Source organism: Crotalus tigris, unplaced genomic scaffold, assembly GCF_016545835.1.
Source record: "Crotalus tigris isolate CLP2741 ecotype Arizona unplaced genomic scaffold, ASM1654583v1 scf7180000017550.10884619, whole genome shotgun sequence".
Classification (NCBI taxonomy): domain Eukaryota; kingdom Metazoa; phylum Chordata; class Lepidosauria; order Squamata; family Viperidae; genus Crotalus; species Crotalus tigris.
The window spans coordinates 3,147,426-3,219,514 of record NW_024096468.1 but is presented as its reverse complement, the minus strand read 5'-3'; the positions used below and the strand labels follow the sequence as shown (position 1 = coordinate 3,219,514).

General features: G+C 37.7%; 1 protein-coding gene across 1 annotated transcript; it reads right to left on the bottom strand.

The window, feature by feature from the left end:
• Positions 1-28,175: 28,175 nt before the first annotated feature.
• On the bottom strand, positions 28,176-64,700 carry LOC120306707 (proline and arginine rich end leucine rich repeat protein). Its single transcript, XM_039340400.1, has 3 exons — positions 64,542-64,700; positions 34,603-35,538; positions 28,176-29,975 (listed from the first exon to the last, which is right to left on the bottom strand). Exons 2-3 carry the CDS (start codon positions 35,534-35,536, stop codon positions 29,800-29,802), a joined length of 1,110 nt encoding a protein of 369 aa, XP_039196334.1. The 5' UTR covers positions 35,537-35,538; positions 64,542-64,700; the 3' UTR covers positions 28,176-29,799.
• Between the last annotated feature and the right edge of the window lie 7,389 nt (positions 64,701-72,089).

The window sequence follows — 72,089 nt, the reverse complement described above, 5'->3', positions numbered from 1 at the left end:
AAATCCAGTTCTCTCATGTATAGAGGTAGGCAGCTATTTTTCACTGGAAAGACAAATTATGAATCTGGAGGTAGTCTCGGGGTAGAGGCAGAATCAATCTGACATGTGCTGCAGAAAAGAAAAATTATAAACCTAAAGGGGATGAGAAACACTGGGCATTTTTCCAAAAGTAGAGGACCAAACCAAATATTCTTTAAAAATATCCAAAAAAATGAAAGTTGTATCCCACCCATGTTTGAGAAGAAATGGAGAGACTAGAGAGAAATATATTAAATCTGTATGCTCAGTTACCCGGGGGACTAATGAACAGAATGCCTTTCATAATGCTAAGATTTGATGAATTTGATTTTTGCTATGAATATTACTTTCAGATATGCGAGTGAAAGTATGTATTGGGAGGGAAAGTGTGAAGCAGGTGAAACCATCTGATAAGTACCAATGAAGGAGAATACTTTTAGCTCAGGGTTGAAATGAGGGGTCCTTGGTGCTCTCTGACCTAGCTTGTTTTCTTGCAGAGGATTCATTACCCAAACTAAGTAATATCAGTGCTAGACTGATGCTAGAGACTAGCACTGACCGATGTTACCTAATTAGGGTAATGAAACTGTCTGCAAGAAAACAAGCAAGCTCAGAGAGCACCAGGGACCCCTTATCTGATAAGTGTACAGATTAGTAATATGCAGAACAGCTTGACTGGCTCTTTCATGAAATCTAGCACTATGCAGAAATAAGGTTAAGAAACTACAGTCTGTAAGTAATTCCTGATTACTGCCAAGCCAAAGAGAAGAAAGGAGGAGGAATAAAAAGCAAAGGTCCTCTTTGATGAAATCTTAACTACTGAGCTTTCATCAAAATGGAAGCATGCATTTCATAGCAATGGGTTCACAAATGGTCCTGAAAACTCTCAGCTCATATTTGAACACAACTCTCTTTTTTCCATATATGGTTCTTTGGGAATTTTGTGAGTTCACTGATGAGCAAGTGTAGACAAATGTAAGAAATATTTATGTTGGATTCTATATAAACGAGTAAGGCCTTATTTGCAGAGGTCTCCACATGCCCCCAATGCAAAATGGTGTCATGATGATGCAATCAAAACTTCACCTGTTTTTTTTTTTTATTTGCAACATACATAATAAAATATCTGATCTAATGCTCAGGATTGAGAAGAACTGAACGAGAAAAGAAATAGATACCAGTGGTCTCCATTTCTCCCTGTCTTCTCTCTCCCTTTTACACCATCTTTCTTTCTCTCACCCTCCAATTCTTCAGAGTTAATGGATTTAACTCTGCATTTAACAAGCAGCTATTGGACTTTTAAGCCATGTTGGGCACTTCAACATTATAATATTGCCCAATTTCCTTTGAATAAATTACAGATTCCCCAGATAATTGGGTAAAATGTGATCATTATTCTATACTAATTTGCATAAATTATAAAAAAATCACTGTCTAGGATTGACGTCATCTGGGGAATGTTAAGGGAAGATAATTGCACAGATTAAAACATTATATCCATCTTTTGAAAATTATTTTAATAAAATTCGTATCAACAGAACTTTCCCCAGAAAGCATCCAAATCTCAAAGGGGATCCTGTCACATAGTGCAGGCTTCAGCAACAGAAAAAATATGTATCTCCTGGGTCATGTATGGGCTATGGCTTTAATAATGAGACTTAGAGTATGCCTATCCAGCTAGATCTTACTGGATGGGCAAAGTTATTCAGAATCAGTGATTCCCACAAATAATCATTTTACCATAAAGGATTTTATAGATAATAAAACACCACAGAAGCTCCATTTCCACTCAGAAGCCTTCTGTACCACTTAAAAAGCAGCAGTGTTGTATTTAATTAACATATCTATCACATGGTTGTGTTCTGGACCAGTTATAATTTCTAAGTGGTCTTTGCTCCAATATAGTCCTCAATGGAACTGAATCTACATGGAGGAAAGTATGCAGTAGGGTGTCCCAAGGCTCTGTTCTGGGCCCAGTGCTCTTCAACATCTTCATCAATGATTTGGATGAGGGGATAGATGGGGAACTCATCAAATTTGCAGACGACACCAAGCTAGCAGGAATAGCCAGCACTCCAAAAAACAGGCTTAAGATACAGAAGGATCTTGACAGATTTGAATATTGGGCACTATCTAACAAAATGAAATTCAGTGGTAAAAAAGTAAGGTTCTACATTTAGGCAAGAAAAACCAAATGCACAGGTATAGTATAGGTGGTACCTAGCTCAATAGTAGTAACTGTGAGAGAGATCTTGGAGTCCTAGTGGACAGTCACTTAAATATGAGCCACCACAGTTCTAAGGTTGCATTAACAGAGGGATAGAATCAAGATCACGTGAAGTGTTAATACCACTTTATAATGCCTTGGTAAGGCCACACTTGGAATACTGCATCCAGTTTTGGTCACCACAATGTAAAAAAGATGTTGAGACTCTAGAAAGAGTGCAGGGAAGAGCAATACAGATGATTAGGGGACTGGAGGCTAAACATATAAAGAATGGTTGCTAGAATTGGGTATGAAAATCAAAGTCTAGTTTAATGAAAGGAAGGACTAAGGGTGACATGATAGCAGTGTTCCAATATCTCAGGAGTTGCCACAAAGAAGTGGGAGTCAAGCTATTCTCCAAAACACCTGAAGGCAGGACAAGAAGCAATGGATAGAAACTAATCAAGGAGAGAAGCAACCTAGAACTAAGGAGAATTTTCCTGACAGAACAATTTATCATTGGAACAACTTGCCTCTAGAAGTTGTGAATGCTCCAAAACTGGAAGTGTTTAAGAAGAGCAAGGGGTTGGACTAGATTGACCTCCAAGGTTCCTTCCAACTTTATTATTCTGTACAGCATGTTGCAATAATCCAATGAGAGATGAGCAAGACATGAGTGATGATGAGAAGAGCTTCCTGATCCAAGAATGGATGACATTGCTTTTAGTGTTTGTCTAGGTGGAGAAAATCAATTACCACCATACAAAAAAAAGTTATATGGAAAATTTTGTATGTATTTATATGCATTTTAGGGAACGGTATTTAGCTTTCAACAGAGTCTCAAAGGTGACTTTGACACCCCTCAGCACAATAGATAAGAACCACTAACCTAGATGGAAAGCTGAAAGAGCATATATTATGGTAAACATTTAATATACCAGAAGAAAGCACAGATCTGAATAATTTCCATATGCTATTTTATGCAGAGAGATGTAAGGAAATGAATAATTGCTATAACTTTAATAAATATATACATAGTACACCACAGCAGAAAGGAGTGAGATCAAGTGACTTGTGTGCCTCCTTAGCTTGGTTCCCAAACATTCATTATCATCCAGATATTTTCTGGTTCTTGCTCTCCTTTCTTAGGAACAACAGAAACTCTTTGAGTTCAACTATCAATCTTTTTAGCCCAATGTTATGAATACCAAGTACCAATACCAGGCTTTTTAAGCAGTATTCCTAGGGATGAAACTGAAGACACTAGGGATTAAGCAAAGAACGATTTGTATGGAAAGCATATCACTGATATTTAAAAATATATATCTTTAAGCAAGTAGACTGGGCAATCCTTGAGATATAACACTTCAGATAGAAGTGTCTTCTGGAAAATGGGACACATGGCCTAAGTACGTGGTACTTAGTATTTGACAGCATCTCACCAATAACAATTTTCATTTTAGCGGTACTTAAGATTGACTCTACAACTGATTGAGAAATAAAAGAGCAGAATAACACCCTGCTTCCTAGAACCTCTGCTTTACTTTACAGAGACCATCAACTGAAAGGTGTGATATATGATTGTGCCATTAAACCTGTCCAGTATCAACATGAAATGCTTGCGTAGAACTGGTTCCTTAGTGACCATGTCAACTCTGAAGTGCAGCATTTTCATCTATCATACCTCCCTGAGATGGATTACTGCATCCTTTATGCGTGTGTACTAGATGTTACAATGATGAGAAATAGTAACCAACAACCTATAAAGCTTGTCTTATAGCAGGTTGTTACATTCCAATATATATCTGTCAGAGGAAAGAGTTGCCAACTGTGGCCTATTGTTCCAACCATATCTGCCATACTCTGGTTACATTTCCTTTTCATTAAATAATAAAAATACCACCACTTGGGTTTTCTTCTATTGTTTGCAACTTAATCCTATTTAACATAACTGTTTCCAGATGTCTGGAGACAGCAGCTGCCTGAATGTGTCAGCTGTCATATTAACCCCTTGATTGCTATGTGGATTTGTAGATCCAAGGCTTGTTAGAGGCTGTCCGCCTTGGCTATAATTTCATTTAATTATTGCAATATAAACATTTCTGCAGATAGAAGGCAAGCCTCCTGGAAAGATTTAATGATATAGTTTGGGGGGGGGGGGGCTTGATCCAGGAAGTTGCTCCAAGAGGTTATCTCTCTGCTCCAAGGGATGATTTTGGCATAGATTTTGGAGAGTTAAGAGGTGGCCTGGTTATGTCTGTGTACTGCATAATTATAGTCTTTGGAAGTGAAAGGAGTCCTGTAACAATGGACCCATTGCTCACATTTTAAATTGCCTCTGCAGTGGGGAGGTAAATGTCCATCATCTGTTTTTGTGCCTTGTTAGATTTATGAATTCCACTAACATTACTGGGGCTGGTCTGGCTTCTTTTATCGATCTTGCTTGGCATTTGAGGGGGGGAAGGGTGTCAGGTTAAACCAAAAGTGGAAAGACTTGTTGCAAGCTGGAAACCTATATTAGAAGCTGCTAGTCTGTTGCCATCTTGGCTCCTCCCCCTTATTTAGCATAGAATGTAAAGCAGAATCTAGAGCAGGGGTCTTCAAACTTGGCCCTTTTATGACTTGTGGACTTCAACTCCCAGAATTCCTCAGCCAGCATATGTTGGCTGAGGAATTCTGGGAGTTGAGTCCACAAGTCTTAAAGTAGACAAGTTTGGGGACCCTGATCTAGAGAAAGCTCAGATTAATCTTCCATTAATTCTGATTTATTTTTTAAAAAAATTGAAGTAAGCACTATAAGAACATGTTGTAAAAGTGCAGTTCCAGGCACAACAAATACATTTCAAAATTCCAAATATACATACTTTGCTTTTTCATTCTTGACTTCCCCCCCACCTATGTTTTAACTTAATCATTTGTTCTTATTAGTTTTTAATCTCTCTCTTTTTTAAATGTAATAAAGTTATTTCAGGAACATTGCTTTTTTATTTTTCCCTGTTTTACATATTTATTTAGCCATTTTATAAGCCAGCTCAATTATCATATCAATTCTAGGCAGCAAATACAATATCATAAATGCAAATTAAAAATAACAAAAGAAAATCCCAGTCAAACAGATAACAACAGAATACTAGCAAGCAATGTTGGGAAAGCATTATACCATAAAGTCAGAATGAGAGATCACGTTGTTCCAGAGTGTGCTGAAAAAACCAAGTCTTGAAGGCTTTTCTTGAAAATTAATTGTAATTATCTTTCTGTCTAATGATACTAGAGCAGCATTTTGTAAAAATGAAAAGATTAAATTGTGCTACAATTTTAAACAGCAAAGCAATTTCCTGTTTAAAACAGTAAAATCAAACATAATAAAAACAGTCTACTGGTATAAAACAGCAGAATATTGCATTAATCTATTTGGGAACTTGAACATATGCAGAAATTGAAACAAATAAGTCTCAAGCTAGCACTATTATGGTAACTATATAGATGCTAGGCAGGTTTTTGTGGAGAAGTTATTTTCAAGGTAAGGTGACCACAGAGAAGATTAAGCATCTGAATTAAACTGAGCCTAAAATAAACCCTTTCACCAACTGAGCCTAAAATAAATTATACAGATGTGCATTTTTGTTACCTTAAAAGCCTTTTGTTACCTTTAAAGCTTCTGACTTCTGTACATTAATAATAATTTGACAGCAGGACAACAGAAATCTGTGAAGTGCATATCAAGCAAATTTCTTTCATTTATGTATTGTGTATAATTTGTTCTTCCTTTTTTTGCCTGCCATTAGTGTTAAAATCTCATGTCAAAAAGTGTTTGCTCATCAGGAACATAATTGATTGGTGGAATACCCTTATTGTAATTGTGTGTGGATACATATATTCACAGACATAGCTATCAACCATTGTTTCAAAACCCTAATGCATACAGCAGTGGGGGGAAGCACGAGGCAGATGAAATAATATAATCCATTGATGCACAAAACTCTCCACTCTATGGGTAGGAAAAAAGGTACCATAACTTTATTTTTCATCAGTTGATTCAGAATGATTATAACCTAGCATAAACTGTAAGGCCTGCACTTGATTCCTAGCCTGTCTTTGCTTAAAAGCCCATGGTGACAGGTTTAGCTGTTCTACCTTCAGTTGTCCCACAACAATAACCTTGGCTTTTAACTTTAGCAAAAGATTGTAAAGGAAATATAGTAATCGTGTTGAGAAGCCAACAATGTCACAGTCATGAAGTATATGCCACCTAGGCATTTGTGACAGAAGCAAGCCAACCAAACTGCCTTTTGCTGCATGCAATCACAATGTGAATTTGGCTTTCAGCCTTCTTTCTCTCCCTCTCAGCAGGGACTTATGGATGATTTGCAGTTAGCAGGTGCTATCATCTGAAGCCCTTGAGGTTCAACAGAGGGAAATATGCCCCTTGCAGCTGCAGGCTCAAAAGCATTCATTTGCAGAGCATTTTTTGTAAAGCAAAACTGAGAAATAGAAAGTGATACTCTCAGGGCTGGCCATATGTTGCTTTTCTTTGCTTTCTGTTGCCCACCTACTGACTCAGGTGTGCATCATGCTTTTGCTTTGAGCATCTCTGCAGTTCTTGAAATGGTTTTATGCTGAGAAGCCAGAAGAGAGGGATTTCTCCTCTGACATTAATCTTTGCTAGCCAGTGTGATGTTTGTGTTAAGGACTCATGGTAGAAGTATGTGAAAAGCCCATTGATCAATATGTGGCTCAGTCTTTCTGCTGGAAGATGCCTGTGCTTGGTTTGCCAAGCAGGGGGGGGGGGAATTGCAGAGCCCCCAGCTATCAGTTTGCTCTATGGGCATCATTGGCAGCCAAAAACAAGGGGGGGAAAAGAAGGAAATACATAAATGTTGGCCCTGATCCAAATAAAATAATAAATGCAGCTAGATATTATGCCACTGAAGGGAAGATCTCTTTACAGAATGCCAGTGTTGGTACCAGGTTTGCCTTAATGTATTGTATTACCTGATTGAATATAGGATGCTGGCTGAGAAATTCTGGGAGTTGAAGTCCACAACTCTTATAAAGCTGACAGTAATAACTCAGAACTCCTTTGCGGGTTCATTGCGGAGAAGCTGTGATTTAAAATGCAGGTTCCAGAATATGCATGCTTCTGGAAATTCATGTAGTTTCTCTTCTTGCTGCAGCATTGTGAATTTCCTATGAAGGAAGAGAAAAAAAGTCAGCAACGTGACAAGTGGGAGATCTCTGAGCCGGGAATGTTCTCTGTAAAAAGAGCAGAATGCCAAGCTTGCTGATCCTGGAAGCTCACTGAATAGGGGACTGTTAGAGTCAATTAATCAATATACTGCATAAAAATCCAGTTCAGGCAGAGAAGGTGACCTTGAGAGCAAATGAGGGAGAACAGGATGCAGAATGAAAGGAAAGCTAGTATAGGAGCACAGAGAGGGTGGGAAGCAAAAAGGAAAGGCAAAGAGAGAAGCTCTATCAGTATCTGAGCACATTGGAAGCTAATTCTGCCTGGGGCGTTTTCAGGGGTGTTCTGTTGTGGCATGCATTTTTTGAAGAGAACTGTAGCACTTTGATCTACACAGGATTCATTGGATTAATTCATACATATAGACAAGTAATCCTTCTTTTACCAATTGCCTCGTTTAGTGAACATAGCTATGATGGTGATGAAAAAGTCACTATATGACCAATCCTTGCATTCACAACCTTTGCAGGTCTGTACGGGGAAGAAAAGCTGAAGGAAGTAATGGTTTCAGTTAATGAGCATTTTGCTTAATAATTGAGCTGCTGGTCCAATTGTGGTTGCTAAACAAAGACTACACACACACACACACACACATGAATGACACAAGATTAAGTGCAATCGGAACCTCATGTTATGTTAATATAAATCCAGTCCTGTTAGTGATATTCTGTAGCAATGGCTGGACAATGCTCAATACTGGTAGTGTGAATAGCCTTTCAAAAGGAAAATGGGGAGACTGAGTGGTACTGAGGAAAAGTTGCTCTATTTAGACCTCTGAGATGTAGCCAACTTTGTATATTGTATGTTTGTTTGCCCTTCCTTTCCCCACCCAAGCCTTGCACCTCTTTCTTCTTTTCTGTTTTTTCCCTATCTGTGCAAAAGTGAGCTTTTTGGACAAGTAATGAAATCCAGCTGTTTGGCCCAGCCTCATCCATTCCATCTTGAGACTGTCTTGCTCCCTAGAGTCTCCATTTGGAAGCTTTGTCCAGTTTAATTTGAACTTCCTTGAATGAGACATTCTCTTCTTCCCATGGGAGAAGCTGTTCTGTAGAATAATAGCTCTCACAAAAAGTCAGCAAATGGCCACTGATGCCTATTTTCTCAAGTCCTCTCTCTGTGTATGTTATGTCTGTCCCTGGATAATTTCTCTTGCAAACTGAAGTATTTATCTTTACCATCTCAATTAGACAGATCCCCCTCATCAGAAACTAGGCCACTTTCCAAAGATTTCTGCTTATTTAAAGGACCATACACAAGAAAAATTTATCACAGTGTGGAAAAGGTGGATAGATTATATTCAGAATAAATATGGAATTTTAAAGTTTCATTTATTTTATGATTAATTTTCTCTCTCTTTTTTTGAAGTAATAATTATTATTTATAGAAGTTTATATTATTTGATTTATAGTAGATTTGTTTATTTTATTATTTTTAAAGTTTAAAGGGAGTTAAGGGTTATGTATGAATTTGTTTATTGTATAATTTTTTTGTTTTAAAAGTTATAGATTGTGTTTATTTTGTTTACAATAACCTTGTATTTTGCTCCGGGAAGCGGGGGGGGGGGAGAGGATGGGTGGGATTAAGTAGGTTAGTTATATAGAAATATTAAAATAGATAGAGTATTTTAGAGGGAGGTGCCGCTCGGGTATTTCCCCTGAACTGTATCCGAAGAGGGATAAGAGGGGAGGAGGAAGGATGGAAGGAAGTTGGTTGGGAGGAGGGATGAGGGGAGAGATGAGAGGAGAGGAGAGAGGGAGTAGGGAAGTAAGGAAGGAAGATTGAGAGGGCAGATGCAGTGGGGGGGGGAGATAGACGAGCGACACCTAAGATTCTATTTTAAAGGTATTTTTCTCTTTTATTTTTTTTCTTATATAATGTATGGAAAGTATTATATGTATTGAAAATTTAAATAAAAAAAATTTCAAAAAAAAAAGAAACTAGGCCACTTTCTAATGTTTGCATTCCTCAAAAGCTACACAGAGAAAGTCTTTTAGCCACCAAACTGTGTTTTTCTGCAGTACATCATGAGTTTGTGGCATGTTCTGTATGTCTCACTGAATCACTTGTGTACATGCACTTCAGCCTGTATTTTACAGATAACTCATGGGGTGAAATATGCTATATGATATAACAGTGAGGGCACCATTCACTCATTTGCAACCTAATTTCTATTCCAAGCAATCCATTCTATAGCTTGAGATAATATCTTAACAGTATAGTCATAGTGTGATCTTTAACATGTAATTGTTCCTGAGATCATAAACTTTGGTTTGGTTGGCTAGCCATATATGCTAATTAAATGAGGACAGTTCTGCATTTGAATAACTATCAATAAAAACAAACATAATATACAAACTTCCAGGCACTGAACCATTCTGTGATCTTGCAGAATGATTCAGATACCTTCCAATCTAATTCTTTATTTTTAATTGCCCAAAATCTTGTGAGATTCTCATGTTCTCAATTCAAGGTCTTCCTTGAGCACATTAAACACATTTCTGTGTATTTTTGCACAACATCCTTAGAGATTTTGATGTCATTACCTTTAAAAAAAAATAGGGAGTTGCAGGTAACTTTGAATGAAGTCTTGTTATAGCTGGCTCTTATTGTAAAGGTTATGAAAGGCAGAATGTAAAGATGGAGTAGCTCTGTCTTTGAACCACTGAACAATTACTTTCTATGCTAGTCTCTATTATATGAAGAAGCTCTTCATATAAAGGAAGTTCCAAATGTTCACATATGATTCAAAAGTATAGTTTAAAGAGCAGCCACTAACTAGTTGTAGAGAAAAAAGAATTCCTTCGTTGGCACATTCCCTAGGATATGCATAGGGTTAAGTCAAAACTGAATTCCAAAACAGAATAGAACAAATCAAAACAGATAGTCAGTTTCTATCAAGATAGAGCAGACAGATCTGAATCAGGTTCATGCTGAGATGGCACAAACCTCATTTTCAACATGTCTCCAGAACTCTCTTCTGTTATGAAGACTGATACTCAAAGCTGTTTTTAAAAGCTTGTGTAGAGACAAAACTATTTATTATTTAGATAAAATGTCATTGTGGGAAAGAAAAGGAGTGGTTATTACTGGATTCAGTTATTAAAAGAATAACCGATGGACTATTTGTAGCTCAGGATTGAATGGTGGGATTCTTGGTGCTCTCTGAGCTTGGTGGTTTTCTTGCAATGAATAACTCTTGCAATCAGATCACCAATGTCCAAACCACAGCAGTAGCAACATTTTTTTTCTTTTACATTTAATTGAATGCAAAATAAAATAAACAATAAAATTATGAAAAAGGAAACATAAATAATGCATCATTACATGCAGGGAATATATTCATAAATGCATATGCACATATAAAAGTTCTACTTAAGCATTTCAATAAATGGTAGTCATATTTTATTATAACCACCATTAGCTAATTTACATTAAAAATTTTAATTCATAAACTGCTAATAACATTAACTCTGTAAACCACTGAGTACTGTAGTCTGGACCCTATATATATATATATATTTCAATGCCAAAGCAGAGCAATTTTATTTTCTAGATGCCATGTGATTGGAATATAATTCAAATGAACATGAGAAATATGTGCAAATATGACTTTTTTCCTAAATCTTGAATATATGTAATAACTTTTTTCTGAAATGGTACAAATATATGACATTGTATAAACTCATGTTTGAACGAAGTATTAATCTTATTGTATCTGCAACAATATGACATTTACTTTACTCTAGAAAAATTATGGAACCCAATAAATTCAAAATTTTATTTTGGGTTGAAAAAGATATAATTAAATTTTTGGTGTGGATGTCAACATCTATTCCCATTGTTTAGCCAAAATAGGAATCTCTAATTATTCCAATCAACAAGTAAAGTTTGCATATCAAATCAATTCATCACCAACAAATTTTTATAAAGAACAATGATAGACTTTTTGTGTCCTAAAATTTAATCATTGGTTATAGATATATGGTGTACAGGTATTCCTTGACTTACGATCACAATTGAGCCCAAAATTTCTGTTGCTAAACAAGACAGTTGTTAAGTGAGTTTAGCCCCAGTTTACAGCCTTTCTTGCCACAGTTGTTAAGTGAATCACTGCAGTTGTTAAGTAGTTAAGTGAATCTGCCTTCTCCACTGACTTTTCTTGTCAGAAGGTCACAAAAGGTGATCACATGATACCCCCACATGACACTGTCATAAATAAGAATCAGTTGACATGCATCTGAATTTTGATCATGTGGCCATGGGGACGTTGCAATGGTCATAAATGTGAAAAACAGTCATAACTCACTTTTTTCAGTGCTGTTGTAACTTCAAACAGTCACTAAACAAATGGCTGTAAGTTGAGGACTACCTGTAGTATATCGTAGAAATAACTTCATTATTTTCACCTACTAATTAATCCCCAATATAAATCCAAAGTAAATGGATTCAGTTACATTGGCAATGAGTGGATTGTTGGAAGATCTGAAAGACCAGCTTAGGAATAGATTGTCATGGAGAAAATTTATCTGTGTGGTCACTTTATGACACATAATCAATCAATGTTAGGTCTTGCATTTTAATTTTCATCTGTCCTAGTTAAAGATGTCAATATTCAACAGTTCTGCTAAGAAAAGTCATGGGTCACAACAAGGTCAAGGCCTTTCAATATCACGTATCCACCTAAGAAGGTATGCTGTAAGAGGGAGGGAGGGAGGAAGGAAGGACTATTCTCAGTACAGAATAATAAATGTATTAGTATTTATTATTTCTATTGATTTGTACAGGCTGGAATAATGTACAGTGCACAACAAGGGAAGGATCTCTGCCTCAAGAAATTCATAAACCTGTGTAGGTAAAATACAAGCCAATTATTCAGTGTTATTCTTGTGGAAAAGATAAACTGCCCTTTCTTCCATGATAGTAATTTAATTTATTGTGAATGCTTTTATCACACCAGTCTGACAATCATTATCACCAAGACTATTGACTCAAGTGAAACACTCTTCTTCATAAAAAAGAAATTATTTTGTGATGCTATTTTCCCTTTTTTATTGCTTTCTTTTGGCCTTTTCTCCCACTTCTTGTTCCTATGGCACAAACACCATTCAAACATCGGGGCTCTGAGCAACCCCAAGAGACATGTACTGTGTTGCGGGCAGCAGCTCTACAAATCTCATTGATTTAGATAATCAGTTTAAATGCTAAAACAGCAGCAGAGGAGATAAAACTCTTTTTAATTGCAGAGATTAAGAAGGCAGTTTACCGACTTGGATATGTATTTTGATATCATTCTGTTGCTCCATCTAGCGACAAAAGAAGGAAAAGCAAGTCTTGATTCTCACGGTAGAAATTTTGTTTTGCATTCAGCAAACTATTTTTTTGTCCCTCGTAAGCCCCAAATATTAAAAAAAATCCCATTGTGTTATTTAGTAGCAAAGACCTTGCTATTTAAATATTAATGCTAAAATATGCTTTTAAAATGGCTTCTCTGGAGATTATTCTATGCAGTTATGGATCACGTAAAATAAAAGCAGAAAGAAATACAGTACAGTAAAAGCATGGAAATGAGGATTAAAACCAAGCTATAACTCCTACAAATCCATCACCATTATAGAAGACTTACAAGTTTTTCCAAATCCCCATCTTAAAAGCTTCTCCCCACCCTTCTTTTTAACCTCTTATCTTCCTTCTCCACAGAAAGGGTAGTTAGATGGAAGTTTCTCAACAGATTGGTTGCCGCTGCAGATTAGGAATTAATTGTAGTAGATTTATTCAGTCCCAGTGGTTCTATGCTCTTGCTGACTTTCAAGATTATGAAGAAATGATTATATCTAGCAGGTATTTAATTAGATGTGGGCTTAACAAATCTGGACGATCACTAGATGGCAGCAAAGGAGCTCTTAGCTGTTTTATGATCTTTCTGTTTCTGCCACCAAGATTGCATAGTTCTTAAAAGGCTGTTGTGCCTCCTGGATACCAGTCAGCATGCTGGACATCAAACTGGTTTTTGTGTAAGAGCTGTGTATAAATCATCACTATTTTATTACATGATTAGACATAACTGGTGACTGTATGTTAGTGTTGTAAAACAGGAGTACAGGTAGTCCTTGACTTACAACAGTTCATTTAGTGACCGTTCAAAGTTATAAAGGCACTGAAAAAAGTGATTATGACAGTTTTTCACATTTATGACCATTGCAACATCCCCATGGTCATGTGATCAAAATTCAACCACTTGGCAACTAACTCATACTTATGATGGCTGCAGTGACCCAGGGTCATGTGATTCTCTTTTACGACCTTCTGATAAGCAAGGTCAAGGGGGAAGCTGGATTCTCTTAAGAGCCGTGTGATTAATTAAACAAGTGCAGTGATTCTCTTAACAAATGTGGCAAGAAAAACCGTAAAATGGGGCAAAACTCACTTAACGAATGTTTTGCTTAACAACATACATTTTGGGCTCAATTGTGGTGGTGAGTCGAAGACTACCTGCTTTCTTCTAGGTTTCCAGGAGGACACAGTGTTTAAAGAAAGGAACTGTATTGCCTTCCACAGAGTGCTTAGGATACTGAATTTAATATAAAAGTTGGAAATGAATCCTGATGTAGGGTTTGTCGCTTCTTAAGGCTTTCACCAAGCTGAAATAAATTTATTTTCTTTGTTAAAAAGTTTTCAATGAAGCAAAATATGTGATTGCATATTATATTGGAAAATTATTTTACTCACATAATAATTATTAAGCAAGAATGTCATTTGGTTAAGGCTGATTCTCAAATAACTTAACTACAGTAAAAAAAAAAGTAGGTCAGTCTTCCCAGGTGTATTAGCTTTCTGAAGTCTCATGTCCCCTTAATGTGCTGGGACAATAACTCCCAAATTTCCATCTAAACAAGGCAATCTGGGAATTGAGTCCAATATGGGAAAATGCTTTTCCCATCTTATATCATATAAAATACATTGATGCTTCTTCCTTCTTCCTTTTCCTTCTTCTTTCTTCTTTCTTTCCTTCCTTCCTTACTTCCGTCCATCCTCCCTCCCCCGCTCTTCCTTCTCATCATAAGAACTCACATATCCCGTTTTTTCTACTGCACATAAACAATAATCTATTCCTAGTTTCCTCCATCTCTCCCCCTATTCCATCCAATTTCTTGCTATAATTAATTCCCAGGCTACCCCCTTCCCCCATCTCTCCCCCTCCACCTTTTTTCTGGTTCACTGACCAGCACTGTGAAAACATTACTCATCTTTTCTTGAAAAATTAAGGTAAACGGTAGAAGGAAAGAAAGGTTTGGTAATTGAATTTTTTTTTCTCCAGGTCAACTTCTCTTGTAGTTCAAGGAGAAGCAAGGAGAATATCTACTAATAAGATTCACATGACATTCGAAGTGTTTTAAAGTATCAGATTGAACAAGTTTTTTCTATTTTGAAATAAGTACAAATATTGTTTTTGTCTTATTTTTATTTTATCATAGCTACATTTTGAAATACAATGTTTCTCATTTGGAAGGCTTTCCTGGCTTCAGAAGAACATCATAGTCCTGATGGTCTTATATCTGCCCCTTTCAATCCAACTGCTAATGACTACAGTAGATAAAAATTTGAGCCTCAGACCTGGGCTCATGTTGCTAAGCAAATTTATGCACATTTCTTCTTTCTGATGTATCGTATATAGATGAAGATTTATTTTGCAAATATTTTAATGGAAATAAGTAGACATCACTGAGATCTGATCTACAGTGGTAATGTTGTACAATGAAAGTTCCTTTTACATCTTGGTTTTTAAGGATTCTCTTGCTCCATTTGTCTTTCTTTCCTGAATGAGAACCCAATTTCATTTACTAGATTGGAGAGGACAGTGAATGATGGTGAGGAAAGCTGCATTTCTTTCTTCATTCTTTGCTCTTGAATTGATAATAGGAATGTTGAATCAAACCACTGATCAACAGCCTCTACAGTAGAATTAGGCAAGATTATTAATTTTTAAAGAAGAGAGTAAAAACAAAGAAAAAAGGAATAATTGTATAGTTATTGCTCAGTATATCACTGATGATAAATTAATCATAAAAATACAATACTATTAACAATAAGGTAAATGGTTTTAAAGATCTTTTTAAATCTCTGGGCTGATTGCCAGTTTCCACTGTTTTGTTATTGAAAGATACCATAAAAAGAAGAAAAAAAAGAATTACCAGTACTAAAAATATGCTGCCTTCTAAAACCATTGAACACACACTTCTGTAATCCTTTGTCACTGACCATGTTAGTTGAGGCTTCAAGGAACTGGCATCTAAAACATCTGGCTGGCACAAGAATGGCTCTTCATATACTGTATATTGTGATGGATTAAGAATGAATGTGGTAACATTGTTAGAGTATGGAACAGGGATCAAGAAGTTCCAGATTCTAGCTCCTGGAATTCATAACACGACTTTGCATCAGCCCAACCTGCATTACAAGACTGCTGTTGTTAGAATAAACATGAGGAGTTATTACACATTTCTTTGTGCTCCGTAAAGGGAAAAAGAGATAAAGAAAATATGCATTAATTCATCTGCAATGCAAGAATTGGAAGCAAAAAACTTTCCCTGGTGTATTCTAGAAAGTTCTTCATTTCCAACCATCAAGCAGGATTCAAAGAATCAGACAGGCTTCTGACTTATTTTCAAACATAAGGATTTCTATGGAGCCCAGAACTGATTGGTGAAGATGGCAGTTGTTTAATTCAACAGGTGAGCCAAGCAGGACAGGAGTAACTGATTCAGGAGAGGAAGTGTGTGACCCCAAATCAAAATGACAAAGAAACTAGAATTGTAGTTTGTAACTCCAGGGGGAATGAGTAAGGTGATTCCCTAGAATGGATTCCAATTGATTTTCTAAGTATCCTGTGTTAGGAGTTCAGCTCCTCAAAATGTTTCAGAAATATTTATAATCTTCAAATTATTATTATTTTTAAAAGCACCTTCCTTATTTTTATTGATTTTTCTGTTCAACATGGTCTGTTAGGGACATGATATTTTTGCATCTTAGTTCTAGTTCCTCCCACATAGAGAAGTCTAAGCTGAGAAAGGAAGGAAAGAGAGATGCCAGGAGAATAATCCAACTGTATCAACATCCTCCTGGCAGTGACATTAATGCCAGGCTCTTTTCCCTTGAGATTTGTTCCTGGTTGTGTTGCAAGCAGTTCTTTCAATGTGTGTGCCACTGGCCGCAGATGGTTATGTTGAGAGAAAAATCTTCATCAGGGTCCAGTCCAAGCCAGGAATAAGCAAAATGGACACTGCTTTAGGAAAGAAGGTTGTAGTTTATTGAAGAGCAGAACCACAAGACAAGTGGTTCTGGAGCAGCTGACCACACATTGCTGGGAGTGGTGGGTTTTTATACCTTCTTGGGCTTTTGTGTTTGGAGTTGTTCCTGTGGTATGAACTTTGACCTGAGGTGCAGTGTGCCCTTTTAGTATTCTGATGGTGGTGGGTTAATCCTATTATGTCCTAAAGGTCATGTCCTGCTTCCCTGGGGCCGGGACTGATGGCTATGTCCTGTGTTGGATGGGTGAAGGGTTGCTGGTTCCAGGGATCTTTGTCTTCTAATCCCATCAGCTCTAAGGTTCCTGGCTCCAGTCTTTCTGAAAGGATTATCAAATCTGCATTTCTATAGACCTGGCTTCCTGAATTTCTGGCTGGGGGAGAGGGAGAGGTTTCTGCCTTTTAATATTCCCCAAAATATTTCTTTCTTGGAGGGGGGTGTCTTCCTACAATTACTTCACTCAATAGAAGCAGGCTGTTGGTAAATGAGGCTCCAGTTAATGGGGTTGCTATCCAAACAATTTTTTTCATACTGATGGATTTGGCTGGGATCTCTGCTAACACATAACAAGTTTTTGAACATTGTCTGACATGTTATTGTGTTGCAGAGGGAAACAAAGAGGATACAATTGTCTGAAAAGATCAAAATTGTTGTGACGATTGCAACCAGAAGCATTTCAACTGAGTGCTAGTACTGATGATGTTACCTAGTTTGGGTAATGAAATGTCTGCAAGAAAACAACCCAGATCAGAGAGCACCAAGGAGCTTGGCTGTTTCAACCCTAAACTACAGATATTCTCCTTTATTGGCATTTCAATTGACATCTACCACAGCCATAGAAACTGTGGGGAGAACACACAATCAAGGAAAACGTGAGTGCCATGTGCAGACTCTGTTTATTTTCTCTGAAAAATTATTCTTTTGTTTTCAGCAGCATTTATTTCTGGACTTTACTCAGCAGGACTATAATTCTGTGGATTTAAATAGTGAATAGTGAGGGGTTCTGGCTCTCTGCATACATACTATACATGTAGTTGAAATCATCAGTAACAGAAAATCTGTGGTTCATTACAACCCCTTCTGCAGCCTCATCTCACATGAGAGGTACTCTTTTAAGAAAAAGGTGGATGGACATACTGGGTAAACATCCAAAGTAATCTAAAGCTTCTGCTTGTTCTGTTTCTGAAATGAAATGAACCTGGAGGAGAGTAGAAATAACCAATTTTACACATGAAGATGACACTTGAAATGGCTTCCACTTGCTTTACAGATTTGGGGAGCCTCTATTCAGCCAAATGAATAATAACTTCCAATCTCCTTCATCTCTGGAGTTATTAAGAATTTAAATTTAGCAGTACCCACAGATGTACTTCTAGAGTGAACCATCATAATCCAAACAGTAGAGTAATTTTCCATCTCAAATTAGAACTAATATAACTAACTGGCCTTTTATCATATCAAGGCCTTAGGAACAGACTACTGCAAATTGTTCAGGATGTGATTAAAAGAATCCTGCTTCTAGCCAGACACAGAGTGGGTCAGACAGTGCATTTAAGACTCAGATGTCAACTTATCCACAGTCTTGCCTGAAACAAAAGAATTTCATTTTTTCAGAGATATGAAACAATAAACTAAATGCAATTAGAAGCATTCATTCAATAGCCAAAATTGTGCATGAGCGCATGTTAGGATTCTACTGTTTTCTGTTGACAAGAAAATTGATTAAAAAAAGTTTTATTCTCTTCAGAGCCCATTAGAGTCACTGACACTCCACCTCTAGGAATAGGGTAGAAATTTGCTTGATTTATATATTAATGCAAACCACTCCAGTTTGAATTTTACAAATTAATATGTGAAGTGAAATATAATTATGTGTGCATACCAAAATATGAAGGCAAGTGCTGTGTAAAGATGTGTACAGTGGGGAAAATGTGCAAAAATGTGCTCATATTTATTTTACTCTTCTTCATCACAGAAATAGCACAGAAGGAATTTATATCTGAAAAAACATAGTTTCAGCCAGTAAAATTGGCCCATTTATCCAATTCTACTTGTCTTTTAAAGATCAGTAATCTCTTGTCACCTATATATGCAAAAGGACCTGAGTCTCTTGGGGAATGGTGTGACATTATAGTCCAGTTTGTTATCAGAGAGATAAAGAAGTTGTAATTTCTTCACTTCTTGAATTACAAGAATACTTTTTGCCAACTGTAATTTTTGTGTTAGTTTTTCCAGAATCTTAAATGGACACATGATTTTCAAATGAATTCTCTGTGACTTGGCCCAGAAGAATGAAATGTACTCCCAAATGGTACAGCCATAGACATTACCAGATATGGGTGGGAGTCAGCCAAAGTGGAGAGGTCAATTGCTGAGAGAACTGCACTTTGCTTGGTGCTCTGTGAGCTTGGTGGTTTGGTTGCAGAAGTGTCATTACATGACTAGGTAACATCTGGCTGCATCTGCTAATGATAGGCTTTGCAAAAGCAAATTCCTTTTCCGGCACTTTCTCCTAGTAGGAATGAGGTTCTAATATAAAGACTGCCTTTATGATTGGTATTTGCACATAACCTTCAAAAATGAAAAATGTATTTCTATCGGCTTCAAATGAACATCTTTAAGAGAAACCATTGAATTTAATTATTTCCCAAAACTTAGGCATATAAAAGATATGTATTAAAGTAGTTTTGGGAATTATACGTTCCACAGAATTATTTGCATGATATTACAAATATATAATAAAGTTGCTTTAACTCTGACAGCGCTGCGTCAGAAAATGGGGCAAAAATTCCAGAGTTTTCTTTCATCCACAATTGCAGTTAATGAAATACAAGTGCATATAATATAGAAGTCAAATTATTACTGTGTCAGACCACAGAAGAGAAAGCAGTTCAATGGTTTTACAAAATCTTTTTTTAATTTTTCAGCTCGGCTTGAATGCAGAAAAATGCAGATATAGTATGGGGACATAGTAGCCACGTAGCTTCATTCAGTCTGAATGAAATCAAATTATGAATTAATGGAAACAGAGGGCTAAGAATGTATCAGCTGAATGTTTCTAGGATGGGATCAGGTCAGCAGTGGAAATGGTTGTAAGTATGGCTTCATCTTAAACCAAATTTTGTAACCCTCAGTTATCATTTTGCAGCAACTGCAGCAAACTTAAAGTTGAAATAAGTTGAAATAAGCAAAGATACAATTTTTCTTATGTGCTAGATATTATATGTGTAAATTCTTTGTCCACCCTTACACAGAGAGAACTTACTCATGCAACCATTTATTATTTCAAAAATCATTTGGGATTCTGGATTTGTTGTGGTAGTATATGATCCATACATTAGAGTCCATTTTTGACATGCCACTTGATTTGTCACTGAGTTGTGGTGGCAAACTGAAAGCTGATTTTTTTCCCCACTGCTGTCATGCTTCTTATGTGGATTAGAACACAATTTAAGTTGGTCATAATCATCATTTTAGCCACTGTCTATCCACTGCAGGATGAAGGCCTCTTCCACATGTTTCCAACCAATACGGTCCTGAGCTTTCTTTTGCCAATTGGGCCTGCAATACTTGCTGATGTTCTCAATACGCCTTGTTTTAGGTCTCTTTCATGGATGCTTTTTATCGTGGGATCAATTCTATGACTGCCCTGGTCTACCTGCCATCAGTTCTTCTTGCTGTGTGACCAGCCCATTTCCATTTCAATTCTTTTACTCTCTTGATGGTATCGTATACTTTTGTTTGTTCTCTAATCTATGTGTGAATCTTTCTATCTTGTTTTCTGATGCCAAGCATGTATCTTTCCATGGCTTTTTGCACCACTTGTAGCTTTTGTATCGATTGTGAGGTTAGTGTTCATGTTTCACTGGCATATGTTAAAGTAGGTAGCATACACTGATAGAAAATTTTTATCTTCAGGCATAGGGGGAGATTGTTCTTGAATTTAGTTTGCCAAATATAGCTGGTCCTAAATATAGCATGGACAGGTATATTGCAAGGTCCAGTTGATCTTCAGTTGGCATGAAATCAAATTATGAATCAAGCTCTACTGTGAAAGCAGAGCTGAAATTCAGACAATTCTGAGTGACACCACTGCATTGCAAAAATATTCCCACTACCTTCAGTGGACTGAGTAAGGAGGGCAGTATGATGTGTGTAGGCATTCTTGCTTGTAACAGAGAGGACGAAGCTAGATGCAAGACTCTTAAGAATCACACCAAAGACTTCATAGAGCACACCATCATAAGCCCAATAAAGGTATTAGTTCATATTTTGCTGATGTGGAAATGCATATAGAAATATGTGATTTACAAGGATATAGAGGGAAAGTATTTAAAATTAATGTTCTCACAATATACACAATATACATACATATACAGGTGAAAGATCTTCCTCTTTGTACAAAAAGGAACTTGAAAATCGTTTGTGGCTCCAGGACCACAGATTGCCCACCTGCTTGAAGATATCATGTAGGTATGACTAGTTCATGCTGTGAATAATCCTGAGTTCTGAACTACAATGGTAAAAGATAAAAAGAGAAACAAATGAGTCAATTTTGATTAACAACTAGATTACAAACTATTTTTCCAAAGAGCTACTTAAACATGAATCAGCTCAGGCTGCCTCCAATTCAGTGGGTGCTGTTCTTGTTAAGCTAACAATGCTTGAGCCTTTATTTGGAGTCTCCTATACAAGAAGGCAAAACTAAAAGAAATTGAGTTATTTTTTGCACAGAAAATATGTTGTGCTAAGTCTGGAGCCAGAAGCCCAGAGTCAAAGTGTCAGCGGAAACATGACAGGATTTCAAGCACCAATTAAAAATGCTGCGACTTTTTGTTTATTGTCAAAAAACCCACCCTCTTTTCAAAATACTAAACAAACTCCAGATCTATTAGTGGAGGACATCAAAGCAGAAAAGCAGCAATTACGCTCAGCCTACTACTTAATTTGTCCCAGTTTAGAGTGACAAAAAATGAATAAAGATATTTATCCCTCGCTACAGGGTTTTAATTGTCACTAATCTAATTGCTACTCTGTCCGATTCTTGCTACATCTTTGCTCATTAAAGTGTTGCTGCTTTGCTGGGTTTTTTGTTTATTTCCAAACTCTTTCTCGAGTTTTTCACATATCTTAGATCAGAACTACAGCCAATTTATGTACCCAAAGAAAAATGTACTTCTTTTCAACTACTATGAAGCAGTATGGAGGGAAGAATGTTTAGTCTCTCTAAAATATTCAATGGTAATATGTTTATTTAAAAAGTAATCAAAATCAAATGGAACTAAAGAAAAATATGAAGACAAAAACTCAGTTAAACTAGTAGCACTATTACTTAATCATCTAGTGTCCAAACTTATCATTTCCATCCCGACATCCCCAGATTTTGCTAAAATGGGTATCACAATTTAAAAGTAAAGAATTATATTATTTGTGTGTTACAATTCCCATAAGGCAGGCATACACAAAATCAATTCATTGTTGTTGAGGTTTTTTATGGAGTCATTCTCCTTGTTTATGTTAGGCATTAAGAAGTATGCACATAAGCTGTGGTGGCACAGTGATTAAAATGTGGTATTGCAGGCTGACTCTGCCCACAAGTTCAATCCTAACTGGCTCAAGGTTGATTCAGACTTCCATCCTTTGGAGGTCTGTAAAGCAAAGACCCAAATTGTTGGGGACAATTGTTGCTGACTTTGTAAACTGGTTAAAGAGTGATGTAAAACACTATGAAGTGGTATATGACTCTAAGTGCTGTTGCTATAAACTGCTGCTGCTGCCAGAATAAGGAACCAGTTCAATTGCAAAAACGTGAAAACACATACATATATCTAAACTATAAATGATAAGAGTTCTTAGTTTTGACCACTTAATGAGAAGAGATTGCAGAAATATTCTAATTCTTCTGCAAATTTGTGCAATGTCAGTGATGGGGAGGGAGTAGACTAACCTGAATGATTTTTTTCAAAGTAAAATATGTTTTTAATGATTAAGGGAAAATGGATAATAGAAAAAAATAAGCTTTTTTGTAATCACAGAGCAAAATAATTCTGTAATCTTTTGCTCTATCCATTTTGTATTAGTTTTGCTAGTTTTTATGTTCTCTTTAAAACGTTTAATAAAATGTTTTTAAAACAAAAAGAAAGAAAAATCTGTTGCATGCAGAAGATGCTGGTGCTTGGATAGCAGCCATAATAGGATTGCATTTGTAATGTGTTTGCCAAAGTACTTCTTCCATCTGTTCTTGCATTTAGGGTTAAAAATATTTATTATCTACACATTTCCATAAATGCACATGTAATTTACACAAATTTAGATGTGTATGCACAAATGCAATTTCATATATGCTCAAATGATGTCCAATAGTGCAAGCATACACATTAGAACATATGCATACAGTCTCAACATATAATATATATATTATTGCATGTTTAAGATACAAATCAAGATTTTGATTTTTACTTTAGCATTTGGACATTCTGTACAATTTGGATAGTTAAACCTGCCCAGCTGGCTGAACAGATGCTTTGGCCTTTGTGAAGAGAAGGTAGAAAGGTCTTCTCACATTTGGCCCTCACTCATGGAATTCCCTTCCCCAGCCAAGTAAACAGAGCATTCAAATTTAGGGTCACTCCAAAGTCAAAATAAAATCATGTTTTTATCATAACATTATTTAATTTTTACTAGACTTTAGTGATCATTTTTTTCAATGGATTTCATATTGTATGGTATCTTTGTGGGATCATTAATGTGTAAGTTTGAGTACCCATACACCACATAATGTTATCTTTAAAAGTAGTCAAATGTATAGAAACAAAATAAGAAACACCTACGCAATAACCTACAAAATAAGAAACACCTACGCAATTTGCACAGAAGAACTGTTGCCAACTTTCAAATAAACATGTTGAATGCAGAAAAGAACAGAGAGGTTTGCTACAAATTCTTATTGTGAAGGAATTTTGAAGACATGCATTCAAGGACAAGTCTTCTCAGTGGAGGCCCCCTTCTCTGCAATTTCCTACCTCCAAAGGTAAGTTCAGCCACTTCACTTTAGTCTACCAGGAAATGTTGGGGAAAGGAATGGAATGTTGATAGATGCTCCCAAGGAAGTAATGTGAAGTGGAATATATGATGCAAACACTGCTGAAGTGTGAGTTTGGATTATCTGCTGTGTGGTTGTAACATTATGGTTTCAATCTTACTACTGTGCAGGGGAATTGTACACACACTCACCCCAGAGAAATTTTGATTGAAGCATAAAAGCCTAAGTAATAAAAGGTAAGGGGTTTTTTTTTGTACATTTGTACAAAAAAGGGGTTGGTACTCATTTCTGTTTCTTAGCCGAGGGAGTCAGCGTTGTCCAAAGCTATTTCTGTGGTCATGTGGCCAACATGACTATATGCCGAGGCAAACGGAACACTGTTACCTTCCCACCAAAATGATACTTACTTATCTACTCGCATTTGCATTCTTTCAAATTGCTAGGTTGGCAAGAGTTGGAGAAAGGACAGGAGCTCAATCCATTGTGTGGCACTCAGGTCTTGAACCTGGGCTATTAGCTTTACAGCTGACAAGCTCAGCATCTTTAACCACTGAGCTATCACACCCAAATAATAAATACATAAATAAAATCACATGGACACATAGATTTGCATGCAGATAGATTGTGCATTTATACTTAAAAAGAGAGATTAATAAAATGTCTTGAAAAAAGACTGCAAACTTTTCTCATTATACTATAATTATTGAGAGCAGAACCAGCCATCTGTGTTATAATGCTATCCACCAATCCTTGAACCACTAGAAAAGTATTCCAGCATAAAATTTGCTGCTTTGACTGCTGAACCTTATTCTACTATGGTAATAAAACCAATGACTGGTGCTGTTTCCGTGCTTTATGAAATGGACGAAAGACATCATGGATGTCTTTTACAAACATATTTTAATATAATATCTAACTTCATACTTTGACCCAGATTTTACAAATGAACTGTCAAAAAGAGCAGAGAATTTAATTTGGTATCTGAATATTTACTTAATGGAGATCTATAGTTTGCTCTGCTTCAGGGTAATAGAGGTATAGATTACAGTAATCTAGTTTATTGTTAGAGTTTAATTTATCTTTTCTTTTTTGTACTATATCACTTGACCATATCAGAAAACCTATTCTAGCCAGTCTTGGTTGATCCCTCAAAGCAAAGCAAGATCAGAACTTGATCAAACCTGGATGGAAGATGATCAGGAAATTCCAACTTTGTATACAGGGGAGGTTTCATGTGACAACAATAAGTTTTAAGCAAATGAAGTTAAAACTTATACAACAGATTTAATAGGGTATAAAGAGAAACTAGCAGACCAGATTCCAAAGGCTACAAGCATAAATCCTAAGTTTTTAACAAGGATAAATGGGGCTATGGTAGTTTACAGTGATACAATAGAAGACTAAATAAGAACTTTTGGGTAGATCTAAAGGATCAAACTTACTCAGCCCCTAGATAGGTACCAATGGAATTTGTTACATTTTTTTCAGAGAATGTGTCCAATGAACTGAGGTGTTAAGTCAATGGGGCAAAATCTAGAGTTCCCTGCTGCTTTGCAGGGGCTTTAGATAAGGATATACCTAAACCATGGTTTGGAGAGGAGCAGAAGTAGATCTATTTGATTTTAGAACAATTGATGATTTCCATATTGGGCTGATGGGTTCAAAATGAGGGAAAGAAGGAAGTGTAAGGAAGATATTCCTGGGTTTTAAAGTCTGAGAGAGATGAAAAAGAGTAGGCAATAAGCATTTTCCTAGGGACATTGAAGGACAATAACACATCTATTCATGCTGCATAAAATCAGTACTACATACTTTCATTTATGTTGATGGTTAGAACAAGATACCTAAGGATATATAGCAACCTTTCCTATGGACAGAAGTTATTCTGTTGTGAGTATAGCATATGGAAGTTCTAGAAAACTCACTTTGCAACTTTACCTGTCAGACATCTAGGAGTGTGTAACTATAAAAGCCAATATGTAACCTTCAACATATATGTTGGATCTGATGATTTGCTTATTAAGCCTGGATAACTTAAAGATTCTTATTCTATTGCCTTGAGTGTGCTGCCACTTCCCAATTTTAATTCTTTTTAGCATAATGCAGGAGAAATAAAAATGCATCCTGCAGACCTGACTAAGGGTTTACTGAGGCTCAAATTAGATATATTATCTAACTTTTCACACATAAAGAGCACATCTAGCATTGCATAAAATTGCCCTCAAGATAAGGATTTATATTATATATGCATAAGAATTGCTGTGGAAAAATAACACAACATAGTGCAAGGTGAAACTAAAGACTGGTTAACATCTGGAAAACCTGCCTGACAATGATTCAGAAAAAGGGGTAGACCAAGAAACTAAAGGCCAATTAACTGCTTACCAACAACTTTCAAATTACTAATTGATGTGATATCTGATGCACTCCAACATCTAGCTGAAAACAAGCTCTTTTCACCTGAGCAGAAAGGAAATCACCCAAGCAGCAGAGGAATAAAAGATCAGCTTCTAACTGACAAGATGGAAAACTGCAAAAGAAGGATAACCAACTTGAATGTAGTGTGAATTGATTACAAGAAGGCATTTTATCCTGCCACATGATTGGATAAGCAAATGCCTAGAAATAACAGGAGTCAGTAGAAACCTCAGAAGCTTTGTGCAAAGATCAATGGAAGACAGAGTTGCTAGTCAATTGTGATCGATTGAGACAGGTTAATATCAAGAGAGGAATCTTTCAAGGAGACTAGGTATCACCACTACTCTTTGTCATTGCACTGATGCCTTTGTCAATGATACTGAATAACTCAAGCCATGGCTATCAAACATTAAAAACGTTTGCCAGGCTATCCTACCGCCTTTACATGGATGTATCCAAAATCAGTGGAGGAAATAGCACCAGCACAATTAACATCTAGGCAATTCCAGTCCTTAGATACACCAATAGAATAATGAATTAGAATCAAGCAGAACTAAAAGCTCTGGATAGTAAGGCTAGAAAAATAATGACAATGAATCATGCCCTTCACCCTTAGAGTGACATTGACAGACTCTACTTACCAAATAAAATAGGTGGGCATGTAATGTTGCAATTACATCAGATATAGAAGAAGAAAAAAGGGCATTGGAAGAATATCTGAAGGACAGTGAAGAAGATGCACAGAAGCTAATATACCAGGAAGTCTTACTGCATACTGGAGAGACCAAATTGGCTTACAAGGAAGACCAAATGAAGAACAGAAAAGAGACACGGGAAGACAAAGTATTATATGACCACTATATTAAAAAGATTAAAATGCTTTTGTCACATAACACAATGACAATTAAGAAAGATAAATAAAAATTTGGATATTGGATGTTGCAGTATGTAAGAGCAGCAACATAGAAGACAAAACCTGGAGAAAATCATAAAATACAAAGACCTGCAAATTGAAGTAGAATGACAGTGGCAAAAGAGAGGAAAGATAGTACCAATAATAATAGATACCCTCAACACTATCAAACAATATGGGAAGATGGATAAAAAGCCAAATCCAGTCTAAACACCTGGCCAACTCTGTAACCAACCATAATATAATAACAATCTTAGTTGTGAAGCCACTTTAAGTTGCAAAATGCAAAGTGTAGTGTTCTCCTCAGGAAGGGACAATTGACATTTGGAGACTCAGAGAGAAGACTCTGTTGACTTCAAAACAGGCAAACTGATCTAAGGGAAAATGGGAAGCTAATGAAATAGGGAAAATGAATGGCTACCTGAGGCCACAATAGTGCCCAGAGACCTTACACCAGTCCATTCTTGCTTTTGAAAAAACAAAATATTGATGTAAAATATTAGGAAGCTGTTCCATTTTAAAGCAATGTTTTAAAAACAACTTGAAAAGCACTGATTTAAACTAAAACACTACCTTCTAGCATCATATTTATTTGTAGAAATCGGTTTGAGCCCAACTGGGAGAGTAAATAACATACAGTGAGGGCTGTGTGATACCAAATTCATCTGATAAATAAGTGACCATGTGACAGTGGTTCTTGTAGTTTTGTTTTTGGCTTGTCTTTGATTTTGCTGATCCAGTAAGAATGCATACTGTGCTAAAAAAAGGTAAACATGTATTTTGCTTTTTGTACAGGGTAGTACTTTCAAAAAGCCTTACTTTTACTCAGAAATTTTCTTAGTGAGTCCTGAAGCCTTTGCTCCCAGATGAGTTTTCATAAAACTCCCAAGCTGAAACGTTTTCTTTTATGTGATCTGTATGTTTTTCATAATGTTATCTGGAGTACAGGAAAAGAGCTCACATTGTTTGGGTGTGTCTCTGAATTAATACTCTGCAAGTGTTTTTTAAAAAAGGATTACTTACTTTGTACTTCATTGCCTGTTACTGAACAGCTTTATTCTTTATATATTCAAAATATAACACAAACAAAGAACAGCACAAGAAATGGGAAGACTATATTGAACAGTTCCTTCTGGCTTTGCTATAACAGAGATTTTCCATCCCTGTACACCATAGGGTAAATCTGCTAATGCTTGATTACTTACATTTACTTACATTTGTACACTGTTAGGGCTCACAAATCAACAACCTTTTCAAGTACCATCATATGATTTTGCACAATACCCCCAATTTTAAAAAAATAAAAATGACTGAAGGCATAAATGCTGTGATCTTGCAAGATTCTGCGTTAGAAATATTGATTAGTTTTAAACATGTATGCCATGTTTTGCTATTATGGACACCATATCAATCATAGGTACTGTGGTTCCAGCCACTGCTAAAGTATTTTTCAAGTACAATTTAACATTTATTTACTGAACCTCCACTTGTATGACTTTTCTGGGAGAGAAGTAACAGAGGGGGAGGATAATTTCCTTCATTATGCCTGGATAACTGTTGCTAAGGCTGCTGATTACCATGCATAGAAAGCTAGCAAAGCCCTGGGTTCTCAAGAGGTACAGATTGCTCCATTGATTAATGACATAATCCTAGGTGCAATTTGGAAAAAAAATCAGATGTAAAGATACCCTTGAAATCATCATGATAATGATGCATCTGTCCTGTTCAAGTATGTCACCCTATTCGGTGGCAATTTCTGTTAGTATTGGATTTGCTTTATTCCTCTTTAGCACTGCATTTGAGTTTTAACCAATTTTGTGGAGTTAAATTATGAAGAGGAGGAGGTCATCTAGCTTATTGCTGCTAAGCATGTCATCACCAGTTCTGAAGATCATGCTGTATTTAGTTGCTCATTACATCCCACAGTGTAAAACTGCGCCAGCTGTTTAATTCCCAAAGAGTCCAAACAGAAAGAAATTCTCTATCATTCTTCATTTCATCTCCTACATACTGCCTTGCCTGCACAGTATGCAACCTGCTATGTACAGTACATTATGCATTTGGTCACACTTGCTAAAGCTACTTATTGCTACCTGTTAGTCTGACTATCCCTTACCTGTTAATTCAGCATCATTAGACAATGGCACGTTAACATTGTACCCATTTAAATGAAAGTATATTGACTGTTTCTCTGACAGTAATAACAAATCTAACTTATTTTGTACGCCTGGTGATGTTGGAAAATCAGTAACGCTCTGTGAAGCTCTAGACAGCCAGGCAGTAAAAGAAATGCTGCATGCTAGATGCATTTAGGCATGCTTCCTTCTCTCTCTCTTTAATATACAGATAAAGGGCAATGTAGCAGAAATCAATATTGCAGTATTGCCATTATTTTCTGTGAAGGCTGCACATATCTCAGAAGACGCTATGCAACATTTTATGGGCACAGAGCATCCATAAAACGCTGTATAAAAGGAGAGCTGCACAAAGCACAGAGCTTCCTGCAGCCAAAGAAGAGTGAAGCAGAGTGGAGCAGGAAAGGCAAGGCAAGGGCCTGGGTAGAGATGCTTAGGTATATTCCCTTGTCTAACATAGACTGGAATCAAGTCACTGCACAAAGCCAAAGTCCCAAGGAGTGGAAATTGTTGCAAGGCTTAAAATATAACTGATTGCAAGAGTCGGAAACACAGCATCAGGTCCAAAGGGATGGGTGGCTTCAGCAGGTTGCCATCGAGGCGCAGGTAGCGAAGACGTGGCACATTTTCAAGATCTGAAGATGCTGCATGAAGGGAGACCAGATCAGTGGGGCATATCTGAGTCCCATTGATTTCTAAAGGCAAAAAAGAAAAGAAATAGAATTAAGCAATAGGCTGGGGACAGGGAAGTTGCAGAAATCATCAGTTTCATATTCCATTCTGCTCTCTCAGTATTCATTATTCATCAATTAACTATTGACAGAATTATTCAAGTACAATATTGTATTATTGCAATAGTCCCTTCCGGCTTAAAGATATTTATAATTCTACTCCTCTGTATGAAATCATGGAAGAAACCTCCCTTGCCTGCAGTAAGCAAAGCCTTTCCTATTCAGTTTTTAATTCCCATGTTTTTTTCCACATTCATTTAATAAAGGGTCTCTATAAATCACTCCTAAATACTGAGTATCTAAAAAAGTGGCTAACATTGAGTGTGAAATCCAAGTATAAAACCAACGTACTAAAACTCCTTAGAAAACCTGCATTTGTAAGAATATTTTATAATTGTTAAAATGGTTATTTTAATCTTCTCTATAACTTTACAAGCTATATGTTTCTGTACTGCTTTAAAAAATTAGAAATGTGCAGTGAAGACCAGGGATGAATGATCTAGTACAGGCACTTTCTTGCTTTCATTATCCCGTCCCTTCCTTCTACACACATTGATGGAAAACTGTAATACAAAGTCTTTTGTTTCCATGGAGGCTTCCTACATACAGTATCTTAGAATTCTAAATTGCACACTGAACTTCCAGGGATACAAAGGTTCCCTGTTGCAGAACTTCACAGAGTGAATGAAGATGGAAAGAAAAGTTACTGCCATCATCTTTCTTCATATCATTACAGCCTAAAACACAAAACATTTATGGCCTGCCTTTCTAACAAGTATATTTGTACACAGTATACTTAACTGAATGCTTGTCTTCAGGTGTGCATTTGATTCATATTTCATTACTAGAATGCTGTTATACTCAACCACTTACATCAGGTTCAAAACAAGCATAAAATAATAACAAGACATTTCAGTCCTTCAAGATTACAAATTTGAATAACTATTTTGGAAAAAATAAATTTTACAATGTACTTGAGTAAGAATTTGTTGAACTCACATATATTAAAAAAAATCAGGCTATCTCATAAGAACTCAACAAAATCAACATTTTTAACACATTATACTTGTTAATTGAGAAAGTACCGTAATCTGTTTTATATGTAACTTGCCTCAGCATAACCAACTTGTTTATCCTGCCCTTTTCCTCCCCCTACCTTATTCTAATTTAACTCCTACATGAATTTAGCTGCTCTATGCATCAGATAAAAGTGAGCTGTAGTTCACAAAACCTTATGCCTTTTAAATATAAATCAGTCTGAAAAGCTGCTAACATATATTTTTGGTTTTATAGTATCGCATACTTTGTTACAGTTCAGCACCAATCATGCTGTACCAATGGGCATGCTAGCTGGGTTGGTAATATTTGAAGAATGTGTTGTAGAAACATGGCTCTAAGATAGGGGCACAGAACCTGCAACTCTTTGGACGATGCTTGTCTCTACACCTAAACATCCTAGCCAGTACAATTAATGGTGAAGGAACCTATTGAAGAGGTCAAAATTATTTGTTTTCTGTTCTGATAGCATATTTCACATTATTTAGTCCAGCAGCAACATAGTAAGCCACACCCATACACAAAGAGGGTGGGGCTCTGATTGAGATGCCACAATACCATCTTGCAGATTTGGACTGGGGGATCAAAATGTGCAAGACAGCATCATGGTATCATGATTCCAACCCCTTTATATGTGTGTACATTTCATGTGTTCATTTAGACTTGACTGGCGAAAGATGTTCACATAGTTTTTCATATGGATATGCCTATCCTTTCTTTCGTTATTCATTTATATACAGGAAAAAAAATAAGAGGAAGAAGAAAAAGAAACCATCCTACAGCTAGCACTGGGGAAGCCTCCAGGATTTCCACGGCCTATTTCCAACACAATGGATGGGTTGGGAATGGCAATAGTAGTAGTAACTCTCCCCTCTTCGTCTTTCTCTCTACCTTGCTCTGCTTCTGACATACTTCTTATCTGGGCCTTGTCTAGACTGCAAAAAACTACATTAAACATAACATCAAACAGGAACAGAAAACTGTAATTACTTGTTTAAAGTAAGTGGTAATTCAATTTTTTAAGTATATATAAGATAATCCTACCCTGTTCAATCAGCTCTGTTAAAGCATGGGTATAGCTTTCATTATATTTATGTCACTAATGTTAAGTATGTTTCGTATGACCTTTGAATCAGACTAATTCCACAAATTTCTTATTCACAGCCACCATACACACCAGTGTTTCAAAAGGAGTTGTTGATCAATCTCATTATATTGCAAGTGTAAAAAGGATGAGGGGACAGCTAATCATATGTTATGGATTCATTCCACTATTTTCCTAATTTGGTTTAATAACCATAGGGTTACTAATATGGCATTGCCATGATCAAACAGTACGATGTGAATATACTTTTGAATTAAAAATCAGGGACATGCCATATTAGAATATTGCTGGCTTTATCAAGTAGTATGTGTGTGGAGAATCAGTAAAATAATTACTTTCAGTGTTGGAAAGACAATGCAACCACAGATGTACAAAGTTGAATCAACTATACATGGTTACTTTTGGTTTATGGTATTTTCAATATAATAGAAAAGCTGATTGATGTGTGGTCATGGTTTAATGAAATATTTAAACATTAGACTGTATTATTTCCTTTATGTAATATATATGGATTGCCTTCAGAAATTGTGGGGGCTCCATCACTGGAGGCTTTTAAGAAGAGACTGGACAGCCACTTGTCTGGAATGGTATAGGGTCTCCTGCTTGAGCATGGGATTGGACTAGAACAGTGATGGTGAACCTTTTAGAGATTGAGTGCCCATAAACCACCCCTGCCCCCATCTTGCACCCCCACGCCACCCCCACCCCACTCCCCCCTGCTCTACCTACCCACAGGGCCACCCACCACCTCCACAACCTGCCGCAGATCTCCCAGGTGGCCCAGCAGCGCTATGGCAGCTATACCCTCCGCCTGTGCCCCACACATCAACTGCACACGACGGGGTGCGAGGGCAGAGTCTTGTCCCCACTGCCTGGCTGCCATGTCCTTGGCTGTGCTGCTCCATGCGGGCCGCGTTCGGGGGTGACTCTCCTCCAGGGGCTGCTGATGAGGGGACCGCGGGGAGAGGCAGGGCTGATGGTGCACATGCACACACAGAGGGCTCTGATTGCCACCTCTGGCATGAGTGCCATAGGTTCACCACCACTGGCCTACAAGGCCTCCAAGGTCCTTTCCGATTCTGTTATTTTGTTATATTTAATTTTTTCTTGTTTCCTTTGTTTCTGTTATTTGTCTTTTGTATTTTTCTAATCTTTCCTCCCTTTCTGTTTATTAAACCAGTAATATAAAAAGTAAAATTTATATATATATATGCTGCAAGAAAATTTTTTATCCTTACTATTCAGACTAATGCTCAAAAACATATGCATAGCTTTTTAAAATAAATCCTCAGTCCTTTTAATTTAAGATGTTAAAGAGTGTTATGATTATCTACTGAAATCCTGGTTTTGAAGTAGGAGTCAGGTCCTTCCTATATGAGGCCTATCTTATAAGGACATTTTATTGGCCTACATGGTTGTCATTCCTGAGTTGCCAAAAATTTAACTTGAAAGAAAAATCCAAGCTTTTGGGGTTGGTTTGAAGTACAGCGGCTCATTATTTTCTTTATTACTTCCTTGTTAAGACGTTCTGGAAAGAATTCTACATTTCTTAAATGTAGATGTTTTCAATTAAGGCAACAGATGTTGGGAACTCCTGCTGAACATACTCCTGGGAACAGGAAGGAGAAATGTTTTATTTTTCTTAACTATGTTGTATTCTGAAGGATACAAACTAATCTGTGAAATTATTAAGACTTTACCCAAAAGTAGGAGAAATATCTGTTGATTAAAAAAAAACACATTTAAATATCTAAAGACACAAAATGTGAAAACTCATTGATGTTTTATCTCCGTACTTCCTTCACACAGTTACTCATTAATTTAAATTAATGTAAAAATAGTGTGCAAAAAATTAAAATTGCTTTGATTTGCAGTGCTTTCTCAGCAAAGAAAAAAATCTTTGGAAAACAAGTCAGTCCTACAAGCCAAAATCTATTAGCTATAGATTGACAGAAGCAGCAGAAAAATAAATGGAAGGACGCTGAGTTTTCCCCCTCCCTTCCTCTCCCTCCCTATATCAAAGAAACATAAAAATAATTTCCATTTTTGTTAGTGGAAAGATCTAAAAGTTTCTTTATATGGAAATAGTATAATTTTCATGGAAAAGAACAATTTGCTCTCAGTCTGACTCCTCTCTACCCACCCACCCACCCTGTTCAGTCATCTGTCCTAACAGTCATAAAGTTACAGCTTCGGGCAAGATGGAATTTATAATTTTGTGGAATCCCATGGAGTATGACTTAAGAACAAAGAGGGAGAAAAAGATTTAATACTGAAGTTCTCTTGGAAGCATCAATATAAGTAAGTCATTTTGGAGCTTTTAAAATGAATGTTGAATCATGAGATAATCTACCTCTTCCCACCCCCTTTCTCCCCCACAAACAGGTTCTCTTGTAGGTCTAAACCAGTTACAGATTTGTGCCGACTCACTTTGAATTGAATTGTCATTCAAGTAGAGGTGCTCCAACCTGGGGCTGAGGTAGGGGATGCTGGTGAGGTTGTTGTATGCCAAATGCAAAACCAGCAAATTGGTGATGTTGAAAGTGTCCAAAGGCAATCCTTTGTCAGACAGTTTATTATAGTTAAGCCTGATGAAAGCCAAATTGGAGAAATCTTTGAAGTAATTGTTGGGGATATTATCAATTTGATTCTTATCGAGAAAGAGCTGGTGAATGGCTTTGGGGACCCCAGGAGGCATCTTACTTAGCCGGTTATGAGCCAGGTTGAGTTGCATGAGGTTCTTGAGCCCCTTGAAAGTATTCTTTTTGAAGTCTCCATTATCCAATTGATTATGATGAAGATCTAAAAGGAGGAGGTGATCTAATTTGCTAAATACATTTTCAGGGATTTTGGAGATACGGTTTCTGCTCAGCCTAAGTTGCTCAAGACTGGGAGGCAAGTTGTTGGGCACTTCCTTAAGGAAATTTTTTTCCATGTATAGAAAGACAAGGTTTTCCAGCTTCTGCAGTACTTGGGATCCCACTGAATCAATGCGGTTGTTGTCCAAACTGATCCACCGCAGCCCTGTCGCATTCTTGAAAGATTCTTCAGAGAGCTTGTCAATGAAATTGTTTTGTAGGTACACATGTTGGGCCCTGGGTGGAATAAGTGGGACTTTTCTCAGGTTGCGACTATCACAGTAAATGGCTAAAGGAAAATCTGGGGGGCAGAAGCATTCTCGGGGACAATCTGGAAAAACTGAGGGGGGTCCTGGGGGCAGAGGTGGAGGGAACTCAGTCGGTTCAACTGGCTCAGGGAGGGAAGGAGTTGGGCGCTTCTTTGGAGGTTTGGTGCGCCTCGCTCCATTCACCTCACAGATCAGCACAAAAATGAGTGGGAAAATCAGTCTGGCAATCCTCTTCATGCCTAAATAGAACAACAAGAGAAAAAAAAAAGCAAACATCAAAAAATATACTTCATTCATTCATTCATTCATTCAATATTTAAACAATATTTTCCTATATAGACTGTTCTTCTTTTGCTTTCATTTATGTTTGCAAATAGAATTTTGAGAGCTGGCAAAGACAACAATTTGAAATACTGGATAACAACAGGCTGGAGAAATCTGCAATGAAATGTTTGAACTTAGGAGTCAGCCACTTGTTACAACTTAAGTGTGATCCATCTGGGATGGGACAAAAATTTTGGAATATACAAACCCAATGCTGGGGGGGGGGAAACCACCCATGAGGAATGGAGTCAATGAGAATGCTAGTCACATATTTCCAGTAGTTGCAGGGAGTTAACAATGAGGGGGATGCACTACTAATGAACCCTCTTGGCTCAGTACATAGAAAATACAACACAACTGTAGAACATCACTCCCATATCATGCATCACATTGTCTTCTGCTGGCCCTAGAGGTAATCCACAACTTACAATAGTTTGTTTACTGACTGTAGTTACAACAGCACTGAAAAAAGTGACTTATGACTGTTTTTCACACTTACAACCATTGCAGTATCCCCACGGTCACACGTTCAAAATTCAGACCCTTAGCTACTGACTCATATTTATGATAGTTGCAGTGTCCTGGATCATGTGATCATCTTTTGTGACCTTCTGACAAGCAAAATCAATGGAGAAGCCAGATTCACTTAACAACCATGTTACTAAATTAACAACTGTAGTGATTCAGTTAACAACTGTGGCAAGAAAGGTCATAAAATGGGGCAAATTTCACTTAACAACTGTCTTGCTGGCAACAGAAATTTTGGGCTCAGATATGGTCATAAGTCAAGGACTACCTGTATTTGTTCTTGTTCTCAGCCATTTGTTTGGAGCACAGGATACAAAAGGGAGGAGGCCTGCAAGGAAAACACATTGCCTTCCTGGGATAAAGATTAGAGATCTATTCAGAGAGAAAAGTCCACACTGATGAGGACAAAACAGACTGAAGCAGAGAGATGGATGGTGACTTCAGCTTCCACCATCAACCGTGAAGTATAAATAAGGGCAGGGAAATAAGAGATGTGATAACGGAAAGCAGGAAATGAGAAAGAAGTTGGAAGGAGTAGTGATGGTAGTTTGCAGGTCTGGAATATATATAAAAACATAAGCCGTCATGTCTTAAGCACAAACAAATGAAAGAGGAGGTCTCTGAGGCCCTTAGGGCAGACACCATATAATAGCAAAGTCACGCTAAGGGAAATGGCCTTTTTAGTTTTTGCCTCCAACTCCAAACTCAAACACTCCTGCTAATAATTCAGAAGCTGCCTGAATTATGTTCTGGATGGAAAAATCTCATGTTTTCTACAGAAAATATTTCAAGAATAGTGATATCACTTTTTAATAAACTTAGACCAACATGCCCCAGCTCAAGCTCAAAAGGAAGACATTTGATAAATGGGTGGGAGGGCAGGAGGGATATTAATCCATAGTTTGCACAACTTAATTTATCAGAATACTACATGGACAGTAGACCTCTGCATGGCCCAACCAACCATCCTTTTTGGTTCATTGCTCTTTGGCAATCAAAGGACCAGATCCTATGATCACAGTTAAGAAGTTCTTCAGGGCATTGCCTGGCAAGACTCACTATGCTTTATTTATCTGCCTAATTTTAATTCTTCCCATTACATATTCCAATCCACATGCCTCAGGATCCTGGCAGAAATATCTATTTCATTTCTGTGCCTCAAAAAACTTCTGTGCCTCATCCATTATCAACAAAAACACAATGACATATATGGCAAAAGCATATTGTAGCTCAAGAAAAGTGGGTCTTGAAAGAAAAAGACTTATATACCAAACAATTCCCTGGAATTGTACTGGAAATTGCTCCATCAATAAAGCTGTAAGGGCAATGCCTCTTAGGGTTCCAGTTGCTGAAATCTACCTGGAACAGTGATCCCATGGAGGACTAAGCAGAAGCACCCTGGCAACTGCTGTTGAGATTGCAGGGTTCTTTCTTCTAAATGCACGGAATATGATGAGCTCTTTGCCTTTTGGAAAAAAGTCCATGAACAGGAAACAGAGACAGGGAGAAAGTAAAATTAGCAGTAGCCAGTAGCCAGACAATGTCAGTGTTTGGGAGGTTTTCATCCTAAGAAAAAAGTCTGAAGACAGAATGGCACCGTTTGAATGATGGATTATCGCTTATACTTTGACTGCCTATTCAGCCCTATTCTTTGGGGATTATTTATATGTATGGATATCATAATGGAATTTCATGTTCTGCTCTAGACATCCAGATATGGCCAAAGTGCTCACAAGAATCTGAGGCTTGAGATTCTCAGCTTAGTCACTGATTTAGTCAGTGAGAAACAAAGCTGTGACTAAAATGACCTACTGCCAGCAGAGACTTCTTCCAAAAGGCAAAGGGCTCATGGCACATCAAATTCCATGCATTTAGAAGAAAGAACCCTGAAATCTCAACAGCAGTTGCCAGGGTGCTTCTGCTTAGTCCTCCATGGGATCACTGTTCCGGGCAGGCTTCAGCATCCTGCTGATGTCACAGCAGGCACATGTGGGGATGGTTGCCTCCTCTGCGAGGCAACATCTTCACCAGCACTCAGGGATGGAGAGATACATAGTTATACAGGTAAGTTAAGACAACATCTATAGCAAGATACAGAGGGGAGGGAATTATTGCAGCAAATGTAACATGGTCCCCTCTCTCCTTCACAGGTTTAGTTGTGTCAGGTGCTTCATCCAGGTATCCAACTGGAGCCACATGAGTATTGCAGTTGGGATATTGTTTGGTGTAAAAAAACAGCATGATTGTAAGGATGCTGAGCAAAGAGATATTAGCAATTGTTTAAGTTCCCAGTTGTTCTCTGGAGACTGTTTTGCTAAATGCTCCCTTTGGAGCAAATTTTAATTACTTTAACATTAATTCTAGTGAATTATATATCTGAGCAATATAAAGCCAGATGGCTATATGTGATATAGTTATACTGCTAGAGTGTCATTACTGGGAATTGAAATATGTGATGTCTTCTTTTCTATCAAAGAAATGTTGCTGTTTTTTAAAATATATATTTCCTCCAAGTAAATCAATAGGAAATACACTTCTATTCTTAAAGCTAATTTCATCCCAGTAATTCATTTTAAGATGTGATGGCCTTTACCTACAGTTTTAGCAATGTTAGTCAATAAAAAATATCAGGTTTTATGTTCAATTGCTTTACATTTTTAAATTTAGAAAATAATTGTAGTTTATATTTTACATGAAAAGTGTTAAAATGGTTTTTATTACCTTAATGAAATAGATTGCTCACTTCTTGTGACATGGAAAGTCCATCTAGCAAGCTTAGTTGGTCCATCACAAAATGATATAAAAAAACAAATTGGTGAGGGAAAAAGATAAACAATTTGCTCTAGATTCTGAGAATGAAGGAAAAGTGATGTCTGACTTTCAAACTAACAATACTATTCACAGTTGTACCTCCATGAGGATTTCTCCAAAAATTATTTTTCTCTTTCACACTTCCAAAGCAAAAGATGCATGTTTTGTCTCTCTTTCAGATTCCCCACCACTACACTTAAAAGACAGACACATATTTGTACATACTTTTCATATAATATTATCCAGTCAGAGGCCACCATGCTCTGATCAATCATCTTCCAACACGCTCATTTCCTCCAACTTACTAACCTAAATTTAATACCTTCCTTAGCCCCTGTCCAGTCAAGTTTACATTCCATCTTATGATGCCCATTAGTTCTTCTCATCAGTCACTAAGGATGGATCTCTCTGCCACCTGAATCCTCCAAGATTGCCCACCACCTTGAATATGTTAATTTTCTTTCCTTTTCTTTTCAAGTAATGTTGCATACTGATGTTGCATGTCACTATCATATTAGATGCTCTTAAATATTGACTAAATCTCAATTTCTGGAGAAACATTAATTTCTAAAATGTCAATACATCCACTGTCATTTATAATTAAGTAAGTGAATAAATAGAATACTCATCATCAAATAAAAGTATGAAGTGGTGTCATTTTTACTGAAAATTATTCTTAATCCTGATATAGGAATCAAATGTAGCATGTAAATACATTCAGCCTTCATACTCCATAAAAGCACAGGTGAGTTCAGCCTTTTGTAATCCCTTATCTTTAGTGTTAGAAAGTCAAAGTTTAGAAAATGTGTCTTTAACTGATCAAGCTAGATGGAAAAAGGGATATAAATAATTAAGCCTTCCCCCTTCCATTGTTCCCATTGTATTTTTTTCTTTTCACCTTTTCACCTCTAGCATAAAGATGATAATGTGGCTAACAACTCTAGTGACAAGCTTCCAGTCCTTTCCATCACCCAGAGCTCAAACATTTGGCTGCCTAAGTCAAACTAGTGCAAACATCTCATTTAGCATAGAATTTTCAAAACATCAAATGATCAGGAAAGGTTCTGATAACTGAGAACATTAAAATCCATTCAAACAAATATTTGAGACTGATAATCACAGCTGTGAAGAAAATGCAAGCAAATTAAAATCAGCATAGCAAATGTCCTTTAAAGTTGAAAAGAACCCGTAAGAAAAGCAGCAGCAGTTAGCTTTGGCTAGCAAAAAACCTTAAAAACTTACTTGAATGTACAGTAAGTACACTATGCATCAATGCTTTTAGTGTTTTCATTTTGTGATAGGAAGTGCTTTAATTTCTCATCTTCCTGTCTATGAACTCAGTGCATAATTCAGGGATTCTTATTTCTAATCTAATCTTGCATCCAGTACAAAAGGTTCACACAGGAAAGCTAGAGCCAAAGAAAACAAGCGTGGCAGCAGGAAAAACAATTCTGTACAAAGAATGTGATGTCTATTCTTCTTGTGTCTTGTGTTCCATCATTTGCTCTTGTTCTGTTTGTTATGTATGCTCTAATTAAGGAGTATGCCAAGTTAAGAGTATGCCAAGTTAAAAATTCTTTACTGGGTATTCAGCTTTCTGCTGCCAAGATCTGGTTCCTAATCTGATTCTGGGTGTTTTATATGACCTCAAGATGGATTTTTGTTATTTCTTCCAATTTTGAGTTTGCTCTGGTAAACATTTGAGTTTTTCTTTTTCTTTTTTTCTACTAGAGGGTGACATCTGCTACAAAAAACTGATTTAATGTTGATGGATTATTTCTGTAAGTATAATTATACTTCGCTCTTCCTTCCACTATGGGACCACAAGACACATGTATAAGATTTAAACTGATCTCTTACTCATGGAATGATTCCAACTCATATACTTTTGAGTCATATTCTAGGCCTATGCTGCTATTCAAATTTCATTTTGTCAGGCTTTCTGCAATGTCTAATATTCGTTTAGTGGGAGATGTTTAAGCATACATAAACATAGCACCACTTGTGATCACAAAGAGGAAAGAATATTACTCTAGCTGCAAAAATCAAAGCATTTCACTCCTAATAGACATTGTGTTTATCTTTTAGAGATATGTGAAGAAAACAGATGGGTTCTTTTGTGTCCAAAAGCTTTCACAACCAACAACTTATAGTCTTAGCAAGACAAAACAATGCTCACACTGGAAATATTCCAATGCTATGTGTATTTGGCAACTGATAGCGTGCATTATGAAGAAAGGGTACAGTGTATTGCCTAGTTAGGATATAATAAGTTCAGTAGGGTTACTTTCTTGTGTTCCTGGCATTCTCCTACTATGCATGTAAAATTAGTTCTGAAGTTAGATTTTTTTCTTCACACAAATAGATATTTTAATAGCACTGTTATCAAGTGTTTGTACTGAAATCCACATTGCTTAAAAATCTGTGATGAAAATGTTCAAAAAGAAAGTAATTAGAAATTCCAGATTGTGCCAGGAGGTTTTAGCCATTGGAAATATTGTCTGATTGGTTTGTGAAACTTTGAACTTCATTCATGGAAATATGGCTTTGGTGACTTATAGGGACCCACTCTCAACAGAGAAGCACAAATCCTAGGTACATAATGCAAAATGTTGGGCTGGATGAATCGCAAAATGGAATTCAAATTGCCAGGAGAAATTTCAACAACCTCAGATATGCAGACGATACCTCTCTAGTGACAGAAAGTGCAGATGAACTAAAGAACCTCTTAATGAGTTAAAAGAGGAGAATGCAAAACTTATTTTGAAACTCAACATTAAAAATTTAAGATCATGGCATCCAGTCCCATCACTTCCTGGAAAATAGGGAAGAAATGGAAGCAGTGATAGATTTTATTTTCTTGGGTTCCAAGATCACTGCAGATGGTGACTGCAGCCATGAAATTAAAACATGTTTGCTCCTTGGGAGGAAAACTATGGCAAATCTAGACAGCATATGAAAAAGCAGGTCCATATAGTCAAATCTATGGTTTTCCCAGTAGTAATGTATGGCTGTAAGAGTTGGGCTATAAGAAAGGCTGAGTACCAAATAATTGATGCTTTTGAATTATGGTGCTGGAGAAGATACTTGAAGTCCCTTGGACTGCATGGAGCTCAAATCAGGAAAGAAGGAAATCAACCCTGACTGTTCATTGGAAAGATAGATACTGAAGCTGAAGCTCAAATACTTTGGCCACCTAATTCCAAGAGATGAGTCATTGGGAAAGATTGGGAAAGATTGAAGGCAAAAGGAGAAGGGGACAGCAGAGGATGAAATGGTTAGATAGTGCTGTTGATACAATGAACATGAGTTTGGGGAGGAGATGGGGAGGACAGGGGTGCCTGGCAAAGAGTCAAACATGACTTAGTGACTAAACAACAACAAAATATCCTAGGTCCTATCATATGACATTGGTTAACAGATGATCCCCAAAACTTATCTGCCCTGTTGACTCCTGTGATATGGGACAAAATAATTGGAGATAAGTATGCCACAGCTTCTTTTTCAACTATATCCAATTTGGTGGACTCAAGACCCATAAGAATCATCAATTGCACAGGTCCCTATACAACACTTGCAAGCATTCTTCTCCATTGTTACTAACATAGTATCTTATACTCCTCAATATTAGCAATGCTCCTTATGAATAATGCCACAAACTGGACCCTGGACTCTTCACAAGTGAAGTAACCAACCTGCCACTCCCCTTGTGCAAGTCCAGGATTATCCTAAATTGCATATTCTTTATGTCTGGGAAGTGCTACCCCTCCCATAATTAATGGTAAAAAAATCTCCAGATCTCAGGGATGAGAAGACCAACTTGAATGTAGCTTGCATTGATTAAAGAAAACATTTGACTTCCTGCCATATGATTGGATAATCAATACCTAAAAATAACAGGGGTCAATGGCAACATCAGAAGCAATGATACAATTAAAGACACAATTGCTGTGCAAAAGTGAATACCATCTAGAGGATTTACACTTGGCAATTCCAGTCATTAGATATAGAGCAGATATAGTGCATTGAGATCAAGCTAGAATCATGGAGAAGTAATAGAAACCCTAGATAGAAAGACCAGAAAAACAATGACAATGAACCATGCCCTTCATCCATGCAGTGATATTGACATTCTATTTACCAAAGAGCTTAGGTGGCTAAGGAATATTGCAATTACACCAGATAGTTGAAGAAGAAAAAATGGCATTGATAGAATATTTGAAGGACAGTGAAAAAGACATCTTGAATCTAGTACATTAGGAAAGCTTATTGAATACCAAAGAAACTAAACTGGCAGATAAGAAGGACAAAATCAAGAAATCTATGGAGATTCTCAATCATCCAGGTTATAGGTGTCCCAAAGTTGCTTTTTCTAAGGGGCAACTGGACTTTCTTGATTTTTCTTTGAAAATGTTTTGCTTCTCATCCAAGAAACGTCTTCAGAACTGAAGAAGTTATACTCCACTTAGACACCATTAGCATTGACAAAATCATTACCAAAGTAATTGAAAAAGGCAGCTTTGCATGGAACAGCTTACATCCTGCTGTTCCTTTAATATTATTAAACCTTTAATATTATTAAACAACAACATTTACCAATCCCAGGTCATTGGGAAGGATTCAATAGGGAGACAAATCCAATCAAAGTGTGTGATCAACCATAATAATTGTATAGGAGTGGGGAGACAGTGAAAATTTTCCCAAAACAGGGAGTTAGAACCGAATCTCTCCCTCTAATTGCCACTTGCTGGAAGGAAACTCAGTGGAAGAAGGATCATAACAACACCACACCTTCACTCCTAGCTCCCTAAATCAGAATCAATAAGATTGATGATTATTAAGACACCAAGAAGGGCCAGGATGGATGCAAAATCATCATCCCAGTTTCACCAAAGAATTCATCAACATGTGTGATCAATGCTGCCTTGGTACTATGCCAAAGTCTGAAATCCCACTATTTTAAAATGCAGATTGATGCTGAAATTGAATTCACTTCCACAACACCTGCAGGCTTGAAAAACACCATCCAATATTGTATCTTGTTTGAGTTCATTTATTCAGAAAATACAGGCATGGAAGAGCTGATACTGTTGAGTCCGTGGCGGGAAGCAGACACGAGAAGCAGTTGAAGTTCTCAGTTTTCTTTATTCTGCGTTCAGCTTACAAGTAGATGGCTTCAGCAGCTCCCAAAACCTCCCAACTTCTTATATAGACATTTCCCGGGTCAATGCGATACTTTTCCTGCGCCAGCACCCATGCATGCGCACGGCGCTGGCGACAGCCTGTCTGGTCCCGGGCAGCTTTGCACCTGCCCGGGACTGCCTGCAAACGCCCGAGCCTTTTGCAAGGCTCGGGACATAACACCCCTTTCCCCCGGGCTAAAACTACTACCAACATATAATCATTTATTTTTTGCAGTGTTCTGCTTCTCAGTGCTCCTATCGTTACCTGGCTTTTGTTTAGCCAGCAATGTTATGTAATCCTCTAAGTATTTAGGAGACTTCTTTGCTCTCTGTGACCTTCTCAGCTCTGGGTTACTAGCATGAGTTGCCTGACTGGAGGGAGATGTGAGCCTGTTCTCCTTATTTTGCCTTGGTGCCTTCCAAGGACTGTGCCCCGCGGCCTGGCCTGCTTGCTCGCCCACCGGGCTCGTCAGGCCAGGGCTTCTGTCACTTTGTGACCTGGTTGACCTGCCTAGCTGTAGACCCTCGGGCCCCTTGAAGTGATAGCCACTGCTGGGCGTCTCTGTTGAACCTCCTAGGTCCATCCAAGACCTGTCAGGAGGCTGTCCATTCCCTGAACCCCGTTCTGTGTCCGGGCTTATGTGGGTTTCTGTACTTTCCCAAAACTCAGTTACTCCCTGATTTGGGCTAGAGGTGTTGTAGTCGGGACTTGGTTCCTCGACCACCTCCCTGTATGTTTGACCCCCTGTAGGATTTAGGGTAAGGTCAGGCCAACCTTGGGAATTGTGTGCCAGCTCTCTTGCGGGGAATGATTTGTTGGGATGCCCCCAGGTATCCTCCGTGACTGGAGTGCTGTGTGATGTGTGTGGACAATGAGTATGCCCCCGGGGTGACTCCCTGGCTGGAGTAGGCGTGGATGCCTGGTAATTAGGTAGGCTCATAGAATTCTTGTTCGGAGCTCTCGCAGAACCCTGGGATGGGCCGTTTGTAGCTCCATCAGTGGAGATGGGCAGCAGCTCGTGCCCTTCCCTTTGCTCCAAAGGGTCCCCCTCCCCCCTGGAAAAGACCCAGGAGTCTCATCTGAAAAGTCCCGCCGAGGGCGGAGTTGGTCGATGTGCCGACGCAGGATACGACCGTTGTCCAGGGCTACCTCGTAGGAGAGAGGACCTGTGACCCTGGAAATAGAAGCGGGGACCCATGTATGACCAGGCCCGTAATTGCGAGCCCAAACCGGGGCACCCACAAGTAGTTGTCTAGGTGCCCTAGGATGTGAGGTAGATAAAGGCAGTCTGTCCGGATGCAACCGGTCAAGTTTAGTAGTAAGTTGATGCCCCCAACGAAGTTCAGCTGGGCTTCTCCCTGTAGAAGTGGACGGTGTGGTGCGATAAGAAAGGAGAAAGTCAGCCAACCTGTGATGCCAGTCCCCGTAGGTGAGTCTTTTCAATGCATCCTTTGTGATGCGCACTATACGTTCAGCCATACCGTTGGTGGACGGGTGGAAGGGTGCAGACGTGGCATGACAAATCATGTTTGCCTGTAAGAAAGCTTGGAATTCGGAGGAAGTGAATTGAGGGCCGTTGTCGGACACAATGACATCTGGCAGCCCGTGTGCAGCAAAAATCCCACTCAGTACCTGAATAGTCTTTGCAGTGGTGGTTGATGAGACAGGTACAACCTCAAGCCATTTTGAATGGCTGTCAACAAGGACCAAGAAGAACTGGCCCTGAAAGGGTCCAGCATAGTCAATGTGCACCCTAGACCATGGGGACTGTGTTTCCTCCCATCTATGCACGGGAGCTTGGGGCATCTCTGGGCGAGGTCGTTGGCACAGGTGGCATGCATGCACCTTAGCCTCAATATCTTTATCTAAACCAGGCCACCACAAGTGGCTGCGCGCAAGGACCTTCATACGAACAATGCCAGGATGACCCTCATGGAGGGATTCTAAGACCCTAGTCCTCATTGAGGTGGGAATGACAACTGTGTTTCCCCAAAGCAGACAACCCTGAGAAAGGGACAGCTCGTTCCTTTTGGACCAGAAACTCTGAATCTCAGGACTAGGGCAGTGCTCAGGCCAACCGGACAAAACCCAGGAACGGACACGTGAAAGTGTGTGATCTGTACCTGATTCAGCGGCAACATCCCTGGCACTAAGAGGGAGCTCGGGCAAGGCTTGGATTGATAGAATGTTGACAGCTGGCGCAGGGTCAGCTTCTACTACTGGCAGAGACAATCTACTGAGGCCATCAGCATGGCCCATTTCTTTTCCAGGCTTGTGGAGTAAGGAAAAATCATATGCAGACAAAAAAATAGACCACCTAAGCATTCTAGAGGAAATGATTTGGGGAGTCTGCTTACGTGTGGTAAACAGTCCCAGCAGAGGCTTATGGTCAGTGAAGACCGTGAAGTGCCTGCCATATAGAAAGTCATGGAATTTTTTAATTCCAGCAACAACAGCCAGAGCCTCCCTGTCTATCTGAGCGTAGTTGCGCGCAGCAGAAGACAATGTTCTGGAGTAATATGCAACAGGAACCTGAGTTCCATCAGACCTGAGGTGGCTCAGGACAGCTCCAACACCGTAAGGGGACGCATCACAAGCGATGCACACAGGAAGGGACTCGTTGAAATGTGCAAGTACACTGTTAGAAGTGAGCAAAGCCTTGACTTTGTTAAAACAACCCTCATGCGTTTGTGACCACTGCCACACTGCTTGCTTGTCTAGTAGCCTGTGAAAAGGCTCAGCTACACTAGCTTTTTGTGGAAGAAAAGAATTGTAGAAATTCAGGAGGCCCAGGAAGGCCTGAAGTTCGGCCTTGGACTTTGGCCTAGGTGCTTCTAAAATAGCGGTCAGTTTGGATTCAGCAGGGTGAATCCCAGCAGCATCAATTTTGAACCCCAGAAATTCAGTAGAAGGCACCCCAATCATGCATTTGTCTTTTTTGAGCTGGAGGCCTGATTTCCTGAATCTTAACAGAACAGCTCTTAGCCTTTCAGCTAGAATGTGTGTGGAGTCTCCTGCAATTAAGACATCATCAAAGTAGGGGCAAACCCCCGGTAAGCCCCGCAGTGTGTTTTCCATTACGCTTTGGAAAATCCCAGGAGCGACATTCACTCCAAACTGCAGCCTTTTTACCTTAAAGGCTCCCCTGTGGGTCACAATATTCTGAGCTATAGCAGCATCATCATCAACAGGCAGCTGTTGATACGCTTGAGCTAGGTCAAGCTTTGCAAAAACGCGCCCCCCCTTGAGGGAGGCCAGAATATGACTGACCACAGGAACAGGATAGGCATGTTGCTGCAATGCCTTATTCAGAGTGCATTTGTAGTCAGCACAAATGCGAATATCCCCATTTGCCTTTAGAGGCGTGACAATGGGGGTCTCCCAAGGACTGGAATCAACAGGTTCTAGGATTCCCTGTTGATCAGTTTGTCTAACTCAGTGTCAATTTTACTCTTTAAAGCAAAAGGGACCCTTCTTGCTTTAATTCTAATAGGAGTGACAGTGGGGTCTAGCTTTAAGGACACAGGGGGTCCTTTGAATGTGCCCAGCTGGGGGCTGAAAACATCTGCAAATTTCTTTGCAGACTTCCTGTAGGTCGAGTGTTTGTAAACTGTTGAGTCCTGTGACGTGTATCCCCAGGGCCTCAAACCAATCGAGTCCTATGAGACTCGTTCGTTCACCCCCTACTACTAATAAGTCTAGTGGACCTTCAAAACTCTTGTATTGCATGTTAAGGGTGGCCTCCCCCTTAACACACACTCTTGAATTTTGAAAATCTGTTAACACAATGTCAGAAGGCCTTAACTTGGCCTGAGTTCCACTACCGGAACAAATCTTCCTAAATGTATGCAAGGAGATAATTGAAAAGGCAGACCCTGTGTCTAGTTCCATAGATAATGGAACCCCTTGTAGCTTCACCTTGAGTGACAGCTTTTTCTTAATGGGCTTGTGTGTGCCTGTCCTAAGGATGCTTCTTCGCGAAGCGCAAAACCCTACCCTATTCTGGCTGGGGAATCTGGTACCTTTCAGGCGCAGTTCTTCCTGAGGTTGCACCTTTCGTCGGCCCAGACACACAGCTGCAATGTGTCCTTGTTTGCCGCATGCCCGGCAGGTAGCGGAGCGGAACTTGCAGTCGGTTCTCCTGTGGCGACCTCCACAGCCGATGCACTTGAACGGAGCTGAAGAGCTTCCCTTCTGTTTTTCTTCCTTCGTGGGGTGGAGACGGTCGACTTCCCTCCGGGAGTTTCTTTGGACGTCTTCCTGGTGCACGGATGCAACCTCTGGACTGTTTCTGATCGGCCGCATGTTCTTGACAGCGCCACCTGCTGCTTCTTCTGCGGTGACTTCCCTTAAGGCATCTTGGTAGGACAATTCTTCTTTAGCGAAAAGTCTCTTTTGTAGATCTCGATGCCTTAACCCGCACACGAATCGGTCCCTCAGTCGTTCTTCGAGGTCTTTGAACTCGCAGTGCTTGGCGGCCTTCCGTAATGCGGCGATGAATTCTTTGGCCGACTCACCGGGCCGTTGATCCCTCTGCTCGAAGGTGTGGCGCCATGCGATGACGGACATCTTGGGGTGGAAGTGCTCCTTCAGTAGCTTCTTCAGATCTGCGTAGCTTACAGACTCTACTGGAACAGGTGCTGCAAGGTTTTCTGCGATGTCGAAGGCGTCTTGGCCGCAAACACAAAGCAGGGTGGCAGCCTTCAAGCTCTCTTCCCTCACTTGGTTTGCCTTGAAGTAGTTCTCCACCCTGGCTACGTATGACTCCCACCGCTCTGGATGTGAGACGTCGAATTCCGAAAGCCTTCCGATTTTTGCCATCTTCAGGAGACGGGTCTATCAGCCAGCCTACCCCCGAATGCGCACTGGATTGGCGGGTAGCTGCCGAGTCGACGCCGTTCCGCCGCTCAGGACTCACTTGGGTAAGCTTACACTTCTTCCTTTCCAGGCGGTGTAAGGCAATCCCACCTTCGTCGCCAGTGTTGAGTCCGTGGCGGGAAGCAGACACGAGAAGCAGTTGAAGTTCTCAGTTTTCTTTATTCTGCGTTCAGCTTACAAGTAGATGGTTTCAGCAGCTCCCAAAACCTCCCAACTTCTTATATAGACATTTCCCGGGTCAATGCGATACTTTTCCTGCGCCAGCACCCGCGCATGCGCACAGCGCTGGCGACAGCCTGTCTGGTCCCGGGCAGCTTTGCACCTGCCCGGGACTGCCTGCAAACGCCCGAGCCGTTTGCAAGGCTCGGGACATAACAGATACCACAGCTCTTATTTCAAATAATGTTTCAGTCAGTTTAAGAACAAAAATGTTGAGAATTCCCAGAAATATATTTAAACTGAGTTAAAAGGGTTTGGGGAGAGAATGTATAAAGTTGGACAATTTAAAAATTGCAAATAGGGAGTTTTTTCTCCTTTACTATTTGACCTACTTAAGCTCCTACTTAATATTTTTTCCAAAATAAACTGGGGACAATCTGTCATCTACTGTTCTTCCCCAGTTACTCCTGACCTTCAGTTTATCTCAGTTCTGCTTTCCTGCCTTCCAATTGTGTGCTATTATGAATATGACTTTAGTTTAACCTCTATTTTTGCATTATCTATACAGTATGACTCTAGTTATAAATTTAGCTGGACCTCTCACTTTGATATACATCAGAAAGGAGTATGATAAGAAACAGAGTTATTCTCTGAGAAATATGCAGGCATTTGGGGGGGGGGAATCACTAGATGTTACTTGCCATGAACTACTTGCAGAAACTGTCAGAAAAATCCAACAATTTTATCTAAAATTTAAAAATCTATTGCTCTCACATTGCATATAAACATAGGACTAAAAGTATTGAAAAGCCACGATCTTGCTTCCATAAGATTTACATCAAACAAAATGTTTTTTCAACTTGACATTTTTTGTTCACATGATGGATGAAATGTAATGGTAAAAGACTTGAATGAAAAAAACTGTCTATATGAAATTAAATAAATGAAGAAGCCAAGAAGTCATAAACAAAGATATTTTAATGGATTTTTAAATTAGTGTTTCTGTTATGCAGAGAAGACTGTATTCCAATATTCATAAGTATGATAATCTAAATAGAATACAGCAGGGGGCATGGCATACAACACTATAATTTATTTAGCTAAATAGCTTAATCTGGATTCAATTATCTTTTGAGTTTATTGAAGTTTAAAAATATATGCAGGATAAAATGATTTTTCCTAAATATTCCTGACACATGATATGTTTTCAGATAACTCCAATGATAATGAAAGGCACAATATGAAACCCAACAATTTCTCATTATAAGTTCTTAAATATAATGGATAATAGATTTGCAATTACAAAGTGCATTTACAATAAAACCTAGGTATGTGGAATTTAACAACAAATGACATCTTTTGAACAAAATTTTCAAGTCAGCAGACAGGTTCCTTATTATTGAGAATAATTTATAATAGATCCATAGACTGGTCTTGGACAGAGTACAAATTTGGAGGCAAATCTCAGTAATTTTAAAAAGGCTCAAACCAACCTGTCTAATTCAAAAAACTGTACAAAGTCCCAAACCTGCTTTGCATTTTGGAGTTCTACTATGTTCTAAATCATGACCTTATGGCAGGTAAGGCAAAAAGGGGGAAATCCTCTTGGGTTTGTAATTTGGGGAGGAGAAGAACTGGATGCCATGCTCGGCAGGGATCCCTTCTAATAAGGATCAAGGCTGAATTAAATCCCTAATTACAAAATACGGAGAGACAAGGACAGATCTTTTTAAAAAATATTTCTTCCAAGTTTCTACAAGGTCCAGATTTTATAAATGATCTTCTTTTGAAAATCCTGGCCTGCTGGAGACCCCAATTCAGTTCATCTGGAGAGGATCTACTTGATCCTAGCCAAAAGGCAGAAGAAGACTGTGTCCATGACATTCAGGCAATGGTATTTCCTGCTCCAAGATAACATGTTGACTGTTTCCCTCAAGCAGTTTAAATACCAGATCACCACATTTTTATTCTAACAAACTTATGGTTTGTCTGACTTCTATATTGCATGTTTATGCACATTGTTTTGCTGACTATCTCATCCTTTTGTGGAGATTCTCAATCATCCAGGTCATAGTTGTCTCAAAGGTGCTTTTTCAAAAGGCAACTGGACTGTTTTTTTCCTTGAGGAAAAATAAGGTGTTTTGCTTCTCATCCAAGAAGCTTCATTGGTCCTGTGTTTTCTTTCTTATTTCTAGTTATTAGACAATTGTTCTTAATTATGCTGTCTGTCTCACTTAAGTTGGAAAGGCAGAATATAAGTTTGTAATTGGTAACTGAAATAATAAAATGTAGCTTGACATTGTTCATGACTGATCATATACAACAAATTCATTCAAGCAAAAGAAACATATAAGTTTAGACTTTTTGCCCCATTCTGGATATATATATATTACTCAAATGGCATAGTGGGTCTCTCTCTCTCCCTCTCCCTCTCTCTCTCTCTCTCTCTCTCTCTCTCTCTCTCTCTCTCTCTCTCTCTCTCTCTCTCTCTCTCTCTCTCTTATATATGCTGTGAATGTAGTATACTTAGATTTCAATAAAGCATTTGATAAAGTAGACCACAACCTACTCCTTGGTAAACTAGAAAAAGGTGGAGTAGACAACATCACCACCAGATGAATCTGTAGCTGGCTGGCAAATCGTACTCCACAAGTAGTCCTCAATGGCACTACATCCACATGGAGAAAGGTAAGTAGTGGGGTATCACTAGATTCTGTCTTAGTCCCAGTACTCTTCAATATCTTCATCAATGACTTAGATGAGGTAATAGAAGGGGAACTCATCAAATTTGCAGATGACACCAAACTGACAGGAGTAGCCAATGCCCCAGAAGACAAATTCAGGATCCAAAAAGATCTTGACAAACTTGAACAATGGGTCCTATCCAACAAAATGAGTTTCAATGTGGAAAAAAGTACAGTTTTACATTTAGGCAGGAAAAATCAAAGGTACAAATACAGATTAGGCAAGACCTAGCTTAAAACAGTAAATGTGAGAGGACTTTGTAGTCCTAGTGGACGATCACTTGACTATGAGCCAGCAGTGTGCAGCAGCAACCAAAAAAGTTAATAAAATCCTGGGTTGTATAAACAGAGGCATAGAACAAAGATCACGCCAAGTATTAGTACCACTTTATAAAACCCTAATAAGACCACACTTGGAATTCTGCAGCCAATTTTGGTCACCATATCACAAAAAAGATGTTGACAGTTTGGAAAAAATTCAGACAAGAGCAACTAAAATGATCAAAGGCCTGGAGACTGAAACATATGAAGAACGGCTGCAGGACTTGGGTTTGGCTAGTCTAAAGAAAAGAAGAAATAGAGGAGACATGATAGCAGTGTTCCAGTATTTGAGGGGCTGACAAAAAGAAGAAGGGGTCAAACTATTCTCCGAAACACCAGAGGGCAGGACAAGAAACAATGGTTGCAAACAGATCAAAGAGAGAAGCAACCTGGAATTAAGGAGAAACTTCCTGATAATGAGGACAATTAACCAGTGAAACAGACACACACATACAGATACAGATACACATCCACATACATATATTTACATACATACATACATATATACCGTATACACACACACACACACACACACACACACACATATATATATATATATATATATATATTGAATGAAATAATTTTACTGGTGGATAGCTTTTTACATTTTGCAAACATGGCGAACATTTATTATATTAGAAGATTTGTGATATTTGAAGAAGCTCCCCTCCATCATCATTTACTACTTTGAGTTGTTGCAAGCGCTATAGGCACAAGAACCTTCCACCCATAATGGAATGAAATAAAATTATTAACATGGTTATGGTGTCTATGAGTTTCTAGTCTCCTGCCCAAAAAAAGAGAGGAATCAATGGAATTTTGCTCATTTCATCCCTGCAGCTTTATCTGAATTACTAAAGGGAAACTGTGAAGCCAATATTGTCCTTAGTAGGCTGACAAGAATATTTGGAACTGGAAAGAAAGATGAAGCAAGTGATCCCTTCAGTGGAGAAAGAACCTATTCCCATGTGCTTCAGAGTCCACTTTTTCCCTCATACAATGCAATGGGAGCTCCCTGTTTTGTTGTTGCAGCATTAAAATAACAATCCATTTCCCATTCCAGTTGTTAATCTAAATTCACACCCATAAATTGCAAAATTGTTTGTCTAAGAAGAAATGAGTATATACAGAGGGGAGAAATAAAGAACCTTGGGACTGATGTCATATTGCATTAGCAGAAAGCTTGGCTACTTTTAACATATTTTGACTAAGCTGATGCAATACATTCCTGGGACTCTAAGTAACTGACTGACTTCTTCGATTAAAGAGATTCTGTACTTCTTGTCCCTCCCCTTTCTAAATTTGCTAGCATTTGTCTCACTCTAACCTAGAACTCTTTGATTCCTGCTGTTCCCAGTAGGAAGACTTGGAAGTGGACGCTAATCTTAGCAAAGAAGTAGTTGTGTGTTAAGACTTACTAATAATACCATAAAACCTTGCTTTTCTGTTCTTGCACCCTACATATTTGACCTGTAGTAAGCAAAGGAAAAAATATGTGAAACATTTCTATTTTTATATATTTGATGTATTTTTCTAGCAAAATCTAGGAGTTTTTCATTCTGGCTCCCTTCTCTAGAGTTTTTCAGATATATGAAAAGCATCAAAACAGCATTATTTTACCAGAGAATGCATTTAGACTCAACAGTGATTTGATGATGGCTGCTAATTTAGATAGGATTGGGCTATCAATAGCTAGTAGGCTTGATGGCTATATCCTATGTCTTGAATACCAGGTGTTAGAGTGTAAAAAGGGTTTCATTCTTTCTGCATGTGCATTGAGCTTTCCAAATGGCTAGCCATGTCCCATCCAAAATGCTGGTGTAGGAGATGGCCAGATTGAGCCCGAGGGAGGAGTCAAACATGTCATCAGTCATGAATCATCCCACAAGAGATCTAAGTCCAGTCTACCGTCCATTCCTTATCTCCTGCCAAATTGCTTCAACCATTAATGGTTCAGATTCTTTTAGAGAGCTTAAACTTGCAATAAATCTTTAGACACAGTTGAATTGCCTGGATCTCCTGATTTCCCTGAAGCTTGACAGCTGGACTCTCTGGATACTTGGGCTGAACCAGCCTTGTTCTTCTTACATCCTTTGAACTGTAGCTCATCCTTAAGGTGAATAAATAACATGTCCAAATGCTTTATGTTACTCAGGAGTTTTTTAACTGAAGGGTAGCCAGAGGACAATGCTCTATTTTAAAAACTTTTCAACACTAAAGATTTCAAAATTGCTACTCGTGTTTTATTCTTGAAGCATACAAATAACCAAGTCCGAATCTTCTATGTCTGTACAGGATTGTAATACAATAGATTGTAATTGTAAATCTGCATATGTATATATATGTAAACAAATGAAAATATGAAGTTCTGTTTTAATGTATGTCATCTTTGAGGCAATAATGTAACTGACCATGTTATGAACAAACAACTGCGTGTAAAATGTAAATATTTCATTTAGAGTTTTCCCATAGAAGCAACAGTTATGGGAGAGCTGCTAATCTATTTTGAATTTGTTTAGAATAGTTTCATTTATGATGATGAAATCTGTGATTATGTCATGTTTTTCTATATTTATGTAGTTGGATTTTCAATAATATACTACACATTTGTCTACTAGCTTAAATAACATATTGTGAGTGTAGCTGCAAATTATAAAGGGCAAAAAGCAAAATTAAGAGTGAGCAAGTTACACATAAACACAATTTATATATGCTAAAGTAGAATCCAGAGGAGGTCACAGTTATATTTAGCTCCTAGTGCTGAAATTAAAGATGGTCAACTGCTGCCCCTTGAGTTGCATCTTTTTTTGAAACCATTTATCTAATTGTAAAGAACATCTTTTGAATGTATAACATTAGATTTGGTTCTACCATCAGAGCAACAGAGTTATATAAGAAAGAAGACATTCTATATTTTAGTATGTTTTTGTATGATGATGATACATTTCTAAGCACTGGTATGGTTATATACATTTGCTTCATAATTATGCTGTGAGATCATTGCTGCATTTCTACTATGGAGCCAATGGGTTAGTTTGTGCAGAAAAAAACAAGGCATGGGCAAACCTCAGATTGCGTATCTTCTTGTAATTATGCTCCCAAATGGTCATTTTTTTTCAAAAATAAGAAGGAAATAAAAACAATCAACCTTTTGAAATTTTCATATTTAAGAGACTGTCTGAAACCACAACACTAACCTGAAATTGTGTGATTTTATGGTCTTTGGATTTTTAAGCATGGAAATTGGAATAGAGTTTGCCAATTTCCATTCCTATCTTTAAAAAAAAAATGCCTGAAATGGAAAAACAGGTCAAACTAAGCTGCCAGTATAACTTCCTGTGATGTCATTGTTAGAACTAATGTCATGTGCGATTCTGGGAGACGTTGTACCCTCTTGATTGAGTCCTAGAGAATTAAGTGATTCTTATATTCAGACAAGTGGTGGCAATCTGTGGTGTAAGTCAACTTTTCCCAATTTGGCATTTTATTGGTTTATTAATTTATTTATCATCAAATTTAGGAACCCACCCATCATCATAGAGGGACTCTGAGCAGTATACAAGTAAATTTTCTAGATATGTTGAGACTGCATCTCCCTAGAATTCTCAGTCAACATGGAGAAACAATATTGGTGAAACTGGTCTAAATTAATGGAATATAAAAAAGTAGCCTAAACAAATTGAACATATGCTAACAGATTTTTGTTAGATACTTCCTTTATTAAAATTTGTATTTTTAAGATTTTAAGCATCTGATTTATCAAAGTCACCTTTGACATTCAACTAGTTCCCCATATAGCAACTGATTCTTAAATAATTTTAATAAGATGAATTCTATATTCATTATTTTACTTGGTTTTAAAATGCAACAAGAAGAAAATAAGAATGACTCGGCTGATTTTGTGTGTTTTTATTTACTTTAGTATAGATTTTTTTTATCCCTGTATGCCACTCACATCCAGGAAACAAGTTAATGGACAATGGAAGAAGAACAATCAATTTATGCTTTTCTTCCCCTACCCCCACTTCCTTTTTCTTGTGAGTTTTTGGCAAGCACTTACATTTTGCAGAAAAGCTATTACTAGGATGACATCCAATCTCTGCATTAGCCAAGATAAGGGGATTTTCAGGTAGAAATGGGGCCGGTGTGACAACTGACAAATCTTTGAGCAGTTTTTTCAAATTTTCCCTTACTTGTATTATCTTCTTCTTTCAGCATTGACCAGGCTGATAATATGTAAGCAAACACTGAGGGAAAAACCTGGTACTCCTTGTAACAGATGCTTATGTACAAGACATGTTTTCACTTCAGTACAAAGAAGTTCCAAAAGTTTACACAATTGACCATTACTGAGAAAATGAAAATAGAGACTCCAAACTAAGAGAATACATTTTTCCCTGGTCAAGAGGGCAATAGATACTATTGATAGCTATACTGCAAGATATTAGGCCATTTTATATATCTACTTTGAATCCTTGCTATCATAAAAGAACACATTCAGAAAAAGTAAAAGAAGAGACAATCCATTCCTCCCTGTTTAATGAGACACGTACATTAGTTTCCTGATGTGTCAAGAAGTCACTGTTTGATTTCAAAAGAAGATAAACTACAAGCTAAAATGAAATAATGGGATGACATAAGACAGCATCAAGTCTTTATATAGTGTGGTGGCTATTTACTTTTCATCTGCCTTGACCCTTATCTATGAGGAGGCAGTGGCAGCCACCAGCTGTATTCCTCACTTTGTTGTTATAAAAGTCTATTTTCAAGACTTGGAAAGACTTTTTTTTTTTTTTTTTTTTGCTTAATGACACACAGACATCCGTATTTTCCTTTATGGAAGTTGACTGGAGCAACAGCTGAATCTTATATTAACACAAGGACAAAAAAATACATCTTCAACTACAGTTGACATCAGCAATCTAACTTATGTGATGCAGAGATGTATAGTTCTGACTTCCAGCACTTTGCAATGATCAGCCTGTGGGGCTGTAAGCATAGTGACACCAGTGTAAATCACAAAACAGGTAAGGCATGGACAATCCCCCATAATACTTGCTGACCTAAACAGGAATTTGTCCTTGCCTGTTCATTTAGTTACCACCTTTTCCCAAAAACTGATCTGTAATTCACTAGAAAAAGGTGATTAAGTAAAGCCACCAGCAAGACCAAGCCAGTAGCAAGGAAGGACGGGTGCTAGTTCAAAAGAATGGGCATGCAGGAAGGGAGGGAAATAATGTAGAGCAGACATGTAAAACACAAGGCCCGGGGGCCAGATGCGGCCCGCAAAGTGGTTTCATGTAGCCCACGAAGCCATCCTGGAAACAGTGAGGGAATGGCCCCCGCTGCCTTGGCTCTGGCCCAGGCTGGCCAGGAGCCAATATACAATTTTGTGGTTTCTTATGCTGAAACACAGTCTGAGCGCCACAAGGCCGTCTAGAAACAGCGAGGAACCAGCCCCTGCTGTGTCAACCCTGCCCCCTGGGTGCATGCTGGGGAGGTGTCAACCTTTGCGAGGAATGAAGAAATGGACCATGCCTTGCGCTTGCCCCAGTCCCACCCTCTTCTGTCAGAGACCCTCAGATCTGTCCCACTCCTGCCCAGGCCCCCACAGGCACCCTTGATGCAAACAATGTAGAGCTGGCCATGCCCACCCAATAGGCCACATCCACTCCATCCACGCCCACCCAATAGGGCGCACCCACCCTGGCCTCTGATGTGGCCCTCAATGCTGATGTGGCCCTCAATGAAATTGAGTTTGACACCCTTGATGTAGAGGGTCTTATCCTACCTCCCAGCCCTTTGCTTAATGGCATGTTTGGCTTTTCCTCCCAGCACTTGAATAATAATTGTGGAGATTAGTGGAAACAGAATCAAGAAGGTAGCTGTTCTACTGTATGAATTGAGACACTCATCTCACTGGGTGGCTGCCATTTTCTCCATCAGGAAACTGTGGCAATGAATATGTACATGGAAAGTCATTGCACACAAACAGCTCACCACAGGGAATGATTCCTTTTCATTTCCATAACCATGGTATTTGTTGTTTATATGGCATGAACCTTAGTTACAAATATCAAGAGCACATTTCATTGTTATTGCTTGAGACATCCTAATGTTAGGAAAGTCCAGCTTTGATGATTTGGCAAATTCTACTCTTCAACTATCCAATTTTTCATCAACCAAATGAGTATATTAAATCATTTCCTCATGCTTAACATAACCAGCTGTTTATGTATCAACATAGCTTTTTGCTAGAATAATTATAGTATCCTTGATATCCTGGCTTGCTCATGGTATGTATTACCCTCACTGCAATAAGTGAGAAGAGGCAAATATTTTGAAGGTTCCAATTGGTGGATGAGTAGCCATTGTTTTTTATTTCTCATTCAGAAATCTATCATTAACTAATCAAGGTTATACAACAACAAACCCTGAAAAGGGAAGGAAACTTTACACACCATTGTTCCGTACTGGTTATCAGGAAAAAAATAAAAATTTTGTTAAGACATAAAAGTATTGCACAAGACTCTATCATGAGATAGAGATGAGACAGTTTAGGGTTATGTAATCAAAGTAGAACACCAAAGTTGCCAATACACTTTATTGCTAATGTAATAATAATGTAGCTAAACTACAAATGATGAAGGGTTCATATTGTGACTATAAATGAATTATTTAGTATAACATTTAAATTATTTTGGCATTTTGTATGTGTGGATGTCCTTAAATTCTAGCTAAGCTACTCTGGCTTCCAACAGGTTTCCAGGTCAAATTCAAGGTGCTTGTTCTTACACAGAAATCTCTAAATGCCTTGGATCATGCCAGTAATTGCTTCTGCTATATGGACTGTCCTAAAAAAAGAGTCTACTTCTGGTAAGGCCAGCTTCATAAATGTTTTCCTCCTGTTTTTTAGAGACTTAACAAATAATATCTCTGCTATAGTTTGACTTTTTTCACCTAAGCTGGCTAGCATTTATATAAATTATATATTTACACAAATTAATTTATTTAGTAAAATAGAACAAATCAGCTGAAAGCCACTAGGTCTGGCCAAGTACATTAGCAAATAAACCTTCCCAAAGGAAGATTAAACAGTTACGACATTCCTTAAAATAATCCCATCAATTTGCCAAGCAAAATGTCTATGCTGAGTTTATGTAGGCAAATCCATCCAGAGTAGAAACAATTCATACAAATTGAGAATCTCTCCCAGCATGCTTTTTTCTGGAGTGCATATAGTGCATATTACCTTTTTCTTACTAACTTCTTCTACCATTTTAAAATAGGCCTTAGGTAAAATATTCCTTCCTTTTTTCCCTATTTTACTACTTCTATAATCTAGCTTTCCAGCTACAATTGCATTAAAATCTCCTACTAAGCAAATATTTTGATATTCTGTTTCCACTGTTTTCTTATGTAATTTTTGGTAAAATTTTTCTTGTTTATTATTCGGTGCATAAATTGCTACCATCAATGTCTGGTTTTGGTTTATTTCCATCATTAGTATTCTTCCTTCTTCGTCTGAATAGATTTGTTTAGGATTCATTGTTTCTTTACTATAGAGAGCTATTCCTCTTTTGTGTGTGTGTGCTGATGAAAAATAAAGCTTCCCAATTTTTGGACATTCCAAAAATTTATAATGTTGTCTTTTAATATGTGTTTCTTGGAAACAGACTATATCCGTTTTTAGTTTTTGTAATCGTATTTTTTTTCCTTTTTGAGGGGGAGTTCAATCCGTTTATATTCATTGAGAGAATGCATTATCCTTCTCATCTTTTTCAGTTATATTTAGGTTTTATTCTCTTAGCTGTTCTTATCTGTCTCTGTTCTCTTCCCTTTGCCTTTTCTTGATTTATGTTTTCTATTTCTTCTTCTACCATTTGTTTATCTGCCCCTTCTATTGCTATCACTTCCTGTTTTCAAGATTCCCATTCTGGTTGGAATGCTGAACTTCTTTCTTCGAGAAAAGCTCTATATCTGTCTGTCATGAAAAGCTCTATATCTGTCATTGTTTTTCCTCGAAATTTCGCTTTTCATGCAAGAAGCTTTTTCAGTTCAGTTCAGAACTGAAGAAGCTTCTTGGATGAGAAGAGAAACATCTTCAAGGAAAAACAAAGTCCAGCTTTCTTTTGAAAAAGAACTTTTGGGACAACCATGATCTGGATGACTGAGAATCTCCATAGATATCCATATAATATGTGTTAATTAAATAGTAATGAATCACTGGATAGAGTATTGGATGAAAACCTTCTTATTCTCTTTATCTTTGATATAGGCTACCTCATACATTTAAGAAGATAAATAAGGTAATACTCTGACAATTTTGCCTAAAAAAATAGAAGTTTAAAGCTAACAACATGTGGCAGCAGACCCATGTCTATAAACACAAGTTGGTCTAATTATACAGGAATTTCATATAAAAGCCAATCACTTCCTTCTCAAAGAAGTATGAAAGAAAATGTCCAAGGATTTCCCCCCATGAACCCCATGACTCTAGCTAGCTCAGAAACACGGCTGAGAAAGATGCTGCATAGATAAGTGAATACATAAATCCAAATTATTATCTGATAGAACATCAGTCCCTTTACCTAACTCAATATCGTTTGTTTTGATGGGCCATAGTTCTGAGTCTGGATATGAACTTGGAGCATTTCCCAATCCTACCTGTAAATGTCAGGAATTGAACATTTGAACAGGATTTTCGCATGTAAAGATATGCTTTACATATGAACATCAGTCTCTTTTGGCTTCAGCATCTGCCCACTGCCTGATTTGCAACCAAAGACCCAGTTGTACATATGATTGGAGAGGAAGACTCTTAGTGGCCTTTATTGTTAAAGGGATTGCTGTCTGGCTAGGTCAATCCCTGGTTTTCCAAATGTTGATGAAGTACATTTCATAGGCAGTAGCCTTGGACAAATTGGTTTGTTCTCCATATTGGGCCAAAGCTCATAGTAATAAAAAACTGGAAATTTTGTTTCTTCTATCAGTACATATTCTGGATTCTAACCAAATGTTTAAGTCTTGACTATTTGTTTTCATACTTCCTCTGCTTGCCAGTGTTTATATGAGTCATAATTTTCTTTTTTTTTCTTTTTTTGCTATTAAAACAAAATAATTTGGACTTAAAAACATCAACAGAACAGGCTAAGTAGGAACCAAACATTCCAAACAGCCAAAGTAAAGGCTTACAATCCACATGTGGTAGTCAATATTAGTAATCCATTTATATTTGAAGAAAAAAACATCCATCCAGAACTTTAGCTGGTGAATTTAGTGGATTGTCTGGTTGCACTCCCCATTTTGTGCCACCATGATAACAGAGCACTGAGGGCCATATGGACTTCACAATAGCACCAGATGTTCATCTCTGTTTTCAAATGCAGAAAAAGAGGCAATGCTGAAAGATCTTCTCTCCCCATAAACCAGCAAATTCAAAAAGCCAAGCAGGAAAGTGACTGCATTGGGCCAATGCCATTATACAGTTAACCACTCCAAATTATGTGTGAGCTGAGTTAAGAAAGTAACCTCAGCTGCATCAGCCTTTGTTCTTTAGGGAAGGCGCTGTGCACAGATAGGGTGTGTCCAGTGTAGAAAGCATTTGGGATCAACCAGTCTCTTAATTTCTGTGATACTGCAATATACCAGGGGAGAACCTCCTCTTTGTTAATACTTGCCCCTTTATAGCTAATTTTATATTTCCAGATGCCCAAATCCAGATTTCAAAAACAATAGCATGATTATGCATTTATGGGGTTCATTTACAGTTCTTGGCCAAAGAACACAAAAACAGGATGAAAAGCTGTAAGAATTGTAAGTTGTCTCTTCCCCACCCAGTTTCATATTATAAAGAAGAATTAACACTGCCCAGTCTTCTAGCTATTTCCCTTGAGAACATAATTTTCCAATGGAATTTCCTGCTCTTTGGAACTGCAAATATAAAATGCATAATTGGGAGTGTAAAAATCCTGAAAATAAGATCTTCCCCCATTTAAAACATGTCACAAAGCTCAGGAACCACAATCCAATTTACAGCTTTCAACAGCCGTGAACTATCTCCATTAGAACCTCTGAAGGCTGAAGTTTATACTTGCAGATTTCAGGCCTGGGCAGTGCTGACCAAGGCTATCAGCCTCCTAAGGAAAGCTGACTAACATATCCTAAAGAGCACATCTCTCCCAGAATATATAAGTCTCCTGAATTTATCTACACTGAAGCAGTTCACGTACATAATTTTTAGCGATCTGCCTAGAGCCTTGTAAAGGAGTTCAACACAATTTCTATCTTGCATTACTTGGGATAAGATATAGAGCCTTTTATGTGATCATTTGTAAGACCAGGTTGAGATGGATTAGAAACCTGCAATCCATTAACCATATAGTCTATCATGGTAACTTTTGATAATGTAGCCATCCATCTTATTCTCATGACTGGCTTTTGTACTAGTGATCTCTTTGGAAGTTACAGTTTTTGTTACTTACAATAGAATATTATAAAAATGATGGAACATTTCAAAGCATGATCAGTTTAACTTGTGTACTTGTGCAGTTTGTTTGTGCAGTTTATAATTCAATCCAGCTATTTCCCCAGGAGGTGAATGCCTGCATGAGTTCTCATAATTGCTTATATCCTTCTCACATTTCAATCTCATTTATCTATCTTGCGTTCCCCAACTTTTTGTTTTTACTGTGTAAGAAAATGTTCCTGCCCTTCCCTTCAGCAACATTTCTTAATTTCTCACAAAATCACATGAGTTACTAGAATCACTTGGAAAAGCAAGGCACAAAGTACACATCTTGCAGGAAAACAGTTTTTCTTTTGGAAAGCACTTGACCTCAATCTATCAAGAATAGACATGTTACTGGTCAAGAAGAGTGATTACAAGATATATTTCATGTACTTGTTTTGATGGGATTGTCTTCCACTGCAATGGACAAAGGTCCAGTGAAAGTAATGTCCAGGCTCCTGAGCAAATCTGAGGACTTGTGAAGTAATTCTGGAGAATGTCATATTTCCCAATTCTCCAATCATTATAGGAACAAGTAATGAGAGGTTGTTTGGTCCAAAGAAATGCTAAATCATAATGTTCTTGGAAGGGCATATCCCTAAGGAAGCCCAAATTCAACACATACATTATACCTAAAATTCAATCAATCATTCAATAAACCTGAAAAGAGTCGCTTTGACAGTGAGATGAGTAGCATATAAATTTAATAAAGAAATAAATATTAATCTGTCACTGGAAATAAAATTGAATTTACTGAATAGAGTTTATGTCCAAGTTAGACACATTTAGGGCTGTGCTATAAGGAAGTCTAACTTACATTGGGGAGCAATTTGCTTCTATTTATTTAAGGATAACAAATACAACAACCAGTGGGACTTGCTTCCAAGTAAATACATTAATATTGCTAGGCAGCAGAACAATTTTGCACATATTTACTCAGAGGTAAATAATTCTAAATTAAGAGGATTTCCAGGTAAAGTATGAATTGTGGTTAGTTAAATCCTTTAAGTCTCACCTTTAGGTTTAGAAAAATGGGGGGGGGGTACTGAAAACTAAGATCCTAGTTTATGAGTATTTAAATGCTTGTTTGGTTCCTCTTCTTCTAAACTTCAGTTTCTTGTTACAAAGGAAAATTAGTTTAAGAAATGAAAAACCTGGGTATTCTTTTGCTTTGAGAGAAAGCAAACATCACAAGATTTTTTTTCCAATATATTGTTTTATAGAGAAGCAAATCTTCATCCTTGGCTATTCAAAGAAACTCTGAAACTTTCTTCTTTCAAACAGATATATAGCTTTGATAAAACTACTTTAAATGTCATGCAAATAGAATTAATCAGTACCACCTTGACATTCCTTTCTTAAGAATGTAGAACTCATAGACTTGGAGTCTAGCCCTCTTTATCCCATCTACTAAAGTTATTATTGTACATCAGTTTTATTAATGATGCAGCTTTTGAAAACAAACCTTGCTTTTGTGTGGGGTTCAGAAGCATAAGACTGACATGCACAAAAACAAAAACAAAACAAAGGGGGGAAGGGGAAAAATCTTTAAATCCCATGAAAACAGTTTCAGCTTTTTAATCACAAACTTCACAAGCAAGTCTCTCTGGTTGTTAGAAGTTTTATGAGTAAGAAAATCAGCCTTTAAAAGAATCAGACATGAAACTCTATAAAATAACAGAGGGTAAGTGGAGAGAGAAACATCCCATTTGACTGGTGGTGAAAGAAACAGTGCCTGCTAGATGTGGCTATTTCCCAAAGAAGACACTTAGTCCAGGCTTACCTGTTGACACCTGCCCTCCTCCTGCCTGTCTTTGCTTGCTTTAACTTCCAGGCTCTTCCTCCCCCCCTTTTCTCCTCCTCCTCCTTCTCCTTCTTCCTCCTCCTCACTCTGATCCAGTCCTGATACAAATGTGAGCCTCTTCCAAGCCGTGTGTGTTTTCTCTGGTTTTGTTCCTTGGAGATTCTCTTAGAGAGGGCGGGTGGGAGTGAGGGAAGGAGGAGAAAATCATAACAATAACGTCTTTCTTTGGCAGCCAAACTCCTCAGCGTTTAAAGTATATGCATGTTCTCCTGCTTGCCTGTGGAGAGAATCATAAGGAAAAACGTTTCCTTCTGTCCAGGCAAGAGGGCTCCTCACCAGCATTAAGCAAATCCCATGTGCCTATGCACATCTATACATACATACCCACACTTATATATTTACCTTGCACTTTACATTTATTATTAGCATGATAACCTCTCCTGACTTTACAATAAAACAATACATCTACATCCTGGTACAAAATAGACAGAAGGAAAAAGGAACCCAACTTACTTGCCAGGATTTGTGGGTTTGGGAATGAATGGTAGTAGATAACAAGGATCTTATTTTTCTAAATGCAGTTGCTATATTACCCTATTCTTCTTTTATGCTATGATTAGTAACATTGATAGTGCCAACTCAGTTATTAAACACCACCCATATCTCCCCTAAATTTGGCAGTTTAAAAATAAAAGGCTATCCCACGTTCTAAGTATAGTGGCTGGCAATACCTCTTGATAAAAGTCACCAAAAGCATAATGCAATGTATGTATCCCTTTTCTTTAAAGCTCTTTAAAGTGGAATGAGTGAAATTTCCTCATCAAATTATATATTAGAAATTGCTTAATGACATTTAATCTTAATAATCCTAGCTAAAATTTAAGGAGTCAGTTTAACAATTATAAAATGGAGTAACTTAAGCTTTTAACAGTAGGAGTGTTGGCACATGCAGGATAGCTGTTGTGGTACATATAGGTCAACAGAAGCTAGACATAACTGCAAGCAGAGGAAACACAAAAATAAAGATAGAGCTTATGCCAACAAAAGGTTATGGTTAAATGGTACAGTTGCAACAGGTGTGAGGGGCTTTTTCCTGGAGGGGCTTTTTCCTGGGAGGGTAGGAACAAAAATTATTCTGTTTAGGTGCTTCAGATTAGCTGATTGGGGGTAAGCAGGTGGTGGTGGGGGAACCAGCATCGTGAAAGAGTATAAATATCTGGTTTTTAAAATTATTGGTGTGGCTTGATCTCCTGCAAGAGACTACCAACTTTTGCAAAAGTTATAATTTAAATAAACTCTGTTCCTGGAATCCCAAGTGAGTGTGTGTCTTTTAAAAATCTGAGCCTAACACTCCAAACAATAGTAATTTTATCCCATGTGTGTATTCTTAAAAGGAAGTTCCACTGAGTTTAATCCTCAACAGGTTTATGTGGTAATACATCTATTAAAATCAAAGAGTCTAACTTCTGCCTAAATACATTTAAGATTGTATAGTAAACTAACAAGATAAAAGTTAACAAGAAACAAATTGTAAGCCTATGTTAAATACTAAGTGTTAACAAATGCCATACCATAGTCCTGCACAATTTATAACATTTTAAACTATTTAATTGTTATTTGTTTGTTGACTAAGATATTTTCAACAAGATATTTTTTTATTGTATAATAGTCTTATATTTCATTCATCCATTTATTTCATCCAACTGAAAAAGAAATGGCAGCTTGGGATATGTGTGTGTGCCTGAAACACAAATGGTCCAGTGATTTTTTTCTTTCTTTCTCAAAAGTCCCTTGCAGTTTTGCAAAGATTTCAGGTTGCTATCAGACTTGTGAAAATGTTTGCTTCAGCTTGATAAACATCAAAAAGTTGTATTTAAATCTACAAAATGTAAGGTAATATAAGATTTAATTATGAAATACCTAGCTATAAAATTTAACTATATTTAATTTTCTGGATCTGTCCTTTTTTTAAGGAAAAAAAAAAGACAGTTCAGACTCAGCTGAAAAATGTATTGGTCTTTTTGTCATTTTGAAAGTGCACTATTTCATTATTTCTGTAGGAGGAGGAGGAGGAGGAGGAGGAGGAGGAGGAGGAGGAGGAGGAGGAGGAGGAGGAGGAGGAGAAGAAGAAGAAGAAGAAGAAGAAGAAGAAGAAGAAGAAGAAGAAGAAGAAGAAGAAGAAGAAGAAGAAGAAGAAGAAGAATAAGAAGAAGAAGAAGAAGAAGAAGAAGAAGAAGAAGAAGAAGAGGAGGAGGAGGAGGAGGAGGAGGAGGAGGAGGAGGAGGAGGAGGAGGAGGAGGAGGAGGAGGAGGAAGAAAGGAAAGCTTCAGGATTTCTCTTCTGTTCCCCAGCTGTTATGATGTTCTTTTCTGTGCTTAAATACACTTGGAGAACATGGACTGGCGGGTGGTGCAGAGCAGCTGATTCCATGTGATGTGGCAGCTGTTTCAATGAGACGCTTCTCTTTTTCCCTGCCCCTAATGAGCTTTTTGGCACATTGTTTCGAAGAAACTGTGCAACATTCCTGTGGTAATGTTCCAGCAGCTTTATGTACATCGACTTTGATGATTTTTCTTTCACTCCAACAGGATTTCTTTCCCTTGGCATCCATTGCTTTCTCATTTGAGGTTTATGTCCTTTTTCAGCATCCTGCTGAGGCCAGCCGTGACAATCTTCAGGATACATTTCTTTGTCAGGGCTCATGCCAGCTAACCATCTACTTGGTTCAACAAGGCTCAGTTCAAAATACTCCTGTAAGTTATTTGGTTTTTTAAGTACAGAACTGGTCAGCTCAGAGCATTGTGTCTTTCCTATCTTTTTATCCTTTTACTATTAGAGACATAGAACAACATGCACCCAGTCTTGAACAAGCTACCATTAGAAAAGAAAAGACAGCAGACGTACATGACTTGTTTTCTCATGTAGCTTTTCAAAATGTTTTCCTTAGAAACAACAAAACATATCAGGCAAGAAGCAAACAATTATTATTCCTTAACTAAAATGCACAAGTAAGGCCTGTGTCCTCTTTGCCCAGAGCAAATCCAACTGATTTGTTTTCTCAGAAATCAGTTATGTTTATCAATATTCTTTCAGATACAGTTGAAAAATCATGGAAGTTTTATCTATAAATATTTCCATTTTCTATCTCCAAAATCTTAAACCAATTCTCTTTTCCAGTCCTCCTGTTTCTTCAATGGCAGTAAGGCCAGAAAAGAGGCCCTAATTCATTGCTCCTTGCATCCATGGACATCTGCCCTAGTGAACTGTTTAAGTCTTTCCATCCTTTTGGAGAAAACCAGACCACAAGATCTGCAGCTGGTTCATTCTGAGGAATTTGCTTAGTTTCTAGAAAAAAAATGCTCACATTAGGAAATATGGACACTAGTTAGTCAAGTCCAACTGAAGTTTAGCTGACATAAACACCTCATTGTGTGTGGTTATCTGGAATCAGTTTTAACTCGTGGGACCTTGAGGAAATGGATAGTTTTTTTTATGTGACCCTGGCCACTTGGGGATTAGATTCCTGTTGGTATTGTGTGCTGGTGAAAGCTTCCAGGGAGATGACAGCAGGCTGGGATTCAGTTTGTAGTACTTACATTCTTGAGTGATGGTTGCCTGCCCCCTATTCTGAAAGTGGCAATGGTGTGTCCCTCCTTGAGAACCAACTGCTCAATCAAGCTATTTTAGACAACTATAATATCATCTCCAATATTTTTTTAAGGCAGGTTGTTGAGAAGGTGGTGGGCCTACAGTTACAAAAATTCTATACAGAGCAGATTTTCTAGACCTTTATCAGTAAGGATTTGGGACTGGGGAAAAGATGAAAAATGCACCTTTGGTATATTGATATAGCAGAAGTTCAACCCTCCATCCTCTACTGGTTGTTGCAGTCGGTTTTGATACCATTTAGGCCAGGGGTAGTCAACCTTGGCTCTTTTATGACTCGTGGACTTCAATTGCCAGAATTCCTGAGCCAGCTTAGCTTAGCTTAGCTGGCTCAGGAATTCTGGGAGTTGAAATCCACGAGTCATAAAGGAGCCAAGGTTGACTATCCCTGATTTAGGCTGATCCTTCTAGGCTGTCAGCAATGGATCCTTTTTCCTAAATGGTCGGCTCATTTAGTGTGAAGAGCATTAATCCCTAAATGAAATATTACACGGCTAAATGAAATATTAAAGGGCTTAATGAAATATTACAGCCTAAATGAAATATTACAAGGCTTAAACCTTTCCATAAGTTGTTTAATATCTACATGAAACTTCTGGGAGATAGATCATCAATATATGGATAATATTTAGATATATATCTTCATTCTGGGACATACAGGAGATGTAGTGGAGGTTCTGTTTCAGGGTGTGTAGACTGTTAAGATCTGGATGGAGAAAAACTATCTCAAGCTAAATTCTAATAAGGAAGATTATGGATACAGAAATGGAATAATGTCAGAAGCAGTCCATTTAAATGAGGTTGTGTACCCCTGAATGGAACTCGGTTGTAATGCCTGAAGAATTAAACTCCTTTCTGGTTTATTTCCAGGCCAGAAATTCCAATAAAACACCCCAAATCAGTGAAACACCCCAAACTTTCAGTGAAGGTAAATATATATATATATATATATATATATATATATATATATATATACACACACACATATATATATATTCAATCTAAAGTTGTCAAATAACTTTGCATGAGTGGCTGCAATGGGCTGCTTCTTCAGCTTCCTTTTTATAGGTTTTTAGTTTAAAATTTAGCCATTCATTATCAATGGAATGGAATGTATTACTATTACAAACAAATGTCTTCTTATCTTGAGGTTAAACAGATGTCTTATTAAATGGACATTTTATCTTTCTCATATATATTCTCTGTGTGTGTGTGTGTTGTGTTGTGTGTGTGTGTGTGTATGAAACAAATATATAACAAATAAATATATATGCACACAGGCACAAGATATATGACTTCCTTTGCATAGGTTTTGCTATGCAATGTATTTGTTTGTTTGTTTATTATTTATAGTGTCAGAAGCTAGGCATTACCACTGCTTATACAATCATTCAAGATTCTTAATTTAAACAAATTGTAAACATATAAGGAATGTATTCCAAGGCTAAGACATTGTAAACTTTAGAATAAGCATGGCTTATTTTTAACTTTGTATTGGGGAATTGTTATGCATCTCTTCAGACTTGGTTTCACTTTTGAAGTGCTAATACTTTGTATCAATAAGCATGTTCTTTGAGGAATTGCAAGGCTTGGAGTTCTGCTTTATTTGTGTCTGTCTGTCGGAACCTTGACAGACATCTCCATGAATAACACATAATGACCATTTCCAGGAAGGCTTTCGCACAATTAGATCATGTATGTTCCAAATATACTTTTTCACAAGGCAACTGGGCTTTCTTGTTTTTCTTTGAAGACATTTCATTTCTCATCCAAGAAGCTTCTTCAGTTCTTACTGGATGGTGGGGAATAGAAAGATTTATACTCCTGCAGAAGTGGTTCATTTGCATTCTTTTAGCGAGTCATTAATGCTACCTGGAAGTTTATCTGTGTCTTCAGGATCACCTGAATAATGTAAATAGATGTGGAGCCTTCTTGAAACTGTTGAAAGGACTGTGTTATAAACTGGAGATAGATGATGTCAGATCCCTCCCCCTCTGTTGAGAGACAGCTGTTCAATTTTGATATAGATGGCCTCTTTGCTGAGAAGCGAAAAGGTCTTCAAAAAAAAAAAAACAAGGAAGTCTAGTTGCCTCATGAAAAAGCATCTTTGGGATAACTATGACATGGATGATTGAGAAACTCCATAGATATAGATCATATATGCCAACTCCATTAGGAGGCTCTGGACATGGCCACTGAAGGATACTATGGTTGAAATATTAAAAGCCACTGAGAGGTCAACGATGGACATCCCTCATCCTGACCATGCCAGAAATCTTTCAAAAGTGTGACCAGTGCAGTTGCCATTCCATACTCAGATCTGAATCTTGACTGAAATGATCTAGATAGCCTGTTGACAAAAGATTTTGTCTCAGTTTGGTTTTAACTGCATTTCACTGTTGGCTGAGCAGGAAATTCTAGGAGAGATTCTGTGTGCATTCATGTCTTGGTGTTCTTAAAATCTTCCCTGAAGTGAGGGATTTCAATAGAACAGTTTTCCAGCTATTTGGTAGATCAAAAGCAAATGTATTACTATTACTATTATTTGTTTTTTCAAGTTCAAAGTTTCACTTTTCAAATCTCTTTCTCAACATTCAGAATTTGAAATGACAGGAATGAGAGGGTTGGGCAGAGTTGTGTTTCCCTTTCTTTCCCTGCCCCTACTCTCACTGAAGAAAATGCTGAGAAAGTACTGAAGCAGGATTCCTTGAGGATAAAGAGGTCCACTCCACTTTTCTTTTCCCAAGCTGCTGCCTTTCAAATCATAGCTCTGCAGGAGCCGGGTAACTTTCAATTGCAAGCTGAGAATCAACACAGCAATTAGTTTCAACTGTTTGTCTTTTCCTGAATGTTTCACTCAGTCCAAAATAACAACAAGCAGTTTGAATGCCCAGTTCAAAATCCATTGAATTTTCTATGCCTTGGGCCTTGCAAACTTAATTAGTGCATCTTCGACAGATTTATATATCAGTGGACTAAAAATATCAAATGAGCAACAAAACTGGACCTATATATAAAATATATCTAGAAAATCCACAATATAGTATATAACAAGAAATTAAACAACTGTTATTATTCTTGCAGTGAAACTTTATCACACACATAATAGTTTTGTTTGCTACAGTGTTTGGACTGGTCCTTGACTAGGGTGTACTTTTTTCCAAAGTTCTTCCTTGTTCATCTAGACCACCTAGAGCTTTCTTATCATCAATTATATTGTTTTATAAACAAGATATTCTAAATTTAGATAATTGTTAAAAATTGTTCTGTAGAAATCCATTGGCTGCCTGTAGAACTATGATTTTTGGTAGAGAAAAGAATATTGCAAATTACCAGACACAGAAGTATTTTTCATCAGAAACACAATGTTATTCCAGTATCAGTAAGATAATAAATGTCTGATTAAAATGGTATATTCATTCTTGGGATAAAATGCATTTAGATAATTCACAGCTTTCTCTTGATAAGATGCTGAATGAGGGACCATGAATGCAGAAACTATCAAAAGATTGTCAAAAAGATTACCACAATCACATATAATATTTTTCTTTGAATTTTTTCTACTTTATTTTTTATGTGTTGTTAACTATCCAGGTTGATACAGGTGACCTTATACATTTTTAAATAAACAAACAATTCTGCAAATACACCTGACTTGATTGACAAAGAAAAACAACATGTGATATACATGTTGTATACAACATGTATACATGTTTATACTCTGGAAACAGATTCAAAAGCAGGTAATGTTTGGCCACACATAATAAAATGTGAGTAGTTGTTAGCTAGATTAAAATTCTTATCTGTCTTAGGTTTATTATATTCACTGATAAAATAATATGGAAATAACAAGTTGCATTT

Bases quoted from the DNA above. Each gene is read 5' to 3' on its own strand.
- LOC120306707 (XM_039340400.1), bottom strand. From the start codon at position 35,536: ATGAAGAGGATTGCCAGACTGATTTTCCCACTCATTTTTGTGCTGATC. The intron at 29,976-34,602 runs GTGAGTCGGCAC...TTTTGCCTTTAG, and splicing joins GAATGACAATTCAATTCAAA to AAATCAATGGGACTCAGATA.